This window comes from Agelaius tricolor, unplaced genomic scaffold (genome assembly GCF_023055355.1).
Source record: "Agelaius tricolor isolate 1412-34295 unplaced genomic scaffold, bAgeTri1.0.p SCAF_3, whole genome shotgun sequence".
NCBI classification, from domain to species: domain Eukaryota; kingdom Metazoa; phylum Chordata; class Aves; order Passeriformes; family Icteridae; genus Agelaius; species Agelaius tricolor.
Window position 1 is genome coordinate 29,588,463 of NW_027269263.1, and position 72,089 is coordinate 29,660,551.

Genomic DNA, 72,089 nt, shown 5'->3' on the forward strand with positions numbered 1-72,089 from the left:
TACTGTGGCTTTTCTTTTACCTGAAAATTTTATCACCTTTTTTTGTTTATTGGCCAGGACTTATTTATATCAGCTCAAGCCTTCCTGTTTCTTAACAGGCCATATACTTGTCCAGCAGTATTTGGAGTCACTCAGAACTATAGAAAAATGAGAACATGCCTTATGTATTCTTAGTCAGCTCCTTTAAAGCACTTGGAATCAAGAGTTTCAAGGCCTCTGATTTGATTCATCTTCTCTCTAAGGAAAAATGGGAAACTGGATAAATACGAAGGCCAACCATGCAGGACCACCAAACACAAACCATAGCAGGGAAATAACAGCAACCTGCATTCTGTCTTATATGGGCCTCTGGATGACTGGTGGATTTCTTTGCTGAGTAACCAAGAAAAACAAGCCTACAGACAACTGGCTTAAGTTCACTAAAAATGGAAATGTATTTCCACCCAACTTTCCTTTTAGGAAGCACAGATTGAGAGACTTGTATCGAGAGCTGTATCATATAACAGTTGTTATTCCTTAGATGAAGACAGCAAGAATGAAAGGAATAAAATACTCTTGAGTCATAAGGAAAATATAGAAGCAACACTGATTGCATTTTCAATAATCTGTGTAAATACATTAAATAAGAGTTTTTGATTATATTTACAGAGTGAAATATAATGAAAAATAAATGGGAGGAAATCACAATCCATTTATAGAGAAGCCACAAGGAGAATAAAGGACTAACTTAATCATATACATAATTTAAAGCAAGTTATTCACTCAACTGTCTCTTTCTATATAGTGCTGTTTCAGTTTTCCATGGCAGTTTAGAATGAACAGTCACAGCTGTCTCTTCTTCTTTTAATATTAATAGAGAGGGAGCTCTTCTGGAGACATGGTGGCTGACCCAAGCACAAATTGTTTATGGCCATGTATGATGTAGGTGTCACGTTGTGTTTATAAACATTCCAGTAAAATCATAAGGTATATGAAGACAGACTGGGCTGTAGTAGCTGTTTGTATTTACTCTTTTTTAATACTTTGATTTCTGGAAGGTTTTAGGTTTATTAGGTTTTGACTGAGTTGTTATACACTACTTTTAATTATGAGTCAGAAAGGAAGCATAGTTGGAAGGTATAACTGGAATCAGCTTTTTATCTTCTTCTCTTAGTAATTCCTTAACTAGACCAATTCCAAGATAATTTCAACACTTCCTTATTTTGAGTATCATCTGAAAAAGAATACTCCTTTTTCTTTTTACACCTCACATCAACTCCTCACATATACTCTATGGTCCCATTTGTTAGCTTTTTTATTTTTTAAAACAACATTCTGAAGAAAAAATAAGACTGAGTATACCCTTAAAATTAAGTAACTGAGTTCAAAACCAATACAAGTGGGCAGAAAACAAAAACACCTCCATTATCAAGTAGGATATGACTGCAATAGAGTTTTGATTTTTAAATGCAAACCCATTTAGGAAGGTTCTTCAATTTTGTTCATATGTCCTCTAAGCTAAATTCTAGTACTCTCAGAATGAATGAATAAAGAGATACTAATTGAACATTCTTCATGTAAATTTTTCCCTCAGCTGAAGCATCATTCTTTAAATTCATTTTTGCAATCAGATTGAAAATTTTTCCTGTTAAATTACATTGCACCAGTCTGACTCTCAGATCTGTTGTATAGTGAATGGTGCCAAACATACTGGCAGTGTTATCTGATAAATACATATTAATTTAAATAAATAACAGATGTTTTACTTCTCTCTGCTTACTGAGCAATTTGATTAATCAACCTTTTTTACATGAAAATTACATGATGTGGAATTAAATTTCAATCTATAGTGCATCTTAATTCCAACTTTAATTGAAGGCTGATTCCAAGAGCTGCAAGAAATAAAAGAACATCCATAACCCCAACCTCCCCCCACAAAAAAACCCAAAAAAACCTAAAAAAACCAGAAAACAAACCCAAACCAACAAGAAAACCTTTGCTAGCTACAATTTATAGATAATGCATTTTTTTTTCCTTAGGAAGTCGCATACTCTAGATGTTTTAATATCTTAGCAAACATTCATTTATGAGGATCTCTGCAAGTTGCACTGGTAGAAATTGGAACAAACCTCTTTTTTCATTAAATATTCAATTAATTCTCACTCAGTTCTTTCAATGCCCATTCTTCATAGATTTAATGTAATTAAATATTTTTCAAGTTTTCATTTCCAAGTCTTTGAGTTAAATATGTGAGCTGAAACAGATAATGAACAGTTTGGATTAAAGATATTTTTAACTTGACAGATAATACTATTTTAACCAATAAATCTAACAACTGTATACCATATATGCTAAGTGTACCATCTATATATATGTATATATATATATGGTACACTTAGCATATATTTCAGAATTATTGTATCTTTATGGATACTCTTTCAGGACATTTCTTATCCCTTTGGCATTCTGGCAATAAGACTTCATGGTCATCTCATGCTTTCAGTAGGTTTGTCATTACCAAATTCTGCCTGCCAGAATTTTATTTAACCTCAGACTTTATTAGGCCTGGACATACATGCTTCTTTGTATGAATGCTCATGGGCTGTGATCAGTAACCCTGCTTAATGCCAAAGTACCATTTATTTTGAAGATAGAGCAAGATAATTTACTCTGTTTTTAAAACAAAGTTAACTGTCTGTCTTCATTGAAATCTTATCTTGTCATAGTAAATCTTATCTTGTCATAGTAAATTAAGCCAGCTTTTGTTCTGCAATAATTTTCTTTGCTAACACTTGTCCTCAAGAAAGTCCTGCCTTTACTCTGTTGTGTCTGTTTTCCCTCCATCATTCAGGCCAAGATCAGCACCATGCGTTCATCAGTGAACTTAACTAAAGCACTCAGAACCAGTAGCTTTTGCCATAGCAAATTTTCTAGTTAACTTCTATTGGGGAGGGTCTGTGGCATTTTTACCTACCTTCATCCTGCTTCACTATGTCAGGTTCTATAAATATTATCACAACAAAGATATCCTAGCTTCCCAGATAAACTTAGAGTTTAACAAGTTATTTTTGGTATTTCAAAATGAATCAACACCTAGTGACCTGCATAGGTCCCTATGACCTACTTATTCTAAGTAAATATCAAATTTACTTAGAATTTTTCAACAAAGTTGAAATCAACAAGTTCTGAGGAAAATGTTGATTCTCAAGAAAAAAAGAAAGACAAATTTGAAACAAAAACCAAACCAACTGCCCCATCCTCACTGCAGCAAACAAGCAAACAAAACCAAACCAAAAAACACAAAGCAAAGATATCTGAAAAAAATATTTTGGTTTACCTAACTGGATTTAGGGCATTCATTTTGAGGAATTCCAAAATTAGTCCATTCCTACCCTACTAAATAACAAATGACTCAGTAGAATAGCATAAGCATCTATGCTTATCATACCATCTTGCATCCATGGATAAAAAAGGACTACTAAATAATGAACATACAATTTCCATGAAACTATGACCCATCTTAGAAAAATATTTGCATTGCTAGACTTTCAGACTTTTGATTAGTAGAATGCAGTTGTTTTTCAACAAGGACAGAGGTACCAAAGTCATCTAAACTTTCATTTTACTTCTGGTAAACTAAACTTGACAAGCAGACAGCACTGAATCACAAAAATCCATACACCAATGAATCACAACAGACTATCACAAAAATTATCTAATACCTCCAGACTGTGAGCACCTAAGTTCATTGGTGAAAGCAGTAGGATGCTAAATTTAAGTCCTTTATCAAACAAAGCTTCTGAAAACATGTTACTGAATCTGCATTTTCTGACTATGGCCTATCAGAAGGTTTTCAATCATTTGAATGTTGTCTCTGTCTCTCTGCGAGCCTCTCAGGAGCCCTGGGCCAGTCCCGAGTCAGCAGACACCGGGGGGAGCAGCCCCAACACGGCCGACAGCGGGGAGACACTGTCTGTGTGTGCCCCGAGGGTGCTGAGGGCACCTGGGCTGACGGCAGGGAGACACTGTCTGTGTGTGCCCCGAGGGTACTGAGGGCACCTGGGCTGGCAGGGAGACACTGTCTGTGTGTGCCCCGAGGGTGCTGAGGGCACCTGGGCTGGCAGGGAGACACTGTCTGTGTGTGCCCCGAGGGTGCTGAGGGCACCTGGGCTGGCAGGGAGACACTGTCTGTGTGTGCCCCGAGGGTACTGAGGGCACCTGGGCTGACAGCAGGGAGACACTCTCTGTGTGTGCCCCGAGGGTGCTGAGGGCACCTGGGCTGGCAGGGAGACACTGTCTGTGTGTGCCCCGAGGGTGCTGAGGGCACCTGGGCTGGGGGGAGACACTCTCTGTGTGTGCCCCGAGGGTGCTGAGGGCACCTGGGCTGACAGCAGGGAGACACTGTCTGTGTGTGCCCCGAGGGTACTGAGGGCACCTGGGCTGGGGGGAGACACTGTCTGTGTGTGCCCCGAGGGTGCTGAGGGCACCTGGGCTGGCAGGGAGACACTCTCTGTGCCCCGAGGGTGCTGAGGGCACCTGGGCTGGCCACCTGTGCAGCACAAGAGACACCAGAGACATCGGTAGAAGAGAAAGGGCCGACTCTTAGCAGGGGTTAATCCAAGGTTTTATTTGGAGTCCCAAAGCAGCTCCTGCACCTCAGGGGCCTCCTGCCGAGAGCCCCGGGAGATGTGCCAAGGTCACATTTAAAGGGAGGTGGAAACCAAAAGTAGATAACATTTTACCAACCAATAACTAGCTCTAAGGGATGGGTACTGGGGGACAGACATTTAGGACAGCGTATGGGGCAAGGCTTGGGAGGCTGACCCCTGGCCTCTGGCTGATCACTCGATGACCTGGACCGAAACTTCTGGATGGAGGGATGGGAGGCTGAGTGATTGACAGAGAGCCAGGGTGGGGATTTGGGGATGATCTCATCCCGGGAAAGGGATAACACAGGTAAAGGGAGGGGGGTACAGTCTGGGATAAACCATTTGGGAAAAATATGGGAATACAAAACAAAACTACTTCAAAATATTACAAAATATAAAAACGCACTACAACAGAATGTAAAATTTCAAACATAATTTATGTATTGGTTTTCTTTTGCTAAGTCAGTAGGGGAAGAAATTGTTCCCAATAAACTCCACATATTAAACTCTAAATGGCCTTGACAACCTGAATCATACATTTCTGGTAAAGTCTGTAAAATGTTTAGAGCTATGCAGCTTTTTGACAGTTATGCAAACCACCAGATATTGATGACTGGAAAAAGTAACAGATACAGCTGTAATACAGATTAGGTCACAGTAAATTACCTCATGCTGTCATTAACATTTCAGTTCTCAACTGCCTAATGGCCGCACTAGAATTTGTATATTTATATTTTTAGTGGGAAGATAAATTAAATGGAGATTATTAAATTTAGGTCTCATTTCTATCATCAATGTTGATAAAAAAAATGGGCAAATTAAATGCCCCTATTTACAGAAGGGCTAAAATTTTCCTCCAAGATTTTCTAGCTCTAACATTTTAAGTTTTTTTTATATTTTAAATAAAATTTCAACCTTACAGGCAACAGAGGCTGTCTTCCTTGAGCTGGCAAATTTGAAGTGTTTGACATGGCATTTATGGTCTTATTGCTTCCAAACAGAACTGTTATCTTCAAGTTATTTCTTAGTCTAGTCACTTAACTGTACTTGACTGAGAATTTCAGAGGTTTCCACATCTATTTTCTGATTCTGTTGCAACAATAGAATATCTACTTATTTTTACAATATTAAATACCATATAAAACTATATATATTCTGGATAGAATAAAAAGTTAAATGTACAATATTAAATAATTGACCCAGCCATGAGACAGAATAATCTGGGATTAAGCATTTCTATTACATATTGGAAGAAAATTTTATTTTGGTAATGTTACCTACAATATCAAATAAAAGCATTGAAAAACTCTGATGCAAGATTAACTTGCAAAAGCTTTGGTATAGCACAGCTGAGAACGGAAAAAAGCTCCTGAAGAAGCTTTTCAGGATTTCCTTTCTTTCCATTGAACCTGGTGTCAAAGGTAGAACTCCTTTTTCAGAAATGCTTTTTTCATAATGTGAAAACATTCCAGTCACTATTGAATTTAGCTGATCTGTAAAATCGTCTGTGACAAGGTTTTTCTGGGAGAGTGTATTTAAGGGGCAGTGGGAGGCATAGGGTGGTACAAGAGTATGACTAATAAAACTGAAGTCAAATACTTCATTATGAAAGTGACTTAAGCAAGAGATAATAGAGACCTAATGCTCAATAAATTATTTCATTTTTAATGCAAAAATAATTGCATTTAGCAAAAGAAGAGGTTTGAAACCTGCACCAAAATAAGATACACCTTAAGTTTCCTCAGCTAGCATGAGAAGTAGGAACAAATCCAAATGTCCAACCAGAAACAGGAAAGGCACAAGCTTAGGACTAAATGTGATATCCAAAATCAAGACCCATTAATATAGCCTAGTCTACCCCCTTCCTTGCAGTCTGCTATCAAATTGGACAGTTCACCCTAAGACTGAAAGAAGTACTCTGTCAACCTAACCTTATGACAAGGTGTGCTTCCATGAGGCAGCAGTTTTGAAAAACAGCTACATCATCCTAATACTCACCAGCTCCAGCTGCAGTTAATCCATAGCAGCTGCAGTTAATCCATGCAGTCAATCCATGACAGGTTGCCTTCAGTTTTATCCACTGAAGTCATGCTTTGAGAACCCCTTGGAAGAAATGTCATAGTAGATCAACTTCATTTGCCTATGGGGTGTGTTTATTCCTTGACTGATCAATCAACAGATCAAATATACAATAATTTCAAGGACTTCCCATGAGGAATAAATCTCGTGCAACTTTTGAAAGTGGGATCTTTCCAGAAAATTAAGATGGCAGCCTCAGTATTCCCTGCTTTTATTTGATTAGTTTTACCACATGGGAGATTTAATAAATCTTTTTTTCCTAGAGTCTTAAGAACTGCGAGCCATGTGTTATCTCTGTAGCTTTGAACATGCATACATAGAAAAAGATTAGCTACTTGTGTAGACTTTTGCATTTTATACAGCACCGGATGATGTGAATTTCCTGGTGATAATGGGACAGCCTCAAAATTCTATGTATACCAGGATGACCCTTTGTATGGACAACATATACAGCATTATTATTGCTAATAATGTGATATGAACCAGATCTACATGAGAAGTAACAGATGCCTTTGTTTTCTAATAATAAATTTCATGTAAATTTTCTGAATATGGACCCTTTCATATAACTACCTGTCTAGACTCCTTCCTGTTTTATGAAAGTTTATGACATAAATGTCCCTAGGGTGAGCACATATTTTTCTCTCTAGACCGATGATTCTGAGCTAATTCATCCATCTCTGTAGTATATTATCTGAAGTGCACAGCTGCCACAAGACTTTATCATCTGTTTTTCCTCATCACAGCTGCAAAGTTCTAGTACTTTCTTTCTTCTTTAAGGTTCACTTAAATCCCATATTTTTGTTCTTTTTTACCTTACTTCACTTATGTTTGGTTTGTGATTTTTATTAGAGGGTTAAGTAAAAATATTTCTATAATGGAAATGCTGCAGAATATGAATTCAAATTATTTATTCTCGTTATGGTAATACAGCCAGTCGACATAAAATAGGCTAGATTATGTATAGATTGTGATAGTTGTGTGCAGATTAATCACTTCTATAAACAATTTTAGATAAATTTGGAATACGGTAGATCAAAGGCATGCCACCCCAATGACATTAAGAAAAAATGTCAAAGCATTTTGGTCAGATAATTCCTGTGTAACGCCAACTGGCTTATAACGTATGACGAAAGTTCACTCTAGAGGTTAATGAAAAATAGGTTTTCAGCTGCTCTTTGGAAAAGATTTTACTTTCAGTGTTTGCGGTACCTTTTAGAAACAGGATTTATCTTGTCCTATGTCTCCAAGATTGTGTGTGTATTCTTTAAAAAGTAAGATACAAACTTATATATGGAAAAGTATCAGTACTGATATATAGAAATGCCTCACCAAATAGACCATTATCTATATGTGGAAACTGGTCTATGTTACAGGTATACAAACAGTAATTGAAAAGCACATGAATAAATTCAGGTCATTATTGTGTTCCTCTATCTACAATGTGAGGGAATTTCACACTTCCATGGGAGCTGCAGGGTCCATGAAAGAGTGAAAATTATCTAGGAAAGTGTACTGCTTGGATCCAGTGGCATGCGTTTTCAACAATCAGAACTATGAACATGAGGTAAAATTTTTTTCTCTTCTTACCAGGATCTAATTTCTATTAATTCTTGCTATGATCAGGCCCTCCTGGGGCATTGACCAGCAACAGTCAGTCACAGCTGATGTTTCTGTGACTCATTCAGGAGGGGTCTGTCATGTGGGTAGCTCATGCCATGTTGTTTCCATTCTTTCTTCAGGGTATCTGACATTATGTTAAATTATGGTCAAAAGTAGAAATCGATTTTGTTGAATCGCAAACCAACAATTCTCTTGAAAGTTGTTGTTTTGCTGACTCATTTGATCCAGGGAAGGAAGGGAAAAGGACTGGAAATAATTTGGGGCATTTCTAGTTCTTTCTGCAGATTCCCGGAGATGCAATGGAATTATTAAGTAATATAAAGTAATAAAGTCTTCCAAGAAGTAAAGACGGATGTGCATACTTGTCAGGTCTTTTTTTCTTAAGTTGGAAGACAAAATTGTTTGCTAAAACCAAAAGATTCAATTCAAAGTAACACAAACCTGGATAACAAATCTCCAGGATATTACAGAGACAGTCTGAGAGCATCTATAAAATATGAAAATAACTTAGATGTAATTCAAAACAAACCATTTAAAGTCACCAAAACCACTCTAGAATGTTCATAAAATTCACAATGTACGACAAGTACTTTAAGTGCAATTATTCTTTGTAGAGGTCCTTAAGGAATCTCTGATTCACATACAAGGTGAAAAATGAAGCACTTGTATAATTGAATGACTTGGAACATTCAGGTTCTCTGCTGATGTGATTTTTACTATCTATATAACATTATAAAAAATATAAAAGGGAATAAAAAATCTGAGGAACAAATAGGAATAGCAAAGGAAACAACATAATTTTAAAAGATACTGCTAGAAATTAAAATCATACTAATCATTAAAAGAATTTGTTTTAATGGAAAATTGTAATAATTATAGTGGAAAACTACAAAAGAGCAAAAACTGAATCCATAGGAACAACATTCAAATGTTTGCATAAAAATATTTTTATTAGTTGATAACATTAGTTGGGAAACAAATGTCATTGACCCATACACTAGGTAGTATTAAAATATTGCCTATAGAAGGAATGTTGACATTACAGGAGTTTGTGTACAAATGTGTCTGTAGTTCTATACCTTCTAGAGTTTTGAATAATTGAAATTAAGAGGCAGTGTGGGTAGGTTCTATCCTCTATCACAGTGAGGCAAATATTTGTTCAAATCCTGAAATATTTTGGTTTCTGCCTTGTAATAAGACCAAATCATGGACTATGTACATCAAGTTCCATTTTTCCTAAACTTTACAGGTTTGTTTTTACACATAGTCCAAGTCTAAATAAGGAAACCATTGACAAACCCAGGATGAGAATTTTTAATTTAGTCCTCAATACAGCTGATATTGAGCAACATATTTGGAAAACAGAAGCAATATTTAGGTACAGCTATCTCATGCTAAGTCAGAGTGGCAGACTTCTTTATGTCTTAATAGCATTTTTATGTAGTTTTGCATTCAGTATATTCTCAATGGATTAGCTTACACATTTCTAGTCATATTTTTCATTGTAAATCTCTTTACACTGTCAGGTAACATTACACAGTGTGTGCTTTCTGCAAAATGTATGTACTCCACAATACTGTATTCCTCTTCTGAGGTTCATTGTTTATGTAAAACCAACTGACAGGATCCATTGTTATTTTATTATTGATGTGTTATTTTCTTTGTGTTTTATTCAGGGAGACTTTTTCTGATAAATTTTAAAAGCACTTTGCAAAGTATATAATGAAAAGTTTGCACTATGTTATTACCTAAGAAATTGCTAAAATAGTTGGGGTTTTTTTGTAAATTGAAAGTAATGACATGGTGTCTTGGATTTCCAGCTAATGCATTGGAAAATATGTGTTGTTAAAATATTCATCTAAAAGGAAAACTTAAGATTTAATACTCAGGGAAGCTTCAGTTGAAGCTGAAAAAAGCTATACAACTCTAGCGTAGGCAAAATGTGAACTGGTTTAAAGGTGATTTCAAGACAATATTAGAATAAGGAAAGAAAGAGAAGTGAACACCCAGGTCATTCATTCAAACTCAGTATAATTTCATCAACTTCATTAGAATTCTAGGATATTATCAAATTTAAGCTTTACTTCATTTAAAATTTTAGGAATACTTGTTCCTAACAAAGGTTCTTGATTATATTTTACTGTAAAAAGAAAACAGAAGAAAGAACTGCATAAACATATTTAATCTACCACACACAAATGAGTGGACAACTGTGGACAATTTCACTGAGCTTTTTTTATTTTGCCTCTCTCAAGTTAAACTAATAATGAACAGAAATACAGGACCTGAACTTTGAAAATATGGGTTTTGGAATCCTAGTGTTGTGTCCTCATAGGATCTAAAACAATAACTCATTTTTTACTTACAGATTCATCAGTCATTTCCCTGAGGTGTAGTCTGTAGCAGTTCACAAACTCCTAGGGGATTTTCAAAGACATTTTGCATTGTGTGTGATGACTCATGTATTTCTAGTTCAACAAATTGAATCAATCCATCACTATATCTAGAATGGCAGTATATTGTATATTATACATTCATTTCATACCCTGAAAAATCATCTTCTTGTTTCTGATATTCCCATTTTCTGTGGTGTTAAACAAATATTTTCACTCTGTGTAGCATTAAGATGGCTTTTGAGCTACAAAACAATAAATTAGAATGTATATATATACACATTAAAAAAAATCTATCTTATCATAATATTCTTTGACACACAGTATTCCTCATTTGTCTTCTTACTCATTCCCTCAGTTTTCCTATGCCCCATGCTATGAAGCAATGTTTTTCTTCTTGTCTTTGCCTTAATAGTTTCAACAGCCTTTCCTGTCGTGCTTGGAGCTCATAGATTTTGCTAGCAGATTGGTAGCTGGGTGGCTTTGCGGAAGCATTTTTTTATTCATTTTTAATTGCAAGCATTATGATTTTGAGTGAGGTTGCAAGCTTGGGGCTGAAAAGTATACTGAGATTCTTGAAAACATTCAAACTGTTTTGAAAAGCTCCACGTCAGAGTAGTTATAATCTCTAATCCCAGTGAATGCTACAACCCCCCCAAGGACTTGACTACAGATAGCAAACACTGTATGCTGCAGATATTTGGAGTGATGTGTGCACTGTCCAAAGTCAGTTGCTGATTGCCTCTCCAAACACTGCCAAGCAGAATTCCTGAAGACTGAATTCAGCCTTTCATTTACTTTTCCTCAGTACTGATTTTCCAAAAGGCTGTAAAAACCAAATAATCTCTGATACTTCCAAATTTTCATCAAATTTCTTTGAAATTGTCAGGAGATTCATAGGTCTTGCAGATGGACACTTGGACTACTTAAGAGTCACCTTCCTTTGAAATGGTGGAGGAAGAGGGAAAAACCACCCAAAATTTGAGCTAAATTAAATTTTTTATAAGTATATATATTAGATATTTCTATAACTAAGGGTTAAGGTAAATATCAAAAATCTGATGACAGAGAATGAAAAAATTCTGATACATTTGTTTTTTAAACAGGTCCCATAGAAAAGTAAATTTCTTTTTAAGACAGATATCCTAAAACATTATTTACTTGAGAAAAAATATAGTTCTCGAGTTAATCTAAGTTAGGGAATTGAAGTAATTACATTTTTACTTTAATAAGTACTTTTATTTGAAGAAAATATCTGCCTCAATAGCTCATAAAGAAGTTATTTATTAGCATTATCATTTGCATCCTCAAAGTATTTTGAAGACCTTGAAATAGCTTAGAAGGCCAGTTTGGGAAACACTCCAGAAACCAAGTAGATGAGTGGATTGGGCCAAGGACAAGAGAGTAACAACACTGCAACAGAATAATATTAAAACTCCTACTGTAGTCACATTGGCAGTATTTGATTGTCAATGAAAGCAGGGATCATAGGCAACACAGGGTAGAAAATAAATGTTTAGCTTTGTAGAATGTTTGAAAAGATAAGATTTAACTGACTTTGCAAAGATGTGTGAAGCTCTCATAAAGGGTGGGAATCAACATGAAAATATTTCTCAGAAATTTTGCCTCATCAGAGGCAATGATGAAAAGGAACAGATGTAGTTTACAACACAGTTATCATAACTTACCCTTGTCTGATATCAGCATTCCAATATTAGATATGCTAAAAATAGATATTGTGAATATAAAAATAGTTTTGGCTGAAATCAGGACATCTTCAAATTTTTACTGTAGAGGATACTGGTTGATTTTACTCTTAAATACCTTTTCTAGGGTCAAAGATCATTCAAGTCTTCTTCAACCATTCTTTCTCTTATATAATCCTCAATAATATGATCTATAAAAGCAAGACATATAATTAAGATTACGTCATTAAGATTATCTCATTTAGGAAAAGGATGACTATTTAATTTGGTTTTTATAAGGGCTACTGTCAAAATAATAGATTAAATTCTATTATTAGTCAAATGTGTTAAGATCACCTCCAAGAGAATAAATCACAAAATCCAAGAAAAGTTATTGTTGGAAGGGATCATAATTTTCCACTTTTCTATATTAATAAATATAGACTTGGGAAACGAGTAAAAAAATCCCCAAATTGGAAGAAAATTAAAATATTTTATTTGAGAGCTATACAATACAATCAATTCATAAGTAAAATTGAGCATGAGAGATAGAAAGGTTGAAGAAAATTCAGTAAATAAGTAGTCAGTTGTTTAAAATTATAACATTCAAGCTTGGAAAATATGGACTGCACCTTGATTGCAGAGGTATAACAAATGAAGTGAGCTTTATTTTAGTCATAACAAAAATATTTCCAAATTTTGAAAAAATAAATCCATTATATGTGACTAACACTTGTTTACATTAAGGTATTAATATGTGCAGATCTGAATAAACAGGTCTGCTTAACAATGGAAACAGTTTACCTATAATATAGTTTTGGCATTATGTATGCTTTTTTACTATTATTCTTTTGCACTGAGACAAGTTTTATACAACATCAAATATCAACATGCTGCAAACTGAGGAAAAAGGGGTTAAATTAAAAAAAAATCAAGGTCTGGCCATAATTTTTTTTTTTTTTTAAGGACACGTCTTGCTGTCTTTCTTGCCTTACTGTAAGATTAAAAACCATGATTTCTTTTTGGTCTTTTCATTTCACTGCCTCCCCCATACACTATTTTCACACACACTTTCAGATCCTAATGCTGCCAACACAAGTCTGCCTACAGTGAGCTTGTTTTTTTAGTTTCCTTTTTAATACCTTTTGGAAGCAGTACTTTTGCCGTGCTTAAAAGCCTCTTGTCGCGGTTTAGGAATGCCATTCCCCAATTCAGTGTTCCCATTGAAGCACTCCAAATCATGCACTGCTCTCCCACTCCCCCTTTCCCCTCCCTGTCCCACTGCAGAGGAGACCTGGAGGCACAAAAGGTAAATATCACAGGTGGAGAGAAGAATTATTCACTGGAAAAAGGAGTGGGATAAGAAAGCCAACAGTAACAGTAACCATGTCAGTGGCAGAGGGAACTGCTCTTTGCTGACAGCTCCCTCCACCTTGCTCACTGACTGGGAGAGATCCCTTCCCCCTGTCCTTGGAAAAGCATATGAGGAACTATAGAATATCCTCCAGGTGCTGGCCATCCCCCATCCTGGCTGGAACCTGTGAATTACGAGATTATACCTAGCAGTTTTATCCAAAAAAACCAATCAAATGGATGATTATTTAAATTACAGCTGACCTGGAAAAGAATAAATTTACAAGAAGCACAGTACACCACAAAGGTTTATTTATTACCACACGAATTTCCAGCACAAAAAACACAGACAATGACCATGTCTATGGAGCCATTGCAGTATTCCTGTACGTTTAGTTACAGCAATCTCTGAGGTCAGGCCATAAAGGATGACCATCAGAAGATATCATGAGAGAATATAAAATTTCACACCTTAAATACGTCAGATATTTGGCTTTGTAACAATTTAAGCTGACAGCACCCCAGATAAGCTCACCCTTGTATTGCCCCAGCACCTCCTGCTCTAGTTAATTAGGAACATTTGTTCACAGATAATGATGGAAAAATGACAAATATTAAGCAACAGACACCTTGTACATGTTTAAAAAAATACACAGCTGTTCATTAGTCTTAACACATCTTTTCAGCTAGGGAAAGTACATGTCAAGAGAAAAAGGTTTCAAAACATAGTGAAATAATACTGTCAAACTTACTAAATGAGACTGTCTTTCTGTTATAGCAGAGATGTAATGAAGTTTAAGTCAGCACTTCAGTTCTAAACTCTTCTCTCCTAGGGAGTTGCCATTCAACAATATGAAACAGGAGTCAAAGTTGGGTTAAAGCACATCATTCTTTCAATCCAACAGGCACTTTTAAGCACTGGGATTTTTTTTAATTTTGTTCAGCTTTTTGAATTGAATTGAATTTCAAGTTCGCATCCTAAAAATGTAAAAGTTTTCTCATGTACATTTATATTTAACACTTTGACATTCCAAAATATTTTTTCTTTGAAAGTACTTGTGTGAAACTCTTATAGTACTCAAAATAAATAAATGTAGATATTAACTAGTGAATTCCTCTGTTTTTATATCCTTTTATTATAATTATTTTAGGTAGGGAGGCAAGTTTAGCACGACCTAACTATCAATCATTTCTCCATGCAGCAAATATAATGTTCTAACGTCAACACAATTGTATGTTGCATTAAAATGAGGATTAAATGGAGTATATGATAGTTCTCATTTCCACAAAATTCCCACTTGAATATATGATTTCATGCTTATTTACAATCTACAGGCAAGAGAGTATGTAGAAATGAGAAACCAAGCTGATCATCCCAAAGCTCGTTATTACCTCTCAAACCAGACGTGGTGTAAGGAATAGTTTTCTGGCTTATTCCTTTGATTATGGATGCTTTCCTTGTTTTTCTATTCCCATTGTTAAATAGTGAGAAGAGAAGGTCTGCTTACACTGGCTCCTCATTTAAGAAGTGAACAAAGAAAAGAAAGCAGAGGAGTGGTACAAAGGAAGTCAGACTTCAGGCAAGTATTTACTCTTGAAAATAAGGATGGGAAAAGGAGGAAAATTATGATCAGGCAATATTTGAATCTAGGCATTCCCAGATTACCTGCCAGTGTATTTAGTGCCAGCAATAGTTGCTGGTCTTTACCACATCCCGGGGAGCATGTAGTTCCTGTAACATGTATGTAGAGGGGAAATGTACAGAACTTAGTGGCTGCCTGGAGAATTGAGTAGAGGTACACGTACAATGTCCACTACATCTGCTTGTCAGAGCAGAGGTAATCTGAGCACAGACATAATCCAGAGCTACAGAATGGACAGCTGTGCAGAAGTGTGAAGGAAATAATTTTATCTACAGCACATCCTCATAGCCTGAAGGCATGATCTAAAATACAAAATTAATTCATGTTAATGTACTTTTTTATAGTGTCATCCTTCAGGCACTATAAACCCAGGAGGAATGCAACTTTGGTATACTGGGAAGATGAATAAGAAGAAGGAGAAAAACAACAAGAGCAACAATAAAGAGAAAAAAGAAATGTGGAGGAGTTATCTAACAAGTCAGGAGCTCCATAGGCAATCATAAAAGATTTTGCTTTTTTATGATAAAAGTTAATATATGCAAATATGTTTAACATTAATAATCTATCTGTTCAAGTTACGTTAGTAATAAATCTGTTCAAGTTTCTGCATCATAACCTCAAGGATGGGTTATTTTGAAATGCCTCTTTCTATGGTAAGTGATTAAAATGTTCAGTAAAATCAAAATGAAACCAAGTCAAAGAAAGGGACACCCCATCTTTTATAATACAGTATTAAAATTAAATACAATGGTAAATTGAAGGTCAACATCAGGTTTTTATGAATCATACTGGTTCCATTTTATGAGAAAAATAACCTTTGAATTCCAAGTTTCCAGATGTTAGTATTTGCTGTGTAATGGTCAAACCAGATCCATAATTGTAACACATACAAAGGGCAAGCCTCTGTAATCAAGCATATCATATTATTTTTTAACTATGTCATCATATCTAGGGTGTGGCATATATATATGGACAGAGTTTTTCATAAATTATTACAGCTCAATAGTCTCCAAAGGGATATATGAGAACTTAAACTAATTTTCTTGAAATAGTGTATTTAATTTCTTTTACTTTGGTTAGTCTCCTGGTAAAACAATTTTCCCTAAGAGATTTAGGAAAAAAAACAATAAGCAAAGAAAAATTTAGTGTTATACTGATTTACTGAAATGTATTTAAAATAGTTGCCTATCCCATCCTTCAGTGCCTCACCTTTACATATAAATGCACAATAACACAATAAAAATGTATAGGACATAAGGTTAAGTCAAAAATGCCAGTCTTTCCTGTTTCCCAATTTGTGCAGATTTGTGATGCCTAAGAATTTGGTATCCAGAAAGCCTTTCGGGGTGCAAAGGAATACTGCATGAGAATTCAGGTGTTTTCTCAGTGTAGACACTTCCACATTTGGTAAGAAATAAATGCCTAGATCTTTTTTACTGATCACAGCTGCATATGCAGAAGTGCTTTTCATTCAGCTCTGTACTTAAATGGTAATCTTTGCAGAATAGCAAACAGGACAAAAATCACCATGGGCAGAGCTCAGAGGATGTGGAGGTGAAAGCAGCCACCCTTCTTACTGTATCCTGGAAAATATATGGAAATATAATTATATCTTTTTCAGGGGTCTCACAAAACCACAACCTCATTCTTTAAACCATGAAAAGTAGAGTGCTTTAGATTGTTTGATACTGTGACTGAGTCTCCAGTGCTCCATGCAATCATACAGAGAATAAAAAATCACAAGTAGAGGGAGCTGGAAGCCATGGTGTGATGTAGCAACACAACACTGTCGCAAAATTCCTTTTTTAATTAACATCATTAATAAACATCCCTTTCTATTGTTCTGATTTGTTGATTTTCGATTTTTTTAAATAGAATACTGCAACTTAGAGACAAGAATACCATTGAAACAGTCATTAAGCTAGAACAAGAAAATTTATTACCTGTCTCCAAATTATTTGTAGTCTAATTATAAAAGTGATGATAAATAAACGCATACAGATAGAGAGATGTATTAGTACCTGGTTGGATTCTGACCTTCTTGTCCTGGTAGCTGAAAACATAAAGGAACATTCTGCCATCCCAGCTATGAAGATGTGCAAGAAATTATGTCTTTTGGAGATATATTTGGGAATTTATTTCTCAAAAATAAAGGATCATTTCAAATTTCTCTTCCTACCTCACCTCTGTAAATGACAAAAATAAGATTTCCATGAAGAATAGACTTAGAGGAGATTGTCATAAAACTAGAGACATTCCAGGTTGATAAAACAAATAGCTGTTTCCCCAATCCTTTCTTATGTCTTTCCACAAAGTTTATGTAATTAGTAATACTATTGTTTTTCATTTCTCTCCCTTTGAAAGACATGTTTGTTTTCCTATTTCTTTAAAGACCAATGATTAAAAGTCAATGTTTTTAAAGGAAAAATTAGTATAAATCAGCCAGCACTTGCAATTAATACCTAAAGTTTGATAAAAAAGTATTTCAGCATAATGTTTACGTTATGAACACATAAAAAGTTCCTTTTGAGCTACTAGGAATACAGTCTGATTTCTCTTTCTGCAGAGCAACATATGAATAGAAATTTGCCTTTTTTCAATTTATTTTCTTAATTTTTTTTCAGACCTGTGTAATATTAAAAAAAAATTTTAAAAAATATGGAGCAAAACTCACTGAAGCTAATGAGAGGTTAAGATAGACTCATGGGCAATATTTAAAGTTCATGTTTACCCCAAGCAACAGTTCTGAACACAGTTTATGGAAACTCTGTAAATGCATACAGTTCTGTGTAAATATTTTAAAGAGGAGATTGGATTATGAGAAATACATAGTGCTCACTGTTCAGTGAAATTGTGAAATTAATATCAGAGGTACTGAGGAAGAATTTCAGTTCATAAGATTGTCATAAGAAAATCAAATATCTGTCTGTTGCAAATGTGAACTAAGAAAAGAAGAGCCTCCTGTGGCTGATGTTACAACTTACTAAGAATATCTTCAATTTTTGGTCACATTTGAAAAAAGAGATAAATAGATTGTCAGTCTAAATGTTACCTGTTGCCATCATAGTCTGTAGATTTTTAATAGACCTTTATATGTGGTCTAAAATGTACATGGTGTTATTAATAAATGTCTTAGGATTCTAAATACATTTAAATGCTACTTGAAGTTTGTTACATAAAGTTTTCCCCAAATTTTGGAAAGAAATCTGAAAGGTTGAAGATGATTATTTGATGCCCACACTTTTAAGGCATTATTTTCTTGTTTTTGACATTTACTGAAATCTTGTTCGATATACATGTGTTTTTCTCTAAAATTGCCCGGAAAGAGTTTTCTGGTTTTGTTTAAGCTTCCTTTGCATTCATTCATTTAATTTAGTATAATGTTCACTTAGATGTCTATGAAAATTTAATAAAAGAGTAAATTAAAGAAAAAAAATCTTCCTTATAAAAACATTGAAAGTTTTTATAGAAAAATCTACCATGAAGAGCAGATTAATTAAGTCTGCAGTTCTGGCTTGAAATATAAATTGAGAAGAATTATTTGAAGTGCTTATTTGCATGACAGTACCAAGACTGTACTTAAAACTCTTTCCTACTTCATAGAGCTATTCAAGAAAAAAAGAAAATTTTTTTTTCATTCTTTCCAGAAGTGGTAAAATGGGTGATACATATATTCCAGAATTCACATACACATGATTTTGCATAACTTATTGTATAACTTATTCTTAGGTTGAACTACACCCTTAACAACTGGAAAGAATCAATTTTTTTATTCTTTAGTCCATGGTTGGGTTCCTTTGTATTTCACACTATTAATCATAAAGAAAACATACAAAAAATTGTTTCTCTAATACACAGAAATAAAGTATTTCCCCAGCAGGATGTATCAGAGCAGATATTCTCCCAGAGTTCTGCAACCTAATTCTAACCCATTCAGACATCTAATTTTTTTGCAATTAGCATCCTCTTTGATGATTTCTTTTCAATCTTTTCAGCTACTATAAAAACTGTAAAGTGATCCAAATTACATCCTCTGATCTAAGTGGAGTTTGGATTTAAACTTCAAGAAGCAGCTTGGCATAGCTGATCTTCTCCTAATAGGGAATTCATATAATTCTGAAATGTTTGTTTAGATAGACAATGACTGAAATACATGTTATACAACAAAAAAGCATTTCAGTTAATCTTTGTATCCCAAATTACTGCTTTCATGTTGCAAAATATAAAGCAATCCCAATTAAAACTTAATTTCTTCAATCACTTCATTTCACTTTTGTAAGTATGGTAAAATTGCAGTGCCCAAGCTGTACTCTATATAGTACCACTCCTTTTCCCCCTCTTACCTGCATCCTTACCTACCTCACAGTTTCAATGTCATCAGTAGTCAATCATGTTGCATGTGCTTTGTAGTGCTTCTGATGCCACTTCTTTCCCTGTAGGAGCTTCTTGCTGTTCTTCAGGCATCTCACAAGCACACAGCCCTGAGAGTGGCCCTGAGAGTCTGACTGATGCATGAACCCATTTCAGGAATCTTCATAATAATACTTCTTTCAGATGCTAGATCTTTCAAAATGTCTAATTCTTGTTTTTAAAATTAACTTTGGGGTTTTTTACAGATGGTGCTTGATGTAGGATACCCATATAACTGCTCCATCCCAGTCTCCCGGAAGGTCCTGGGAGAGGTGTATGGGCACGGCTGCCAATGAAATCAGCCCGTGAGGATAACCTGAGACAGCTTTTCAGTAGTTTCAGCTACTTTTTCCCCTGTTACTTGTCAGTCCATAACCTAGAACAAGACTCACCACACTTTTTGCATTGTCCTCTCTGCCACTGCACAGTGTACTCAGGCACTCCATTCTTAATGTTTCTGTTGAAAGCAGGGCAGATGAGAAGCATTCAAAGGGGATCTCTCACTTTCTGCTAATTACAAAGAGAACCTGAGAGGTTTATGCCAGGTGCAGCAGTCCATGATATAGATACTTTCAACTAAATGAGTAATCCACTTTCAATGTGATTAGCTCTTTTGAGGTGATGGCATGAAAGCAATAATAGAAGCAGGCATATTCATATATAAGAGGAATTCAAACAGAGTTTGCATATTTTAAATTTTTTTCTGAATGCCAAGGTTATTTTTAAATTGTAGTAAGGCAACCAGATCAAGGACTGTAACTAGATGAAGTCATGCTGTCCTCAGCAGTATTCCTAGTTTTTTATTTGTTAAGTTGAAATTGAAAGATGCCAGTGGAAGCTACAGCCATTTCTCTAAAACAGCGGCCATAAAGAATGCTATGAAAGCTGCCAAATAAATACATCTCAGCACAGAGAACCTATGGTTTTGTTACCAGCATTTTAATTAGAAGCTTTTCTTGTGATATTGGCAGTAATAACCATGTCAATAGAGGAAACTAATCCTATGCACAGTTTAATTCTTGTTTACCTTTTTTCTTGAAAGCTGGAGAAAGAGAATTAAAATGTTAATACTGTCAATATTTCAACTAGCAAATTAAGAAGAAGGAATGGCAACCATTTTTCTTTTTCTGACGTCTTTCTCTCACACTGTAAATATAAAAATAATGCCAGCCGCTGCTTAAATTAAATGGAAACATGAAAACAGATATTAATTCAAACTGCTTTCCAATATATGTCATTCTTTCTATGTGGCAATGAACTCAGCTTGTGAAACTGTTCCAGGGTAGAATTCTGAAAATTTTGAGGCAGGGAAGTCAGCTAAGAAGAACCATCTCAGCATCGCCGATCACTGAGGAGTGTAGGATACTTGGAAACAACAAGGTAAAAGAGGCAAAAGTCAGTCAATAAGGAAAAGATCACCACAATATTTTGAGGAAGTTAAACCTTGTTTCCTTGCTCTATGAAGCTGTGCAGAACAGGGCATATGACAGTCTACCTTGCCACACCCAGGGCTGTGCTGGCAGGTGCAAGTGGACTGCACAATATCTTTTGGACAGTCAGTGAAATCATGAAAAGATAAAGTAAGCATTTCCAAGGTTATAGTACTATATGCTTACCCAAGGGGATCCTTCTCAGGGAAAGAGAGGTCATTCAATATGATCTATTTATTCCAAAACCTGTTGTATAATTATTATTTCAGCTGAATTTCTTTTTCCAGGCTTAGGTAGGAGTGCTGAAAACTCCACTGGGGAATGTGAATATCTGTATCATATTGAGCTTTAATTTGTGTGAATAGTTTAGTCTCAATTATGCAGGTTAGTAATGTATTCTATATCACCATTTTTATTTATTCAGCAGATTTTTCAGAGCAATCAGCTTTCTCTTAGTTTCTGCTGTATTTTTTTCCCTTCCATGTATGATCCCTATTTCACTTTTACCGTGTCTGACTTCTCCTTTTTAATTGAGTTATCACAGAATCACTGGGTGGGAAGAGACCTTCAAAATTATCTAGCCCATGCCCTAACACCTCAACTAAACCATGGCACTGAGGGCCACATCCAATCTTTTCTTAAACACATCCAGGGGTGGTGACTCCACCACCTCCCCGGGCAGATAATTCCAATACTTTATCACTCTCTCCATAAAAAACTTTTTCCTAATACCCAGTCTATATTTCCCTTGGCATGGCTTAAGATTGCGTCCTCTCGTTCTGTCTTCCAAGGTCTTTTGCTCCACACAAATATTGTCCCTATCTTCCTCACTCTTATGAGGAAGAAAAACCCCAATTCATTTAATAGCCACAGTGGAATCCAAAGAGCAGATAGGATCAAAGACCCACATATCAGGAATACATGTGAATGGTCATTGCAGAGCCTGTATATCTTGGCTGCCCCTAAGCTGAATCATGGAGAATTGAACCAGGTGTATCTAGATTGTAACTTTAGCAGAAAACCTTGTTTTTCTGGGAACTAAATCTCCTGTCCACTTGGAAATTCTGTCTTCAAAGTGTACAGCTCTGACCTCAGTAAAACACTCTTTTCAGCCAGAATTCATCACACTAAGAGGTCATAAGCTGAGCATGTAATATATGAAGTAAAGTTTGGTTCCCCTTTTAATTTATGGATAGAGAGGTCAAGTTACCTCTTTTTCCGGTGACGTAAACTATAAGTTATATTTTTAAATTAGGTTATTTTCATTCTTGCTACTCTAGGCAGGCAAAGGGCTTCAAAGAAAACAGGTCCATAGAAGAGAATTTCAGTGTCACACTGCGTGAAAGAGTGGGGTCAAAAAAGAAGCAGTCCAGTACTCCTCATGCTACTCTACAGCCAATCCCTCTGTATCATGACCTCATTCACCTTACCTCAAACAAAATATATTTGCTCTTCCCTGTTTGCATGAAAAGTGTCTATAAGTCTTCTTCAGCCCTGGAAATGTTTCCAAACCACAGGAGACCAAGCTCAAAACTAGCTAATCTCATTGGCACGTATCAGCACACACAGTTTTATAGGATGATTGTGCTCTAATATATCCCCACTTAAAAGAAACTAAATAACTTTCTCCATATGGTTTTCCATTCTGAGGCAACAGTTTCAGATGGATTTTTATTTATATTTTTTCTTGTTATATATTTAGGTGAAGAAAAAAAAAAGAAAAAGAAATAATTGGTGTCATCTTAGCTCTTATGCCTGGATGTAATATGTTGTAAACAAAATGAACTTTCCCTCAAAACTTCTCCCACTCTTGTAGTCTGAAAAGTTATAAAATAAACTCTTTATCTTTCTTTTCATATTTCAGAATGAAATCACTATTTACAAATAATAGCTCTTTAGAAGTACAAGGTTTAGTCTTATTGACAGTCACACTCAAAAAACCTAAGTCTACTGTTAAAACAGTAAATTGATAATAGGAACTCTAAATTCTGAAAGGTGTTTCCATAAAGTTCTTCCTGGGGATAGTGAAGAAAATAGATACTGTGTTAAGCAGTTGCTTTTAACTCTGATTCACTAGATTTTCAAAATTTTGGTCAGATCATTTAATGAATTTGAGATACTCTCCTATTAAATGAACCTGCTGTACAATGATAAGGGATCAAATTAAAGATATTTGTAGCCTCTGACATAATTAAGATCAGTATTGATACATCTTATCATATCACAGAAATCAGCTTAAATTGAAACCTGTCTGATATTTGAGGTCTTGTGGAGTTTGGGGCTGGAGAAAAAATTCTACTAAGATAAATGGAAGCAGAACCATGTATAAAACTAAGTTATCAGCTTTTTTGTCTGCCATCAGTGAAGTTGTTTATAGTGGAAAACTCTCCATAGTGACATTTGAAAGAAAGCCCCACTCCCCCAACAAACAAACAAACAAAACTAATCAAACAACATCTTAAAGGGCTCTTTAAATTAAACAAAAAATGAATTTTAAAAATAATTTTAAAAAGCATTAAATTTACCACCTTTTTTGAAGATGTGAAGCAGCATTGAAGTCCTTGTATTTAAGCAAAAGTTCAACTCCATTTTTAGATACACTGAAACATGCGCCAAGTTAGTAATTTCTCCAGATTGTTAACTAAGTCCTAAGGGGCTATCTCATGTAGAAGGATAGTGTTGTGTTAGAAAGGTTCCTGGCATAATTTCATTTCATTATTCTAAATTCTTATTTTTAACAAAAAATTCAATTTGATTTCTAACTGTATTTTAAGTACTACGGAAAGTAAAAATAATCTTTTCTTTCAGGGCTCTCTAAAAATGGAACACTAAAACCATCGTTTTAGACATAGAGTCTGAAGGGATCTATATTCACCCCATTTTTGGAGTGCAAAAATTTATCCTTCTCAGCTTTCTTTTATGTGGGGAGTGAAATGACTCTTGTTCTTACTTCCTGACCTGTATGTAAGCCTAACTCTTTCTCTGGTTACACCCTGTGGAAAAGCAAGGCATTTCTAAAAGAGGGCATTTCCAATGAGCAGTGAGCTTTGCTGTGTTGAAATGGATTCATGCTGGGGTGCCTTTTTTTCTGCCTAAACCCCTAGCAGGACATCCTGTGCTCTGAGACTACCTATGCCATGCCTCAGGACCAGAGGAACCTGCAACAAGTGACACTCTGCCATCACCAGATGCCATTCTCAGGGACTAGCTCTCTCCCTGTTTTCCAGAGACAGACATTTGACTAAGATGAAAGTAGGTTTGGAAAATTAGTTCAATAATCAGAAAGTAATATTTATTTGTACAAATTATTTGATAAAAATTATGTAGTGTTTACAAAAATTATGACTGGGTCATGAATAATTCAGAAGACAGCAGATGAAATTTGTTGGATAATTTGACAACAAATAATTTAGTTAACTGAAAATAATGTAAATCTCACATAAAATCCCCATCTGCTGTCTCCAGAAATGTTTAATATAGGAATATTCCAGTGAGAAATATCAAACCACTGTCAAATGTCAGATGGGTTCACATTTGTTTGAAATGAATGTGTAGATTTCTAAAAATATAATTCAATATGGATACTTAATTAATTATGATGAATCATAAATAGAAAGATTTCATATGCTAAAGAGAAGACTGTTGGAAACAGAAAATTAGTTGAATAAAATTTGATTTCAAACTCCTTGGAATGTGAGAATGTCTTTCTTTTACTTGTTTTTTTTTTTCTTAAATGCATCACGTTTGCCAATAAAGCATGTAAGCAAAAGAGAATGATGAAGGGCATAAGGGACGTTCTAAAATCTGAATAATATTGCATCTGGGCTGTGAAGCTGGGATTGCAGGAGGTACAAAACATACATAGCTACAATGATTTAGAAAAATATTGCAATGTACTGTTTGATATACTTACAAAACCTCAGTGTGTCATTGCCAAATGTAAACTGCAGCCTGGTATGATGCCAGCATAATGTACATACTCTTACAGTTGGTTTCACTTGTTTCTCAGGATAGCTTTATACAACACATTGTCTTGATTTGATAGAAACATCATTTCACTTCATTTCCTACACCCAGAAATGGAAAATTTATTGACTTCAGGCTCTCAAGTATAGTACTCATTTTGTTTAGATTTAGCTGGAGTTATTGCATGAAAAGCGAACAACTGCTGGCAGAGTCTTTCAAGCATTTCTGGACTTTCCTATAAGTACACCTACACCAGTGTATGCAGAACAGCAATTTTTGCACTCAGGGCAATTATACCAAGGATGTCTTACCAGTTCATTGAAATCAAATTGCAGCACTGAATTTTTAAATGCACAATATATGTTCTTATGTGTGTATGTGTTTATATATTTATGTAGTATGGAGCATGATTCTACAAGATCTGAATATTATGCATATGAGCCAATAAGTCACCTAAATACATATCTAATTTATCTAGATATTTAAAGTTAATATTCATGCTTAATATTTTGTGTTGTGTTATGTTATTCAAGCTTAGGTGTTTTGGTGAACCAAGAACATAGTTTTCACCATCTTGCAGGAACAACACCTAATTTCTGAACTTCAGAATGTATATTTTAATTGACTTTTAAATGGATTTGGGAATCAAATCAAGAACTTAGCATTTTGAGAAAGCTCTGCTTGGATTTCCATAATTAAACAAAACCCAGAGTCATGAGACTAAAAGAAGCAGATTCTAAGTAATTAATAGGTTAAAATGGAGCATGCTGATTTTATATTAAAGGCTTTCAGGAATTATGTCAGGACAAAGCACAGGTTGTCTAGAAATGCTCATGTGATGAGGGCATGCTATTGCAAAATGCCACAGCACAGCACCACTCTTGAGGGCTGCCTGATGAACACTACTGGAATTTCCCTGCTGTTTCAGGAAATGCTGTCTGTTGGAACTGTGTTACCTGATTCAGTCATTAAATGGACTACTTGTAAAACAAAAAACTGCATTCTCCACCACAGCCACCTTCTCATCATCTCCCTTATGCTCCTGACATAGGAAATCCAGCCTGAACATTCAGCCTTAGGTTAAGTGCTCAGTAACAAACTAGACAGAAGAACTTCTTTGGCTCATTTGGGACACCAATTGTCTTTAGCTTCAAGGAGCTGGGAAGCTGCTGAGGTACTGAATACAGACTGCTTTTAGGGTTTTAGCCTGTGAATTTACAGCAGCTCTGCAAAGAAGTAGGAATCAAGAATAAATGGGCAGGTAGATTAAGCTTTCAAGTTTCTTCAACAATTTATAACTGACCATAACTATGTGGAGCAGCATGAATCCTGTTAAGCTATAGGGATCTTTAAAAACAAAAAATTGATGCATGTTTTAAAAGTGAAATTGGCATGCAAAATCTAACTCTGAGGTTGAAACTTCAGTGACAATCTCTCTCCCTCCCTATGGAAGTGAAAAAAATTAGTGAAAGCATCCAGACAATTTCCTATAACTGTCTTTTTTTGCTTGGAAAATTTGAAGTAAACTGTTAAATAGAATTTTAAGGAAATTAGTAGGTTAGTGAGATCAGTTGAAAATCAGAGAAAGATTTTGTAATAATCTGGTGTCTAGAATGAAAATTTGATGAGAAAGTTTGGCACTGTTGTAATAGTAAAGACAAAACTCATAGCATGGAGGTCACAAAACAGAAGAAATTGTAAGGGCATATCTCATAATTTTGCATAATATTCAGTGATATTTTAAAATTACTGTGGATTTCAGAAAATATTATAATTTTGATTAATTTACAATATATAGAAAAATTTATAGAGATATACAGGTCTGGTGATTCTGATACCATAATATTTGAATATTCTTTACTGTAGCTGTAGAATTACTGTGAATACATAATGTTTCCTGATCTTTTTGCTCTTGGTCAAACAGAACTGGAAGATACCAAGTTAAAAATTTTTTTACAACTTTGTCATAGAAGTAGATAAATAACATCTGAATTTGTGCTTAGATGTTGTGGCTTAATTTCAGCAGCTGAACCCCACACAGCCACACTGTCACTCATCCCCCCCCTTCCCACAATGTGAGAGGAAAAGAATCAGATGAAGGATGAAAACTGAGAAAACTCCCAAGGCCAGTTTAATAGGTAAAGCAAAAGCTGTGAGAGTGAGAAAAGAAATCCACTCACCACTTCCCATGGGCAGGTGTTCAGCCATCTCCAGGGATGCAGGACTCCCTCAGACATAATAATGGTGACTTGGAAAGACAAATGCTGCCACTTAGAACATCTCCCCCTCCCTTCTTTTTACCCCAGTTTCTATTGCTGTGCACATCATCATATAGTATGGGAAATCCCCTAGTATTGGTTACCTGGGGTCAGTTGTCCTGGCTGTGTCCCCTTCCAATTTTTGTGGACCCCCAGCCTCCTCGCTGTCAGTGAAGCATGAGGAGCAGAAAAGTGGATGTTACTGTGATAGCACTGTGCAGCAGGAACTAAAACATCCATGCTTTCAAAGCTTTTCAACACAAACATGAAACATAGCCCTCCATAAGGTACTTTGAAGAGAATAATCTATCCCAGCAATCATCCATATCTTAGAAAGAAGAAAGAAGAGAAAGAAGCAAAACCACAGAAAAGAATAAAATAGAATAAACAAAACATAAGCTAAACCACAACACAAAAATTTTCTCTTTGTATGCAGTAGATATCAGTAAAAAAGGGGATACAGATGGGAATTAATACGTAAAAAAAAAGAGAAAGGGGAATGAGTACACTACATCCTACTTATTCAAGTAGAGAATGTAGAGCTTGCTCATCTTGACTCAAAAAGTCAGTGATTGAACCAAAAATAGAGCTCAAAAGAGGTATCTACGGTACACCTGTTACAAAAATGCTGATATTAAGCATTCTGTAACCGACTTTTTAAAAGTGTTTACCAAGGTCATGTTGAAACTAGTTAGAGGATTTCAGCAGGCTATAGCCGAAATATCTAGGAAGGTGAAAAAAATATTTTTCTAAAGAATATTTTCATGCAAGGACAGCTGAAATGATTGCAAACAGTAATAGTCATGGGACTGGCAACACAAGAAATTCCCCTATATGCACAGGCAGGTTCTCCCTGAGCCAACTTTGAGTATGGTTCTCAGAAATTTAAAGTCAACAGATTATTATTCAGATGTCAAGTCTGCCTATGACATAACAAATTCATGCATAAACATGTAACCTTTGTAACATGATGATATTTGCATTGATGGTGTTGGTAAAAATAAAATGCTACTGGTTCATCAAGAGCAGATTACTATGTACTAATTTTATCAGACGATATAATAAAATTAGAATCAAGTACAATGAGCTTCCATAACATAATCTTTGATGTAAATTGGATGGGAAATAACTTCTTTCTTCCTATTCCATGTTAAGATTTCAATATAAAGGATGTTTGTGCTTCATTGATTTTGTTTCAGAATTAAGATTTTCTGTCTGCTTATATAAGTACATAATTGTCATGATTTATCTCTTCAAAGTCCCACAGCAAGCCTTACATTCCCTGTTTAAGCACTTGTACAATCTCTCCCCTACAACCTATTCACCAGAAGTATTCCAGCATAGACTTAAACATATATTTTATGCAAGGATAGGTTATACTGTAATCTTAAACTCCAGTTTGAAAATAATTCATGCTGGAAACCCTATGCTTTCCATTCTTAAAGGGCTGAAGGGCAGATACTGCTCTTGTAAAATTTTTATAGCTAATTTAGGCTCTATATTATTATAACTTCTCTTCTTTGGTTTTTTTTTTTCCATACCTTTTTATTGCAGTTTTATCTTTTATCCATTTTTTCCATTACCTAGAAAAAGAGAGGAGTCCTCTCTTCTTGCCCACAAGGACAACCCCATGCTTGCTACTTAAAGAAGCAGGGAGTAGCAGAACTTAGAAAGGTTGCTCTGCATGCCAGAAGAAATGGTTCAGCTGTGTCCTGAGCTCACACACAGCATGGACAGGGCAAGCATGCAAAAGAATAAAGAGGCTTACAGAAGCTCCTTTTTGTCCAGAATGCAGAGGAAAACTGTTGAACTATTGGAAGAGATTTGGGATGCCAGTACATGGAATGTTAGCATAGTTCAGCTAACTCAGACATGGGAGAGAGAGTCTGTTTATAAAAGGATTTTTATGGAACAACGTTCCCCAAGTCACTGAGCAGTCTAATAGGGATACATTGCTCTGTACTTCCTATGTCTCTAGGAGGGTTGGGAGGTATCAGAAGGCCAAAAAGCACTTTCTATTATCTGATAATTAATAAAATGGAAAAAAGACAACATTTCTTCCATGTTTTGTGAAGAGTTCAACTTCTTGTGCTCATGATCAGTGTATATCACAAACAACTGCTTAATGCCTACTGACAAGGCATGTGTCACAATGTTCTTGCTGCCTGGTAATTGTGGAAAAATCCCTCTAATCTTACTGTGCCATCATCAATGGCAAACTTCAGTGGCTCTGACAGAACTTCCTTCAGCTCTGAGGTAATTTCATTCTTTTTTGCCTCTTCCAGTTGTCTGATATTTACAAAAAAAGTGTAAGAGTTTATTCAGTTGTAGCAACTGCTAGAGGAGAAGAATTATAGATCTAGATGATCTGCACCTGCAACTACAGCAGATGTTGGGGTGTTTGACTTGAATACATAGCCTTGTTACAATGCAGCTGATTGAGGGCTCTTTATAGCATGAAATGTCAGAAATTAAGTTTGGATATGCACTTTTTGTCCTATATGAATGCTTCTTACAGTTCTGGCTAGAACTCTTGCCCCTGCATGAAATGGTGAAACCTTGATCTGAGATATTATTATTAAAGGGAGGTTATTAAATCTAGTTTTAGATGCCTGTGTATATTACAGATATCTGAATTTTTATCTAAATCTCCAAGTCTCTTCCTCATCAAAGAGACATATACTCTTCAGGGTATAATACAACTCACTAAGTTCTGCTATTTTCAGTAGGAAAAACTACATCATTCACCAAGTTCTCATTCCACAGTTGTATATCAGTGATATCAAGACCAGTAGATCAGGAGTGGATCCTTATTGAATGGACAAATCTGTCTATTTTGATTATAAAATTGCCCTACTGAGCTAATAGGTATTTAGATTAACAGGACATTTGGGAAGGAACAATCTTCATTTCCTAGTGGCAGTTGTATAGTGAAGGTAATTTCATTTAAACAGAATTTTTAGGCAACTGTAAATACTCATTTCAAATCCATACATAACACATAGAACTTTCATGAAGATCACCTTCTTCTGTCTTTCTTTCTTTCTTTGCCTCATCAACCATATTTGTGTGAATTTGATTACAGGTTCCCTCAGGCAAGGAATAAAAGGCAAAACTCTTTTCTTAAAGAAAAAGCAAATTTCTGGGTTTCTCTGCTAGGAAGGTCTGAAAAAAAATTGAGAATCTGGAAATTCTCCAGATGCTCACAGGTGTAACTGGTTTAAATATGTTCTTGTGCCTTTGAAGGGTATATGAAGGCATGTGTACATGTGAGTTTGTGACAGTAACAAATAACAGTCTTCATACTGCGTAACAGTTTGGCACACCAAGAAGCAGCATTCTTCATCTGAAGTATCCTGATAACTGATGGGATTCTTAGCTGTTCAGCTCCCTGAATTCTGGGTTCGCACTGTAAAGAAACCTGGGAGTGTAGAGACTGTATTTCTTTTGGCTGAAACTCGACTGGAAGATTTTATGAGCCCACATTATACCATTCAATATGATAGGAACCGCATACAGACAACCTGATAAGGAATAACTAAAGCACAAGATGACAAGTCTGTTGTTAGCCAGAGTACACACTAGAGAGCTTACTATGGTGTTTTTGTTGTCTGTAGGAGAACAGGCAACAAAAAACCTTGTATAGAGTGGCTTGGTCAAGTAGTACTTGACCCAGAGTAAAGCTTTCTTACATAAAGTTAACCGACAAAATTATTTGAATTGACTTAAACAAAAGAGTTTATACTGGAACATTGCTTTGTGCTTTCTGCCTGTAATGGTTTTTGCCTAGTGCAGAGAGCCCTATAGACATATTTGTTGTATAAAACTGATATATGAGCCTTTCATTTACTTGCAAAAGCTCTCAACAAATAATAAACTACTTAATACCTAACAAAGTGAAATATAGTGTTTCATTGGGCAACCAAAACAAGAGCAAATAATTTCAGAATCACTACACTATAAGCAGAAAGAACTTTCATATTCCCTGTGATGGGTGTCTAGCAGTTTAATCTGGGGTTCTGCATTTGATAAGTCATTTCACTCACCCTTTTCTGCATCTGTTTTGCTTTTCAGTGTTACCAACCATACAGTGACACCAACAGTGGTCTAATCTTGCAGAAAATGGAAAAGTGAATGCTTTTATTCCAGTCTAACTCTATATTATCTCATTACACAGCCAACTGGTACAAGTCAGGTGGCAATGCTTCTGGAATGCTCATTTGGTCATTGAACTTCCAACATTTAAGTTAATTCTAGGTCCTTACTGTACTTAAAGCGTTTAAGAGGGCTAGAGAAAATGTCTGGGTTTCTCTGCTAGGAAATTAAACTAGCATTTTTTTTAATGAGTTGACTATTTTTTTTAATCTCACCTTAAAGAATTTAACTGGTGCCATAAGAGAAGCCACTACCAGAGCAAGAAAAAAATCTGACCCCTCAATTTCCTTATCACAAAAGCATCCTTTCTTTTTAAGGATTCTTAGGTCATGTGACCTAAGAAAAGAAGATTTGATGTAGCAAACTTTCATTTTTTGTTTTTGTTTGCCGAACTCAAGGACAATATTGGCCAGCAGCCTGAATGAAGAAATTACTTGGATTCTTTCCAGGATTTCACACAGGTTTTCAAATGCTTTTGACTGTCAGTGAGGAGGTGAAAAGAAATATATCTAGAAAAAGAAGATGGTTTAATGGCTAAATCACATTTCGATCTGTTGGGAAATTACTTCACAACATATTGTAGGTGCTTTTTTTTTTTCCATGAAGAGAATAAAGAAAAATGGAAAAGTCAGAAAAGAATTCACAATAAGTGTCAAGGAGATAGGTAGATTTACAAATTAAACTTGGTAATGCTCTCTGTCAGTAAAACCACCTTTATTATTTGTTTCCAGCCACAAACTCACAGAATGTCAGCCGGTAAGTGCATGAGTTATGTGATTTCTGCCTCAGTGATTAAGAAGTAATAATTGTAACATCTTCCATAAAATGCAAGCAATATCATTGTCTAATCTTCCAGCATAAGGTTGATTACTTGAGGTTATTTTCTTGATGTGATGTGAAGGAACAGAAAGTCAGATCTAACTCTGAAGTTTCAGAGGTTTTTGTCCTATTTGAAGGTCTCTGATCAATTTCAGAAAGTCTTTATTGTGAACACACCCAAAACATCAACCATTTAAGAATTTCTATAGAATTCAACAATAGTCTATTGGATAGCTTTGTAGGTAAGACCCAAGTACTCATCCCACACTGGGAAACACATCAAAAATGCAGGTGGTCTCTGCGCAACTCATTTCTGTCTACTATCCCCAGACTTTAAAAAAAAAAAAACAAACCCATAGTTAATAGAGGTAATTAGGGAAAAAATGAAAAAATTATAGCATCCAAAAAGATGCTATCTATCACATCTACTTTTAACTTAGTGTTACAGATTGTTCTACTTATTTTATTTTGTCATGATTATGTTTTGTCGTAACCTTTTCATGATTAATTTTCACATCTATTATATTTTGAGAAACGATATTCTTTAAAAGAAATTTTGTGTCTAGAAAACTCTATCATCAGAAGAGATTAGTCTTTGGTTTTCAAGTTTTCACCTAGTTTAACTTCATTCCCAAAGGAAAATCATGACTTAAGAGCATCTGGTACAGATATTAGGATTGGTACCTGATTGTAATTGTTTTGTCAGCATAATTGGGTCTTTGCAGTTATTAAGCAATCACAGTTGTCATCAATTTTAAACACTTTGCTTTAAAATGGTGTTTTATTTCAAATTGTGTGATTCAATATAAACTTAATTCATTATGATGGTTGAATTAAAGAATGATTACATCTTATAAAACTGTACCTCAGATGGAGTAGGTTTCTTTAACAGATTTTTGTCCTTCTGATAGCAAGACACAGCCATTGCAAGGATAAATATATTCCACTGAATTTAATATTAATTCTGAGTAATCAGAGCATGAAATGTAATGGTTAATAATAAATTAATGATAGGAGAAACACCCAGACAGTAGTTGTGTTTCAGAATATACTGTGAAGGGCTTTCTTATGCCCTTATGTTTAGCATGAGGGATTGCTTCCTTCCAGGAGAGGAAAAAGCATGCTCCTTTCCTAATGTACTTTTCAGATCTAATGAAACACTTCTTGAAATTCAGAATAAATCATCATACTGATGGGTGAATATGTGAAAACAGAAATGCATGTTCCCAAAGCAATTAAAGGTACGGATACTGGTAATTTAGAAAATATCTCAAGAAAACAATTTCATTTCTTTTAAGTAAAATTCATCCAGTTTCATGAATTTGGCATAAGTTCAAAAAATTTCAGATGGTGCAGATATTATGTATGTATGATGTTTTACAGTTCTACAAATACCTTGATCTGAGAAACTCAGTCATGTTTTACCTGATACCAAACATGAGAGAGTGAAGAGGGGCAGTACCTGGACATGGTTGTTGTAGTCATTAAGCCATATTGGGAAAAGGAGGATATGGTGGAAAGGAAGATACATGCAGCAGATTTGGGATATTCTTCTCTTCTAAGGCTTTTATTCAGATATGACTTATTGAAAGTAATGTTCTTGTGCCAACTTTAGACTGCTTAAAGGTGCCACTCCATTGATTTTTCCCCATCACATGCAAAGCCTGCATTAACATTGAATTTCTGTTCACGTTATGTATTTACATATCGCTGTATGCAAACAGATGGATGACATATAACCTTTCTGCCAGATGTACTTTAGTCTTAAATATCTTACTAAGCTTCCTATGTTCTTTGAATTCTACCTAAAAACTTCTGAGATATATCAGAGAAACGTGGTATACCAGGTTTTTATGGGCCAATATCCTTAAAATATGACCAAAACCAATTCATGAAAGGACATAAAGGTTAAAGACAGCAGTCTATAACTGCTACTTCAAGAGAATTATAGAAACCCTTGAAGAAATTATTTTCTCACATAAATCTTTACAGATCATGGACTTCAAATTTCAGGAGTTTCACATTCTGTTGACTTTGCTAACATATTACTTAACAATATAAGGGACCTGATGAAGCTGCTTTCATTAATTATAATAATTTACAATAATTGGGGGGCTTGTTTAAGTAGAATTTTAAAAAAATGTGGGGAAAAGTTATCACAAAGATTCTTTATGATTCATTTTAAGTGATGGCTTTATTTTTTGTTAGAAAGAACAGAAATATATCATTGGAGAGCTGTGCTATATTTGTTTATGTATGCATTGGAGAAGCAGCCTGTATTCTGAAGGGATTTAATAATCTCCTTCCATTTCAGTATTTCATATCAGTTCAGTAACTCTGAGAGATACATAGAAATAAAATACAAATTCCAACCCAGTGAAAAAGAAGAATAAGTCAGAGGTTTTAAAGTGTGGCTGTATTTTTATTTTGCAGTTGATAAAGGAAGAAAGAGTCTTTACAGAGAATAAAAGATTGCTGCATTAGTAATTTCACGGCCCACAAAATTGTTGGATAACAAACTAGAATGTTTGAGGTGAAAACCATTTCAGACAAAAGAGCCATCAATTTAATAGGTATCCCATATTCAACAAAGTGCTTAAGCTTTTCAATTTCAGACATATATCTAAATGTCACAGTGAGTGCTTTGAAGAATAGTGGTGCACATATGTATATGCTTAAATTTTTGCTCATCTGAGACTTTAATGAATACTCTGACAATCTTGACCTAATAGAGAATGATCACTTTCTCTATCACTACTAGTTCAACTAAATTCTGAGGTTTTTTCTCAACCGCAGATGTAAGATAAAATCCTTCAGAGACCGACTGTAAACCACAGCTTATGCCTCAGAGATACGAACCAAAGTCTGAGATAAGAAAAGCTTTAATTTTTATACACTTAGGCACCAAAACCTGGAGGAAGAAGTATAATTCTTCTTGCATTATTAAAGTTCATGTAACTTTTGTGAAATTTCTTTTTGAGTTTCTATGTCCTTTTCTTTGAGTGATTAGTTTCTTGGAATAATACACAACAGTGATGATCAAAATAAACCATTCCCTTGAAGACTGTACTGTAAAAGAAGACAAGAAACAGGATTCAGAATTTAAAAACTTAATAGTATGAAAGACCTTCCTATTATTTGATATACTTGTTTTGCTTAGACAAAGAAAATTCCAATGAACAGCTTAACTGTCCCTTTCTTTAACATATCCAGCCTTTCCTTCTGTAGCAGGTATAATTCTCTATTGATTTTTACAAAGGGAGAAGAGAGGCTGAAGTAAGTGAAGCATATTATTGCATGTGTTCCTGAATATCTGAAAATCAAATATTCACATTCAGCTGCACAAACTGGTTATAACAGACTAGAAGAAAGACCTTAAAGAAATAGGAATGCTGCATCCAGTAAGACCTGAGCCATAATCTTAAAGAAAGAAAACCAATCTACTTTCATATGCTTTTTTCAGCCAGTTACAATTCTGCAATAACAACAAAAAATATAGTGCAGAGAAAATGTGTGATTCACAGCTCACAAGTCTGACTGACATTTTAATATTTAATTCTGATATTAATAGAGAATATATTTTTCATCATTCAACACATTATAAAATGAAGGTATTTGAAAAGTTGTGACATGAAATTTTCAAATTAGTTATCCAAGATAAAAATTTTGAAAGAAGTATCAACAGTAGGCAGAGAATCTCAGTTTATTTTTAAAGTTCCTAACAATTTTCTGTACAATCATGCAAATGTTTGGCCCTAGCAATGAAATGGCACTACATGGCAACTCACAAGACTTTGAAGTTTATAGTGACATTTTCTCTTTTCTGATGTATTTGTGAGTACAGTGAGACAAAGAGCTGATTCAGAAAAATGGAGGAAATCTGTGTGTTGTGGTTTAACCCCTGCCAGCAGCCAAGCTGCACACAGCTGCTCGCTCTCCCACCAGAGAGACTGGGGAGAACTTTGGAAAGGTAAAAGCTGGAAAACTCGAGAGTTGAGATAAAGACAGTTCCATAGGGAAAGCAAAAGCCACACACACAAGCATAGCTAAACAAGGAATTCAGTCACTCTTTCCCAAGAGCAGACAGATGCTCATGAGCAGCCATCTCCAGGAGAGCTGGGCCCCATCACAGGTACCAGTGACTTGGGAAGACAAAAGCCATCACTCCAAACCTCCCCTCCTCTTCCTTCTTCCCCCCAGCTTTATATACTGACCATGATGTCACATGGTATGGAATATCCTTTTGGTCATTTGAGATCACCTGTGTCTCCTCCCAACCTCCCATGCACCCCAAACTTTCTTGCCAATGTGGCAGTATGAAAAGCAGAAAAGGCCTTGGCTTTGTGAAAGGACTGCTCAGTAAACACAAAAATATCTCTGTATTATCAACATTGTGTTCAGCACAAATCTAAAACACAGCCCCATACCAGCCACTGATAAAAAAATTAACTCTTACCCCAGCTGAAACCAGCACACTGCATTAAAGCTCTTCCTTGGTCCACCGGTATGAACTCTGGCAGCAATTCAATGCAGACTCCTGTCAGATACTCCTCTGCCAACAAAGATTGAAAAATCAACATGAATGCACTATTCAGGCTGCAATGAAGCAATTGCAGTTTTTTTAAGTCCTTTTTGCTTTTAACACAGAAATTCTAGTTTACAAGGAGTTCCAATATATTTGGGTTAATTTATACTATAGTAACATTTTGAAGTCTATGTATTTTTTTAAAAAACAGAAAGCCTGATTTTCCAAAAAACTTCACCAGTTCAAAAATACTGCCTAAACAGCAAGATGCAAGCTAATGTCATTATTAATTGATCTCCCTGGCTGTTCTAGGGAATTAGAAGCTCTTTCTCTATACCCTGTCCACACTAGATGTACAACCATGGCAGAATTATATTCCCCCTGTCGACATCTAGTAGCCCTTTACAAATTAATGAGTCATGTCCTTCATAATGAGGCACGACTGAAGCCTGCATGTACTGAACACTCTGGCCTGATTCAACAAAGCACTTCAATACACACTTGAATACACAGCTAGGCATGGAGTTGAATTTGATACATCTGATTCTCCAATCTGCAGCCAAATCAGTATTCTACAATGTACATTTTCTAACAGAGAATTTTTGTACATTTTGTCTGATTCTATAGTCCATTTCTGCATTTTATGTAATATTTCTGGTACTATGGTTGGTTTTACTGCATCCTAGAGAGAAAACCTTATTACTTTTGCTAATATTTGATTTTATATTCTTCAAATTAATTCTATATCAACTAACTAGTGTCAACTCACTCTTTATTTATTATATAATAAAACTTACATAGATGTATTTATTTGGTGATTAATTCAGTAATTTTTTTCTCTTTCCCAGCTTCCAAAACATATTTATGCTACAATATCCAATTAAGGGAAAAATCAAACCTACTAATTCCTAATCCCAGGGATTTGTAGCTGAATTATATGATTCAAAATAAAATTTTTAATCCTGATTGAAGGTGAGGCACAGAAATCTCCACACATTTGGACATGTTTTAGACAGAACTCAAGCAGCAATAGGAAGGCTGTTAACTTGATCCCAAATTGTTTTTAGAAATTTCCTATTATATCAATTTTATAATATTTTAATATAAATTTTGTTTTAATAGTAATAGGAACTCCTTTTGATTTTGCCAAAAAAAGACAGGGATGTAAATTAAATAAATACTTCTATCATATTATACTTTAAACATATTTATAGCTCCACAGCAAAATGTTAAAGTGCAAAAAACATTGTGAGAACTTAAGGCAAAAGTTACATTTTCTTTTTTATTTCTCTCTTTTCTAGATATCGTACTTTCCCAGTCTTAATTTACATTAAGTAACTATATCTGTGTGAACAAAAAATATTCTTGCTGAAATCAAGTGATTAAAATCAGCAGTTTGAACCTTTACTTGTAAATATATTTATGTTTGTGAGAAAAATAAGCATGAAAGAACTCTTCAGTCCAGTGGAATTTCTGTCCATATGATCCATCTGGAGTTTCAGGCAGAAACTGGTTTGCAGCAGCAGCAGCAGGAGTAGCATTTCTTTCCGGCAAGCTGTTTCATTTACTTTTAAACCATTTTCTAAGCAAACTTCCCAAAAATGTTGAAAGAGGGTGACAAACTTAGGGAACTTTTGGACTAATGGTCAACCAAAGCAGGCCACCTTTTTCTAATTAATATCTCTGCTGTTAGCAATTTTTTCTTTCCAGTGTTAAAATGTTAAAGTTCTCAGTTTTATGTCAATGCTGCATTAAGCTGCTATTCCAGTAATCAACTGTGAAAGGCCCCAGATGTATTGTGGAGGAGAAAAAGGAAGCCTTTTATCAAAAGCCAGTTCCTGCTTCCTGAACTCTGATACCACTTCTAAAGTTTCCCTCCAGCTAATAGAGCACAGTCAGAGCTCAGAACACGGGAGAAGGGAAACATGCACATGCATGCACCACATACACTCAAACAAAGTACAGTTCTCCTCACATAGGTGCAGATGGAGAGAGTGAGGTACACTGGTTAAAGGGAAAAAAAAATTTTCCAGAATCTAGTAAAAATCCACAGAGCACAAATGTAGTTGCACTGTTTCTGGAAACTGGAGTAAGTTCTGTTTGAGTGAAGTGGCTATAAAAAGAGGCAAGCTTTAAAGTCATAGTAGTATTTTACTTTGAAACAAAGGCACTCTTCTTGTTAAGTTGGAAGGTCAAGATTGCAAAAAAAAAAAATACTAGGCTTAGAAACTGTTTTGTTCTCTTTGCCAAATATTCCAATGGGGTTTGAGTGAGTTTAATTATAGTACTGCCTAATTCCATCCCATAAAATTACATACGCACCAAATACTAAAGAAAATGTGTGATTCTGTGTTATTTTTAGCTTTGTGTATTTTTCCTCCACTTTTATTCATTTCACCTTTGAGACTTAACGTAAACTCCAAGCAGAGACCAGAAAAGCAAATCATTTCCTTTTAATTACTCCACCAGGAAATCAGTTAATGGAGGTTCACCCTGGGTCATGTAAAACTGCTATCACAAATCTTTAAGCCACAAATGATCTAGAAGTAGAAATCTGTCTGCCACACATGGTGTGACTTTTGGTAATTTTTCCCAGGTGCTTGTTTGACTAATTGAAAAAGAGTAACAAATGCTCTGTTTGGCGAAAAAAAAAAGAAAAAAAATCTCACTCTCTTTCCTATAATACCCGTATCATGTGCTTTCCCATAACTGTGTCATTTGATACAAAACCAACATGGTGTACATTAAAAGTATTATAAAACTGGCTGATATGTTTCCAAAATTAATTATTAATGGAGAATCACCCTGAAACAGGTGCACTTCCTGTGGATCCATTTTTATACTCTTTTTGGTTAATTCTTTTAAATTATATCAGGAAAATCTGATCTATTCTTGCAGCTAAAGATGAAAAATGAATGACAGAAGCAGTGAGTAAAGGGGAGGGGAAAAAAACCCCACAAAACAGACTAATCCAGACAGCTTGATAAGGTAGACATAAATATACAACTCTGTCTTCATATGATGAGCCATAAAGTAAGAAATCTATCCAGGGAGGCAAGGGTTCTGTCAGGGATTAGAAAGGTTGTGGTAGATAATAAGCCAAACATGAGCTCTCACTACAGATCTGTAGCTGAAAGATCTAAAGAAAACCTTGGAAGTTTAAACAGAGGACTATCAATTAGGAAGGATACATTACCTTTGAATCTGGCAATCATGCAACTGCAATTGTAAAGCTCTATCCCCTTTTTAGAGGTCTAAAAAGATGTTGATCAGTTGGAGAGAGTTCAAAGAAAAAGCATGAGATTGATTAAAAGACTAGAAATGTACATTATTTTGAAAGACTTAAGGAGCTAAATTTGTTTACTCTAACAATAGTAAATCTAATCTTAGTGTATATCTAGATGGGAAAACAATGTTTTTAATAAAGACTTCTCATTCCAATTATGAGATAAAATGGCTTAAAGTGAAAACCAGATCATTTCAATCTCCAGTTAAGTAAATCCAGGAGAAAATTAAGAAAGTAAGAAATACATCTCTCTGCATTGCATTGCCTTTCTACAACAAAGGAAAATATGTCACTATTCATTTTAACCTCTCAACATCATAGCTCAACTGAACTTATAAGAAGAGAGGTGTTCAATAAAAACTTTAGACACATTTTAAGACACATGAAGTTAAGAATGACAAATGCAATGTTTAATATAGAATTCAAGAATGAAAGAGGCATGGATGGTTAAAAAATAAGAAAGTAATAAACAAAAAACTGGTATGCAATGCACAGGAAGAAGAAATAAACAAAAATCTAATTAAAGAAGAAGGAAATTCAACTTCTAAAACAGGATATGCTTCATACCTCAGGCACAAATATGAGAATACAATGTGATTTTTGTCAATACAAATGCTATTGCAAACCTGTTAATTTTGGGGTCTTACACAACAGATATCTGGTACAAAGGTTCACTTGTAAGAACACTGAATATGCAAGATAATTCCATGTCCAAGTATAATATTTCTGATTTTCTCCAACATATGTGCCCATCTTCATGGGTCTTTTCAGGTTTGTGGTCCTTGTGCAATTTGATAAATGTCCTAATCCAAATGCAAACATTTCATTGCACGGGTCGTGTCCTTCAATGATATGAGTCCTTGTGCTTATTCAATTAACCTGTAGTGTTACTGGGTGTAACGCTTGGGATTTTAGATTCCAGTAGAGTATATTTTCAGGAGTCCCAGTAGATTCCTGTGAAATCTTGACTCTTCCCCTTTGCTACTGCACTTGGAAAAGGCCATCTACATACCTACCACGTGAGAAATGGAGTACCTTTAAATAATATAATAAATTCTAAGTCCAAGTTTTGTTTCCTAAGTCACTTGAGACAGGTCTAAAAGAAAAATTCCCCTCCTTCTTCTTATGTGACAAAACATCTGCTCATTCAGATCAATATGTCAGCATCCCATCTTCCTCTTTCTCTAGACTAGCACTGGTCTGTCATTAGTCAGATATGCAAAAGTTTTTAAGACATGGGAAACTGGTCTATGAATCAAGGAATAGAGCAGGAACACATTTTGTATAAACAATGCAGTATAAACACTTCAGTCTTCCAGAACCTTATTCAATTAGCTAAATGTAAAAAAGGGTATGATAATAACTGTATTGCATGATAAAGAAATACACATGCATCAGCATATTTAATTGGTGGATAAATCCTCCAGAAATTCCCACAAAAGCCACTACAAGGACATTTCCCATTCAGTAATTGTGGAATTATAACCTTTCAGGAAATTGCTTTGTGCTGAGCAGGATCTAAATTTCTCTTTAAAGTAAAAATGCAGTTACTCTTCCTCTTGATTTTAAAGCAGTCTTTCCTACTGGGGACAAACATGAGTGATTCACGGGTGTTCTGAAATGCAAAGATAGGCAACATCATAAAGAAATTGGAAATTAACATTAACAATTTATTATTTTGACAACAGCAAAACTTTATGTTAATGAAAATAAAGACATTGTTCAGTCCATTTAGAAGATGAAGATTTTTTTTTTAATCAAATGGGGCATCTGTGGCTGTAATCTTTGCAAAGTGTATAATTTACCTTTCCATACATGGAATAACGAAATACACTCATTAAATGGTTATATTAATTAGCTGGTGGCAGTCAGTGAATTCAACTAAATGATGTATAAATAAATTAATGGTGAGGGAAGCAGAAAAATAAAACCAAGACAAAAAGATCCATGGTAAAATGCTATCATCCCTAGAACTTTATTGTTTTATGTAATTTCAGCTTCCTTTGTAAATAACATAAAGTGTGAAATCAGAAGGACTTAATTATAAGAAACCATGCAAAACTATCCCTAAAGTAAACAGGTGTAATTAAAAAGACAGATTTCTGTCATGCACAGCAAGAGTTTGAACAACACCGTCTCAAAAAATTTAGTCTTAAGAGCAATTCTTTGCCAAATACTCTTTGCTTTCTGGGTATCAAAAATCCTGGCTTAAAGCCAAGAGCTGTTGCTGCATTGTTAACAATATACAAACATTTCAGAGACTGCAAATGGAAAATATAAGAGAAGGGGGAATAAAAAGGAACTGCAAATCCATTTGAGCAATAAAATGAGAAAATAAAGATATTTTATATCAGGAGTTCTGGAAAAGCCAGAACATAACACAAGTTTCATTTTAGGAAGAATTTCTTCTGCTGCCTAATATTTAGGTTTTATATATTTAAAACAGAATGAGCTTTTACCTTTGTGGTTTCCAAATGTGAAAACTTGGAAACAATTAAGCTATTATTTTCACATCTCACTTAAGCAAATAATTTTTTTCTTTAATTTTTTTTTTCTTTGTTGCAATTAGGTGTTTACAAAACAGGTATTATCTTTTCTTTTGCAAACTGGTGGTAATTATAGCCAGGTCCAGGGAAGGTCCTTGCACTAGGCTGGGAGATGTCATGAAAAAAAAGCCCGACTCCATCTTCTTTGACCCCTCCAGTTGGTATTTGTACACATTGATACGTTCCATTCTGAACCCTCTCTAGATGAAAAAGAAATTCCTGCCTCAGCCTTTCTTCATAGGAGACATGCTCCATCTTTGTGACCCCTCACTGGACCCTATCCCATATGTTGTATCTCTCTTGTATTGGGGGCCCCAGAACTGGACACAGTGCTCCAGTGGTGGCCTCATCAGTGCTCAGGGGAGAGGAATCATCTACCTTGGATCTGCTGGCCATGCTTTGTCTAACACAGTTTGGGACCCTGTTAGCCCTTTTTTTTTCCACAAGGGCACATTTCTGGCTCATATTAAACTTAGCATTTACCAGGAGTCTCAGGTCCCTTTCTGTCAACTTGCTTTTCAATGTATCTGGTGTTTTTCCTCCCAACGTGCAGGATTTTGCAAATAACAATCCATCACTTGCCAGCCTGTTTGTAGGAATCGATTTCAAGTCTGCTGCGAATGTCATCTTTTTTGGGGGTCAAAGTTTGCTGTCTGGAGATTGCCAGTAGTTTTCCTTGTTTCAAACATGTAGATATATTTCTAAGATATAGTCTTTCATGGATTTCAATATGACTGAAGTATTAGAGCATTTGGATATCCTTGTATTAGGTATTCTTTGGGTAGACTGAATGTTGTAAGCATAATTACTGTGCTCTGATCTATCTCGTTCTGACTCAGTATTTGAAACCTCTTATATTAGAAAAACAACCTCCTTTTCCTGATATAGAATAAAGTGAGAAGGGCTTATGCCAGTCCAGTATGATAATTAAAAGGGTGGAATTCATCACACTATCATCATTTGATTAATAAATCAGTTTGCATCCTAGGTTACAGTTACACAATTTGATTAATTCCAGATGTTGGGGGGAGGGAGGAGGATTTCCCCTGAAAATCATAGAGCATATTCACAAGCTGGTTAACAATAGATTGATAATCTTCCTAACACTATATGTTACTTAAGAGCACACAATAAAATTGATTTTTCAGTGTGGTTGGTGTTTTCTGTCAAATATTACAGCAATTCATTTGATTAAAATTTCAACACTGGCTGTTCTCTTTGCAGATTTTATTTTTTCTGAAGGCGACATTTCAATACAAGAAGCAGCGTTTTTCCTTTTTTTTTTCATTACTTGCTAAACTTGTGACCATTACTCTTATCATTCATCTATCTCCTGCTTGTAAGCACAAATTCTTATAGATTATCAATCTACAACCTAGAATTTAAGAGTGTATCATATTGTTATGCAGCATTCTAGAAGCATCCAAGGTAAAACAAAACTGAATGTAGCAGGACTTAAATTTATATACCATCTACACCATATGCATAAAAATCTGGAAATCATTCAGAGGTATGTAACCCCATGAAGCTGTTTACAGGGACTCTAAGGGGTCAAATAGCACTTCAGTGTTTATGAATGTACTAGCTGTTGTCTGTGAATGTGCTCTGCCCTTGTATACTGCCTGCTTATGAATGTACTTCTTTACCCTTCTTAGTTTCTGTACTGCTCAGGCTGCCCTGACTAATGTGTGCACCACAGTATCATATATCCAGGTTTTATTGAAAGGTGGACTCATAAGGTTATGGAAGTACAAAGTGTGTTTCCAGACACAGGAGGGTGGCAGACTCAGTTTTATCTGTTTAGTCAGATATCAGTAGAATACTATTTTTTCAAGCAGTCCCCCAGGGTTTTAAGGCTTTGGAATAGGTAACAAAAACACACAGACCTTGGTTTAAAAGATAGCATGCCCGAATATAAAGGATTCAGTCAAATGTACTGGAAAAGAAATGGGTGCTCAATTTTTAATTTGGGCTGGCTAAAACTAATGCTATGGTCTTTGAGCACTCATGGCTTCCCAGAAGTGATTCATTTTCAACAGCAATTTTTTCAACAACAATTTCCTCAACTACTCACTGTCTCTATTGCCTCACATTATGACAGGTTGACAATAATATGAAATAAAAATGATCAGATTATGAAAAGTGAGAATATGGATAATATTTTTTTGGAATTACTTAACTGCATTTTCCCAGTCTTCTGATTTAATACTTAATGAATCTCTATTATATAACATTAGTATTATAATTTTCAATATAAATAGATGAACAACTTAAAATATGGAAATTATATTTAGTTCTTCCTGAAAGTTACCTTCTGTAATATATGTAATATATATGTAATATATAAATACGTTTAATCACATGGAATGTATTGAACTTTTGATCATCCTACAGGTCACACTCAGCTAATGCCAATTCCCAGTGACTAAAGAGGACATGGATTAAATCTACAGTGTGTTAGAACACTGGGGGAAACAACTAGGTTTCATTGTTAGACATCTCAGAATTCCCTATAAAAAAATCAGGAATATGTATTGGTGCAGTAACCTATAGGAATAATTTGTTGCATGGGAGGTAAAAATCACCTTCACAAACTATTTCACAGGTAATAGTTTCATTTTCAAAATCATTTAGGGCATGAGTTACACATTTTTAGCACCCCATAGTGGGCCAGCTCTTCAAATAAACAAGGAACAGATACTCTGTGCCTCCACAATCTGATTCCTGTACTAAGCAATAATGTCTTTAAAATATCAAGGTTTTACTACTAAAGTAACATTAACCTTAAAGCCAATGATGGTATTTTAAATAATAAAATGTTGTCATTTTAATACTATGTTAGGCATTCCAAGCCTGTATAGGTAGTATTAACTCATGATGTTATCATTAACATTACTTTATGTCTGGACAGTTCAAGTCTTCTTAAGTAAGCTGATGTATTAAATAGGCTTCTTAATTTGAAGTTCACGAAGTGAGGCATGTATGCACTCAGATGCATCCACCATCTGAACTACTACAGGGAAAGTTTCAGAGGGATCTCATCTCTCAACCAAAAGCCCAAGGGACTGTCATCAACTGCATCAATCACCCACTGCTCAGTCAAGTTGTGGCTATATTTAAATAAGCCGGATAACTAAATGCGTTGATACAAAGAGAAAAGAATAATCAAGAGACAGGAAGAGAGAAGGAATGTAACTGCTTATTTTGGTTCTCTACCTTCCTTATTATTTAGGCATTTTTAAAAATTTTGTCTAAAATATGTAAAGATGCTGTTAGGACTTCACAGCCTAGAAGTCAGCAGTTTCAAGATAATAAAAATTAGTTTTCTTTAGTGAAAGAGAGTTAAACATTTTAATTCAGTTGCCACAGACTGAGTGTGCATTGTTATGGTCACCTTTAGACAGTGATTGAACTGGTAGGAATAAAGCTCCTGCTTCAAACAATGTTTCTGCTAATCTCCATGAAAAACCAACCAATGATCAACACAGAAAGCTTATTCTGTAAATTGCACTTCCTTTGCACTGGCAGGACCCTACCAAATTTGATGGGAATTCTCATTCATGGCTCCACTGTCTATTCTGTGGTTTGTCTAGATTTTGATTCTACAAGCTCATGGCAGCCCTTTGTAACCAGAAAATATATTTTATTCCCCATGTCACTGAAATAAACGTAATTCATTAAGACAGAAACAAAGAGCATATGAATGATTTAACTCTCCTCACATCACTCTCTGGTGCAGTGTGGAGACACACAGTCATGCTTGGTGTTAGTTTGGTGGCTAACAAGATCTGGCTATTTCCTTCAAGGCAGAAATAGGGTTCACATGGTTGAAGTTACTGAGCATACTAAGAAGGATAAAATATTACAAGAACAGAGACATTAAATGACCTCAAAACCATCTTAGACTTTATCTCCTTCACATTCATGACCTAATTCAATAACTTTTCCATATTTTCTTTATTGTGGTCGGTTTTCAGAGAGGACAAAGACATATTTTGGGTATATCTGAGTATCTGAACTGCTCTTTGTCATTCAGTTTTAAATTCGTAACTCCACATAATATCTTCTTAGCTGAGATAGGAAAAGGATAAATATGGCTAAATATGGCTAAATAAATATGGCTAAAAGGCTAAATATGTTTATGTTTTGTTGATTATTCCCTGAAAAAAGATATAATTCAGACCCTGCTAAAATGAATCATTTCAATAGTCTGTGACTCAAACTCAGAGAAATTAGTTTTCTTTTTATTAGACAGGTTTATATGTGTTTTCAGTATAAGCAGCTGAAAAGAAATGCATGGTTCTTACAAAGGGTACTCTCATGGGCAAAGATTCCAGTAAATTTAATGAGAGCAAATTTGAGTGTATCATATGAAAGAAGGGGACATGTGATAAAATTTAACTGCAAAATTAATATTAAAAAAAAAGGGGATTTCTCCTAACCCAGAGTATAATCAACATGTGGAGAAAATTTTCCATGGAAGGTCATCTAGGATGCCAGATTTAACAAATGAATGGATAGTTTTACAATCATTATTAAAATTTGTTTCTATGCAAGCTTGGACAGTGATGTGAGTAATCACATTTCAGGCTTCAGGGCTTAAGCTGATTGCTCATGAGGTTTAGTGACTAATCCATCTTCTCATTTCACAGTGCTCCAAATTTTTTTAAGTGGTCTCTGAAAGAGAACAATTGATTTATTTCAAAATATGATGTAGTGGTCACTAAGTCACAGAAACAATATAAAAGAAATCCATCCCAGTAGTCCACATGCTTTGTTTTGGTTTTCAATTACACACATCCTAATCTAAAGATTGCAGGTTGGGAGCTTATTGCATCGATGAATTACTTTATTGAATTACATACAGATCTATTTTGTGTCATGGAGACTGAACAATACCTTATTAGAGCTTATCTTCTTGTCTGATAATTTTTTAATCCACAGTTACTGTTATCTTCTCTTCCAGAAGACAAATAGCAAAACAGATACTTTTAAATCAGGAAAGATACAGTTACCAGAACATTGAAATAGTTTGTAAATGTTTGTTCACAATATTGTTGAAAAAAACAGCTGAGTCAAGTATACCCATGTTCCTTATGAAGCTATGATCAGGATATGACCTACTAAAATTATGAGTTATTAAATCCACAGAATTCAACAAAATAGATAATATGAACTCATTTATTATAAAGGAAATAATTGTATAGCAAATATGGATAGTGTAAAAAAATTATAAATTATTAAAGAAGGGAGTGTGACTTTTTACACAGATGATGGTAGAACAAGGGAGAATCTTTTTAAACTGAAAGAGCAGAGATTTAGATTAGATATGTGGAACACTTCATGACTATAAGAGAAGTGAGCTACTGGAACCTGTTGTCCAGAGAACGACTGGATGCCCATCCCTGGAAAAGTTCAAGGACAGGTTTTATGGGATGTTGGGGAACCTGGTCTTATTCATCAATCTAAGACTATTCATGAAATATGAAATTTTATTTTTAATATTACAGCACAAAATCACTGTAAAATTGGTGCAATGAATTTTCAAAAAATTGGCTCATCCCTCTACTATTTATAGATTGTGGCAGCTTGGCTAGCTTTCAATTTTTGCAGTAAATACAGGTAGAAAGTTCTTTCTTCAGAATGCCATTTACTGTGAGAAGAGTCAGAAGCAGTTTTTTCACATTGGCTTCAAAATGTGAAAATATTTACATGCTACCAAAATGACTTTTTTTGCTATATTCTTCCACAGGGACATTATGGGTAAACTCATCCATCATCTCATCAGTGAAGGATACGGCCTTCGGAGTATTTGAGATACTTCAAAGAAGGCAGAGTTAATTTGGCAAAGAAGATAAACAAATATGTTGGGAAAATCCATAATGTGACATTGGTCTGGAATGAAATCAGTTTAAACTGTTTCCATTCCTTCAATAAAATTTGACTGTCATATTCCAGCTTTTCTCATCTAGAAACATTAGACTGAGTTACAGTTTATAAACATAAAGCTACATTACAATGCCCACTACTGAGCTTTCTTCAAACCCCAAGAGCAGCTTTTCTTGTAAGGTCTTACCACATTATAACAACAACCTGTATAGCATAATCAAGAACAGAAGTGCCAGGAATCAATGTTGAGTCAAATATAGTCTAATATATGACAAATAAACCCTACAATGATAGGATACAAGGTGGGATGATGCACATGTTCTCATACTGAGAAGAGTATAACATAGGACTTCACTGTAGTCTTCCCCTTTAACTGCAGACAGACTGTTCCCTCTCAAAATGCCCATTTGAGATCTCTGTCAAAAGGATATGCATCCTGTTTGGGTTTTATGGCTTGTTATTGATGCTCCTGTAGACATAACAATTTCAGAACATACAGAGCTTCAAAAACCTTGTTTGCTTATTTTTCATGTTTAATTTGTGTGCAATCATTCAGAAAATTATTTGCTGCACCACTTTAGAACAATACAATGAGATTTTCTGAGTTATGTAATTTTGAAAAAAAAAAAAGTCTAAGATTTGCAAACTTAAGATGCCTGAGCATGTTACAGAATTTAGCCAGAATTACAAAATTTTGTGTTTATAAAAGTCATTGGAAAAGTAATTCAAAATGTGCACAACTGCTAAATCTTTTATTTACATATGCTACCAGCTGAATCATGTATATCCTCAGAGATGATAAAAAAGGGTTTCACTCTACATCTGAAATGTTTATAAAAGAAGTGCCAATTCATCCAAATAGGAATTGGACTTCGTGCACCACAGGACAATTAGGAGATTTAACTACATCAAGATCTTCTGCAGATGTGTATTAAATCATCTCTAGTGAAGGACAAGGATCCTAGATTAAATATCTTTTAGATGGACATTTTTCTTTAACACTCACCCATTACAGAAAAAAGAAAAAGAAAATGGTGCCAAATTTCTGTCAAATAATTTACTTTGGCTGCAATTCCAGGTGAAATGTTCCCACCTCTTTCCTTCCCCTTGGCTTTTCATTCTTATTCTGGACTGTATTTTGCCATCACTTACACACCACTACAGCATTTCATGGAGTTTTAGTCCAAATGGAATAATTCTACTAAAAAAATAATCCTTTTCTTAGATTTGTTTTTAACCTGAATCAGTTCAGCATCTGGTTTATATTTGCAACAGATGTGTATGACCATTGAATGTTAATACAGAGATAGCATAGAAAAACTGAGGAATGAACATTTTTCACTGTCAGAAATCACTATACCTTTAAACATCCTGAGATTTTTTTTCCTACTCCCATCAATATTAGAAAAGTAAACATGGGATCCATATTGAAAACAGACTGACAATTTAACATGAACAGTTGGAAGAATTCATAACCCTTAGGAAGACAACTAACCTAACAATGTAGTAGATGGAGTAATTTCAAAATTAATGGAATATATTAGTGCCAGTATACTGGGTAAACATCTCAAGGAAACCAATAAAAATGCTGAGAGAGGGATATGAAAGATCTCAGTACCTAATTTAAAGCTTCTCCTCATGTAGCATAAAAACCACTGAATCCTTTTTGTGAAGTTCCTATGGTCGCTCTTTTAAGAACTGAACAGGGAGGCAGTTTTTCTCTTCACAGGAAATTTCTAAATGAAATAGGATGTTCCTTGTTTTTGCCTCACAATTTGGTGTTTAATTATTTTTTCTTGTTGTGAGTTTACTTCCTCAGATCTGAGCAACTCGAATGCACATCTCCCATGAAAACAGCATCCCCTGTAGAATGTGATTTATATTGGAACTTTTAATCCCTATTTAGCATAGGTTGAAAAAATAGAGCACTGTAATGAGAATTCTCATCCTAGGTGTGCACATGAAGCCACAAATTTTCAGGTTGTTGTTTTTGTTGTTGTTGATGTTGATGTTGTTATTAAAGGAGCTATATATTACCATCTGTATGTTTTAAATGGTGAAGGTTACACAAAGGTGGTCAGTAGAATACAAGGAAACATTGCTGAAGCAATCAATGAAACACAGCTAAATGGAGAAGACTGGGCCAAATATTCAACTGATAAAAACTCCACTGTATTAGATATATTGGCCATCTCAGGATCTGCCTCAAGATATGTTTCTATCATATTTTCTTGATCTATTTAGAAAAAAAGGGTAAAGAGAGTGTTAGGCTGTATGCCAAAAAATGAGAAAATATTAAATATAAGGTTTGTCTGCATTTGTAACAGAGTTTCCAGATAAATGAGTTTTAAGATCCAAATATTATTTTTAAGTTCTCAAACATGATCTGACAACATGAAAACATGTATGCATATTTATGGACAATCATTTAGTAATTAATTTACAAGCACATTTTGTATATGTTTTTCGGTGGCAATCTTCCCTGTTTTGGTGCTAGTCACTTACTAACTTTGAAGATCGTTCGAAGACAGAAAAGTTTTAATATAGACCAAGTGTCTGAAGTAAAAAGTAATATACTAAATACCAATAGTATACTAACCACCATACTAGACCAGTAATATACTAAACAGTTAAAAGATGGTATTTTCCAAGGTGCAATAAGTACAGAAAAATATCATGATGTGGACCATTTAAATCCTAGAGTATTTTTTTAAGTTAGATCAAACAAAGACCTTTGCCCAAACAAACTCTGTTGACAGAAATCCTGGGTATGCCCTCAATCCGATTAACTGTGGATTTTATCTTGAATTTTATCAGGAAGGATGGACTTTAATTCTGTTTCCATGTTTTCTTATAAGTGTTCCTTCAGATATATGCATGTGCCATTGTCTCATGAAGAGACAGGAGATGATAAAACCTATGGATCATACTGGAAAATTCTAGCTGACCACAGCAAGAGTTGCAATTTGCCTTTCCTTTCATAGATAAGACAGAATCTGATGTATTTTATTGAGACAATTCTAATGGATTGACTGAAGGAGATACCTGGAAAAATGGATACTGTTCCATGTCTTTGTTTTGCATTAGAATGCTGGAAGGTTTTTCTCAGAGTTCTTTAAAGATTTTGTATAAATTTAATTTTGAAAAATTCCAGATGGAGACTTCTGCCCTTTTCTGAAATTAAGTTTTATGCATTTCTGTAAATAGTGTTTTATTTCTGCTGCTACTGTACCCAACAGTGTAACAGATGTTGTCTGGAATACACTCAAGGCTACAAAGACAGTAATAAGATTCTTTCTCAGACCTTTTTTTTTTTAATTATTGTGCTGTAGAAAAAGTAATAAATGCTTTGCATTACTGCTTAGATACAGCAAAAACATATCCTTCTTTCGTTACCTCTACTAAATCTAATAGATGGAATTAAATGTTCTATTCTTCCCATTTCCAGAGCCCTTGTCTGTCTGATAGAGCCTTAATAAGGTTATTAGAAGACAATAATAATCTCCCAATGTAAATGATTCTCAAATGTGCCATTAGATCATGACTAGTGCTAGTGGTCTTCAGTTATACCTTTTCTGTAACTTTTTGTTTCACTCAGATACGAGATTTCACTACAAAGAGTTGCAACTACAGGCTGTTACTCATGCAGAAAAATGTTCTGTTTATCTTACACAACAGCAGGAAATCCCCATTCAATTTTCTGTCCAAATTTCTGAAAGTGATTTGAAAGACCTGTAACGAAGTATTCCTCAGGGTTCTCAAACTAAAGGGCTCATTCTTGCTATATTTCCATATTAATTGCTTTAGCTATTACAAATAACAGTTCTAATTGGCTTTTGAAGACTTTTTGAACTTTGGTAATTAAGTCCATAAGGTACATTTAAAATTGTTGGCTCTAACCCGCTGTCGTCTCCTTGTCTGCCCACACATTGGGTAATTAATGCAGACTCTCCATGCAGTCCATCTCTTGATTTCCAGTTCACTACTTGGAATGTGTATGTCTTTCTTGCACAGAAGTATATTTACAGGCATATGAACAAAGAAAAATCCAGGGAGGATTTGAATTTGGGAATAAATTAATTATCTATCAAATGAAAAAACAAAGAAAGAAAAAAAACCCTTCTTCTGAAACAAGTCCCTTTTGTCTGTAACCAAATTACTGACCCTTTTCTTGTTCTTAGTAACTTAGTTTTGATGGCACTCTGGAAAAAGTCTGCACTGAAGCTTCTTACCTATGAGAACAAAAAACAAAACTGGTTTTGCCAAGAAGTTCATTATATCCTTTAATCTGTTCAATCCAATTCAAACCACCATGATGCAACTGTTCTTGTCTGATCTTGGAAGCTGAGCAGCTTTGGAAACCACCTGAAAAAAATCTCATGCAATATGGTCATAAACAAGGGTACCAGTTGATGGGCACTAAGATGCATGAACAAGCATTTGTAAGGTTTTATTTATTTATCGCTGACACCAAGAAATTCAGGCATCAAGAGGTGGTGAAGGACTGATCTACAAGGTTTCATAAAAGCCACACAAGCAGCATTCTTTTGGTGTCAGGCTGAGCAGATTGCTTAAGCAAAAAAGTCTTCATTAATAGTTGAGGCTGTGGATGTCTGGGACGTGATTTGCACTCTATACACAGACATCTAGTGCTATGTAAGCTGTTCCTGGGTATCTGAGGTCTAGAAAAGGGGGCTGGAGAACATGAATAAAGATTGATGAAGTAGAAAATAAGAGTCCATTCTGTCTGTTGTAGTTACCTAAATATAAATCATGTGGAATTTCCTCTAATTTCCTCTGATGTTTTCCGATCACACTAATAAAACACATTTTCCATAAAGGGGTTAAGCCACTCTTCATATTTTTAAACCTTATAATTCCCTTTATTCAGTTAAAAAATAATGTGCAAAGCAGTATGCTTAGGCTTGAGGAGAAAGCTATTCTGAAATACTTAAAACCATTAGCCAAACTATGAAACTTCACAGGTTTTTTGTATGGTTATTTTACAAATGCACACTCCTTTTCAATTCTATGTAAATGAGTGCTCTGTCTTTGTATATATAAACACTTAGAGGAATAATAGTAGGTAAACACATGATCATGCCAGGATAAAATGTAAAGCAAATTAAATTGCAGATGCCTAAATAAATCCTTGAAAAATGGGGTCTCTAATGAAAACAGTTCATTATAAAAATATAATAGTGTCAAAGGAGTTACCCTGTGAGAGTCTAAATTTGAGATGATACTCTGAACGGAAAAAAGCCTAAAGCCTTTTTCCATAATTTAAATGAAAAAGGAAGGAGGAAAATACCAGAAACTAAACAAGATATCAGACTTTTGAAAGTTCAACTATCTTTGCAAAAACATTTAAAAATATATCTTTGCTTCTCTTTTTCCTACATTCATATTTTCAACTAGGAAAGGGGTAACTGCAGGCTCATTTGCAGAGTCACACCATACCTGCATCCTGCTGTTCTGGGCTGGAAAAGTGACTATCCTCAAAAGTTTAGCTAGGTAACTCACAAAAGGGGGAGCAAAGCAGAACACCATCTTCAGTGGTCAATGAGTGTTTGGACACTTACCCATCTTACCAGTTTAATATCTTCTGGTGCATTTGAATAAAATCAAAGACTGTCATCTTCAGTTTCAAATGTTTTTACAAAGAAGTTGTCAGTCTGTCCTGAAGTTAATTGTGGTTTTCCTTGACAATTAGGCTAAGAGTGAGAGATCACCCTTGAAGTTCTTGATTCCACTGACAGATAACACAATCCTCACTGACTCTGGCAGTGACAGACTATCATGCCAGAAATCAGGCATCATTGTTATCTTGTATTTTAAACCTACTTTGTGACCAGACCAAGTAGCCTGAGGATGCAAATACAAGAGGGAGCAAACAAACAGTGAATCAGAATTATGGAGAAAGATTGCAAAGAGGATAAAACCTAGAAGAATGTAAACCCTGTACCTTGCCCATTATCAGAGATGGATATCACTGCTGCTAAAACAAAGAACTTTCTGCATCGAGACTTACAGAAGTGAAAACCCAACAGCATTATCAGTCAGCTCTGTTACAAACTTCTATTTAAAAATACATTTATGTGTATTAAAGTTCATCAAACTAGGGATATTTTAGGCCTAGTAAAATGTAAATATTTATCAGGAAACTAGGTGAAAAAAATAAAAAAGTAAGTTTGGAATGGAAAAGTTCTTTTGAATGGAAAAGTAAAATCTCATCCAACTTAGTGCACTTGTACACTTTTTCTACCAGTTTGTCCTTTTGAAAAAGTTTCAGTTCCCCTCTGCATTTACATTATCTTTCCTGTATTCACAGAGTAAAACCACAAAATTAAAATTTTTAATGGCATATTTGAGTTAGAGAGGTTTTCCTTCTTTGTTTTTATCAATGTATAAAGCTTCAGATTTTCTTCATAATAGCAATCATATGAATAGAACAAAATAACAACATCTCTATATTTTTTTGGTCTTTTCTACAATCACATTACAATCTGTAATGTGATTTTTCCTCTAAAATGTTTTTGAAAATATTTATAAACAAATATTTGGTAAGTATTATAAATAAGGAAGAAACCCCAAAGCTAGGGGAATTTTCTTGACAAAATTGCCATGTGTATGCATGTGGACCACATGTAAAGCAGATGATCTCTGTGGTCCCTTAGTTCTATGGAGAGATGTCAGGCAAAGTGTCTGAGCAGTAAAAGAAATTTGTCCAGTAAAACCGAGACACAGTGCTGCTAATATAGTTTGGAAATATATTAATTTTCTATTTCCTATCCAGTTAGATTCCAATATCTATTCATAATAGCAGAATGCAGTAAACTATCTTGAAGTAATGTCTGAATGCATAAATTTCTAAGAATAATTACTCCTCTGTTATGGGGTTATAGCAACTGCATGAGGACAAGGCAGAACTTGTTCTTTCTGTTAACTTGAGCTCATTCTTTGCTTCTAACAATAACTAGGCAAAATATATTACAAAAGGGACCGGAAAATATGTATCTTTTAAAAAGTATAGGAAGAACTTTTCATAGAGGCTCAGAGCTCTCATCAATATAATAATTTTGTAGCTGGCCAGCAACTATTGTACTCAGAGACAGATAGGGCAAATGGTGTTTCCTTGCAAAAATTCACCTAGATATTCAAGCAGGCATAGGTATGTCTGTCTGTCTACCTTCCTACATACCTAAAACCACTCAGAAATCATATCTGAGGTTCTATCTGAAAAAGTGTTATGTTCTGTTAACAAGCTGCTGTTGGATCCAGCAGTTTTGAAGAACATCTTTGGCACCTGGGTATCTGAAAGGTGCCAAAAAAATAATTGCACAAGGCTGTGTCATCACTTTTCACTTCATGGTCACCCATTCTTATGGCTTGCAGCACTTTTTTAAAAATTGGCATTCCTAATTCCTGTTCTCGCCCCTCTTTGAGGGAATGCAGACCTAACTTTGTACTGTTCTTGAACACCATTCTGCAAATTTAGTTTAATCTGTTTTGGCTTTCTTTTTGTTTGTTTGGATTTGTGTGGGTTTTTAACAATATTTTGTGTAAAACAATGAGGTAGACATATGCAAACTAGGGAGCTTGGACTCAAATATTTTGACCCAGATATTTGACTAATGCTATTTGCATAACCTTGAATATCTGATAGTTTTCAAGTGCCTCCCACAAACACATTTGTCACCCACATTTCTATCTAGATATGCAAGTCATATCTATCTAGACAGTTTTCTATGACTCAGGTACAGCACTTTCAGAGTGCCTATTATCTCCCCCTGGTGTAAAACAACCTAGAAAATAGCTCAACACTCTGATTACATCTTTGAGACATTTAAAATTACATAAAATCAATCTCAGCAAGAATAAATATGAGATTGATTTAAAAAAAGTAATGTAAAGGTTATTTTGGGAAAAAAGAAGGAACCAAGTTCTGTACCTATCAAAAATATCTAAAAAAAATTCTGAAAAAAAAAGTATCATCAGTATGACTGATATACCAAGTGAAAAAGAATAACCAGTGTTATAAGCCTGATGAGATTTGTATTTCTTATAATCATCTTATCAAATACCTTTGTGTTAATTGCAGTGATTTAAGATGCTAACTTCTATCCTGGTACTAGAGGTAATGCCCATAAAACAAGTGCATAAATCCAGTATTCAGCAGGTTCCTGGCTGGCATAACTAATAACATACTAAAACAAACTTCGTTATGATAATACCCCAGGCAGTAAGCTCTAAGAACTGAAGACAGTCATACAGATCCTGCTGTTATACCTGTTTTAAGAAGAAAATCTCAGAATAAAACACAAAGTAACCAAGTAAAGAAAAAAAGCTGGCTAAATATTTTACTGTGATTAACAATGGTTATTTTGTTATCGATAGATACTGAATATCTTACATTTTACAATGCAATCAATTATATTTAGCACACTAAAACATCCAGAGAAGTTAAAGATTGATCAGTGAAACAAGCATCCTTTGCAGACCACTTTTCCATGAAATTGAAGCTTGTGATATTGTAGGAATAACTGGTTACAGGCAGTTGCCAAAAAGTTTTAATACCCTTCAAAGAATTACAACAGAAGTATAATCTATCATTTTTTTAATTTAAATACTTGTCATTGCAAGGCTGTTTGTCTTGGAGCATGAAATAAAAGACCATTAATTTTGCCCATACTAATATTATGATAAAGTAAAAGAATTTGTCGCAGTTGGCCACAGAACATCTCTTACTCATATATTGTTGCAAGTTGCAAATTTTCTGACTGAACAGGCATAGAAGAAACAGAACATCAAATAATTATTCAGCCATATGTTAGAAGAAAAGAAAGAGTTATTATCTGATTTTCCCAGCCTTTTCTTAAAATGCTGGAAGAAAACAGAAACATTTGCTTCTAGTAAACATAACACACTGTTTCTTAATTGTGTAAGACAGCCCATTCAAAAACATCTTTATCCATGTATTTTTGATCTATAACCTGTAATTTGGCTTCTGGTATATGTTCAATTTTTTTTTTTTTTTTGTGGTCAGACACAAGAGTTCTTAAAAGACATATTCAAAATTAACCAGAAATATTGTTTTGAGATATGCCTATAAATTTATAAAGAAATTATTTCAACCATTAAATTGAGAATACTAGATATTATTCTTATTTTATTAATTTTAATTGTATCTAAGGATATTACAAAAAATTTCAAAATAAAAGTTGAATCTGTGGTACAACTTTTATAATACAGATATATGAAGTTGTGAGTACAGAAATTATATAAATTGCTGTGTTTGGTCTGAAGTATGGGGAGAGTTTTCTGAAGGCTTTTAGGAGGATAATTTTGTTTATTTTTTTTTTGTAAGGGTTAGTATAGCTTTATAGGTTTTCCATTTCTTAAAAGATTGAATTGTAGTGGGAAATGGAAAGTGGAGAATTAAATGTTAAAAGCTGCCTAAGGGAAATGGAGAGGCCCCTAGGTAGCCAAGGCTGATGAAAAGCATGAAATGTCTTAACAGTTTAGGTACGTTTTAAAAAAAATCTCCCAAAGTGTGCTCACTTTGCAGTCTCCATATATCTGCTAGTCTCTTTACTGCAATTTTGTGAAAGCCAAAGGCAAAAAAGTAAAAATTGTGGAAACTGCATTTTTAGGTCTCTTAATAATTGTGAAAATTGCAACATTAGTCTTTGCTTCATAACAAGGATTCATTAAGAAATCTAGAAGTAAACAATTTAAAATAAATTGCTTTCAGTTTTTAATAGTTTCCAAAGTACTGTAATCATTACAGTTATGATCCATGAAACATTTCCAATAACTGTATACATAGATCCTGTCCTATCAGTGTGGTTTGAAGGGACTTTTTAGAGAAAATCCTTTGGATTTAAAGTTTTAATATGGAGGCTGAAATTCTGGTAAAAAATTGTCTTCCCTTATTAAGCTTTGGGAAGATAGATATCAAAGACCTTTCTTGAGCAAGGAGTTTGGACCAGATGATCTGCTGTGGACCCTTCCAATCTTACCCATTCTGTGATTCTGTGATTCTCTGAAAAAGATTAGAATTAAAATTTAGATTTCACCCTGAAAGGAATTAGAGACTATTTAAAAGATTTGTAAAAGAATTAGCATTTACTTGTTTACTCCTTCATAAAGTGAATAAATCAATTCATTTGCTTTTAAAATTTTCAGCAGCAACTTCTATCTAGATTAATATTCTGAATGTAACACAGTGATGGGTTAGCCAGATGCCATTATGTACCTACATTCACAGCTGATGAACCACTTTCAGCAGTGTTACATGAGTTCATTTGTCACCAGCCTGCAAGTAAAAAACATGCAAGTCTTCATGTTGACATTTTTAAGAATATTAAGTTGCTGAGGTACACTTAAATTCATCATAATTGCAACATATTTATTTCAGATTACAACCTAGCACAATCCTTTTACTGGCTAAAATCCACAAAAATCAGAAGACACTTGAAAATTCATTGTCCTGGAGGCCCTTTTGTTTAACGTATTGCAGTTTCATTTTCCATGGATAATATTACATTTCCTCATGTGGGAGATTCTTAATTAAGTAAAGCTCCAATATGACAAGAAGAATGTTGCTGATTGATGTAGTGATCTGGAGCATTTAGCATCTATGTAATCCCACAGGCTGAAATAATCTGCCAACAGTAAACAACTGAACATCAGCTATATCAGTCTCTGAATTTCTTTTCTTGCAACCCAAGACTAAGGAGAATTGAAGCCCACAGGTCTCCACAAATGTTCTTTTGGCATTTAGAAGAATTCATATAATGCTGGCATGTGTTGTATCATATATGGGCACTGATGGCTGATCAGCATTGTTGCAGCAGTTTAATGAACAAAGCTGCAGTGCTGCTCCTAAGAACTGTTGGCATTGTAGGGCATTTTAAACACAAGGCAGAGTGCTGAGCTAGCTCATCTTCCATTGGTGGTGAAAGCTTTGCTAGCATAAGCAAGGAAGCTGTGAAGAAGCAGCAGTAAGCTACTGTGTATGTGTGAAGAATGGGACTGCATCTTTTTGATGAAAGTTTAAAAGTATAAATTGTATAAATCTGAACTGCCTTGCAGCATGCTTCTGTTGCTGCCAGTAAAATTCTCTGAGGGAGAATATTCTGGGTCTTCACAGCACAAGGTATATTTGCTGTAAGCAGAGAACAAAATAAAAAGTAAAACTAAATACAAAGCTGTGGTATGAATAAATTGAATGGAAAAAACCCCACCTTGAGTGACCTATTTTCTCCAAAAATAGGAGACTCTTTCTCTTTCTACACCATTTCTTTCTCTCTTTCTATGCTATGTCTGAAGATTATGTAGATTTAGCTTTGAGGTTTCAGCATTACATTTGTATGCCTTTATTTCAGTTAAATATACATGGTTTTCCTCTTAGTTTCTGGCAGTTTTCTTTCTTTAATAATGTCGCTGGCTTTACAGCACATCAAGTGTGCTTGAATCTTCAAACACCAACAGCATTTTCTGTTTAATGCTGTAGATGTAGGTCAATGCAATCCCACTCGTGATTCATGACACAATTCTATCTGGCTCATTACTCAAATTCAAGGAGAGATAGGAAAAGAAGAGGGTACATAAAATTCAAAGATTAAGTGTTTCTTTTCACAAACAGAAACCCAGTTGTCCCCAACTGTCCCCAGTTCTCATACTTTGGCAGCTGTTTTCATAACAGCAGTCAGTGATGGAATTCTCAGAAGTGGCAATTGCTGCTGAAAAGACCATCCTCTTCCTGCTGATCAGAAGACTTTTTTTACCAATGGTTTTAATAAACAACTGATTCACATCTGTTGCTCATCCAAAATCTCTCATCCAACATAGTATCTTTTTTTTTTTAATATCCATTCACTCTTTTGTCTAAGTCACCATTTATTTCATGTAAATGCAGCAAAATTTGAAATGCCTATCTCATTATTTAGTCTTCCCAATTTAATCAAGGTGGTATCTGTTTGTGACAAAAAGTTGTACAAACCTTTAAAATTATCATATCTGCATAAAAAAGGTCTAGTGACATATTTATATCTTATCCTAGCTTTTATTACCAGAAAAAAATGAAACCAACAAGAAACTTCCCATATAAAGTAGAGACATTTTTTCCTTTCAGGTGTCTTTACTGTCTTGACTATTTAGTAATTTTTTGCCCTCATTCCAACTGATTTCCCTAGCTGTAGTTGAGAATAGAGTTGAAAACAAGAAAATAACCAACACGCAAAACTGTTTTTCTTTGTAGGAGAAATATTTAAGGGTTCAAATAAACTACAGGACTGCCAGCAGAAAGGGCAGAGAGAAAGTTACTCCAGGACACTGATAAGTTCTGTTGAGTCCTCTCACTAGATTCAGTATTTTCTAGCAGAAGAGAGGTCTGAATTCACATGTCCCACATGTAAAGCACAGGTACTTAACAAGGAGAAGTGTGACTTAGTCTCTTCACTGTCTTCATTCAGTCTTTCCACATGGCTTCAGAAAGGACCAATACTCACTATCCCATGCATTCATGTGCTCAGAGTCTAATTAGTGACTTTCTATAGTTTTTCCCCTGTTCATAGATATACAAAAGGAATGCCAAATAAAACACATATCCATATGTTACTTTGGGTTTTTTTGAAAGGATTTACAAACAATGTATTCCTGCTTTTACATATTAGACATGCTGCCTGGACCATGTTCAGCTGGCATAATGGAACAGATATTTGTGCAATCCACTACTATCTTGACTAACTTCTCATAAGAGCAGGAAGATGAAACTGTAAAATGTCAGTTGCTGGAAAAATCAAGTTGGGCTGACTCTGTAACTAAGTTGAATATGGCTCTGGTTTTCAAAACCTGCTGCTGAATTGTACAGTCAGTATCTGTGCTATATTTTAAGCTGCATATGTGTACATATAATACCTTGAACTCATCAACATGTTGTACAAATACAAAGGCAGATGTCTAAAGACAGCTATAAAGTTTCCATTGGAAATGTGACCTGTTCTGTACAAAGCTACATTTGCAGAATATATTCCTGTATTTCACTTCCATTTTACTTCCCAGATAAACTTCTATTTCAGTCATAAATTTTATATTCATCAATCCTTTAATCTTCTTAACCTAAGTCCAGTAAAAATAAGCAGATTTTTAATTAAGAAAGCTGCAAGAAACCCAATCATCTATAGCTGGAGAAAGAAAAGCAAATGACGGTTGTGTGGGTATAATAATGTGCTGTGATCAAGACTGAATCACAGCTGAAACCTGAAGCTGATTGTCCCACTGTGGGTTGAAGGAAATGTGAAAAAATAATTTAATGCATGCAAAACCTTTGCACAGATTCCTAAGCGAATTACAAAAACTAAGGTAGTTGCTTTAAAAATAAATTATATTTCAGTGCTTCCACAGGAGTATTAATCTGTATCCCTGGACAGTTTATCCTTCTATGGTGGAAAAAAGTAAAGCAAAATATAGAATCCTGAACAATTCATGGTTTTATTAAAACCAGTGCATTTTCACAGTGCATTAAAAAAAAAAGAAAAAAAGGCTGTCTTTGTTTTAGTATTACTTTTTATTACTTCTATTTTTCCTTTAATATCCAGAAATTTTTAGCATCTTATTTATTATTAGTTTCATTTCAAGAATACCTGATGGGAGACATGCCTTGGCAATATATAATATTAGATATGGTAAAAAAAAAAAGCTCCTTCCCAAAGGCCTCCTTCCTTAAAATTAAAACAAATAAAAGAGTAGGAACACTGCTAGAATACAGAAGCACATTTTTCTGCTTTGTCTGGTTTGTCCTGTTTTGGTTTATTTCTTTTTAAGCATGATTATACCACATTGTTCATGTAGCAAAGTATTTCTTTGTTTATCTATAGTGCACCCTCAGGAGAATCCTGAGGAGTATATATTTGGAGAGGAATAAATACATCTCTATAAATTTCAAGCATAAAATTCAGCAAGTAAGTCTTTACAAAATTGACAGTTAAACCCATTCTACATTGACAACACTCAGTGTTTCACATTAACTTTAGCAAGACTAAGATGCTTCTGAATTGTCATCCAGATAAGCTCATTCAGAGGTTTGATCCCAGAATGTCTGAAATGCACATGGTTTCCCTCTCTGATGGAATGCTCTCGTGGAAAGCCCTGTGAGAATGTTGAGAGAATGTTGCTTTTGGATTGAAAGATGGAGGGTTGCTCAGAAACTCCCACAGAATATGTAAGTATCTCATTCACTTATGAACACATTGTTCACTTCAAAGAGAAATCTTGAGTTTAAAGCTTTGCTTTAAGAGTTGTGTTTGCACTGAACCGTATGCTGTGTCTGAGCAGATTGTCACATCCAATGTTTAAAAGCTGAAGCAGCATATGGAAGTATTGGAGGTATTGATGTTGCTTAATGTTTTAACTTTGTTTTTATGTTCAGGAATGTTATTTGGGCCCACACAAATGCTCTCACATGCAACATCCTGCATTTTCCCTCTCTTTTAATTTCTATAATTTATTGAGCTTTTTTGTAACTTATGTTGCTGGTTTACACTTCACAAACCAAAAGTAGTGCAATGCAAAACTTAGTGAACTGATAGGAGCAAGAACTAGTAGACTCTGTCTACAATTACTTCCTGATCTCTAGAACAAAAGCTACAAGTGTCATCTGAGAAATCTGTATTAAAGTCTCTTCCAGTAAAGGCATCTTCAATCAGTGTCTTTGCACAACAGCAAACAATACAGTTGCTACAACATTTCTATCTCCACATAAAAATCTTACCACTATCTATCCAGTATATTAATTAATTTTGTTGTAGAAGCCTTATGAAGCTTATACTCTTTATACAGCCTGTGCTTGATGTATTTGCATCAAAAGAGATGAACAAGGGTTGAAATCTAGTTCAGAACACATAGCTGAAATCTTTCTAGACTGTGCTTGATGTATTTGCATCAAAAGAGATGAACAAGGGTTGAAATCTAGTTCAGAACACATAGTTGAAATCTTTCTAGACCTTCCCCACAAGCTTAATGTCTTAAGATCTTGTATATTAAAAATTCATTTATTTTTGAGTTGTTAGTTATTTTACTATCATTCAAAGAAAAAAACAAGCAAAATTGGGGTAAGAATAGTGTCTCTAAAATCTTTTTGAGCAAATCATGGTAGCAGGAAAGAGATATGATTTCATTAAAACTCATTAAACCTCTTTATAAGGATAACTTTAAGATGTCCTTCTTTCTCTTTATGTAACATTTCTACTTACTTGAGGAGTAAATAAGTTCCTTGTGTTTTGTAAATATTCCTTCAAACATGTACATCGCTTAAGAAAAGATCATTGTCTTCATTTGAGAGGCTGTAAAATGCAGTACTTTTCAGATATGCTGAAGTTAGCTTTGCCTTTAAATAATGTTCTGCTAAATTTCATTCTGGAAAAAGATCACTGAAAATCTAAAATACTGTTGGGACTGAAGTACAACATAATTCTTGTTGTATGAAATACAGGTGAAATTCTAGATACTCGAAAACCAAAATGAAACATGTAAAATTTTGTCAGTGGAAGATTTTTTTCATTGAACCAACACAGCTTTTCCAGCAGCATCAGTCTCCTTGACGAGGGAAAAAAGCATCATTCCAAGGGCGTTCCAAATGGACCCCAGATGATCCATTAGGCAACCAAATCCATTTACTTTCAGCATTGGGGGGAGAAGCCTCCTGCTGTTCTTTCTTGCCTGCTTCAACCTGCTGGCTCCAGGATCAAATCAAGACACTTACGCCTTTATCTTTTTTAGGAGCACATTTCATCAAGTAGGTATTCTAAGAATAACTGTAAAGCTGTATGTTAAGAAATACAGGAAATCCAGACTTCCTCTCAAGTTAGACTCAAAGTTTTAGAAGTTTTCCTTACTCCAGACAGAGCAAATTTCCAAAGGGAAACACAGGCATCTAGGATAGATATCACCAGTGTACAGAAAACCACAGGTCTACTCTTCCTGAAATTGTTTCTCAATTTTTCTGTTTCCAGCAGCTTTTTCCTCACTCTTGAAGCCCTGAATACAATACCAGCAATTGAGAGGCTCAGATTTTATACAAAAAATATGGAGGTAACATACGGCTACCATGATAAGATTTTGTTCAGAAATATGTTCACCTCTTCTCTTCGGAGCTTCCAGGTTAAATAGCCCTAGTGGTAAAATGGAAAAAATGACACCATAAGCTCAAAGTAAGACAACAAGAACATAATCCACCTTGCATTTAAGCACAATGTGTGAGACTTTTTCTGGTTACCAAGGTTAGGTTCAAGCAAAAGAAGCCTCTGTTCTCTGGTACATGTTATTCCTGTAACATATAGAGTGCTGACTTCACAGGAGCCGCATTTGCTGAACATCTTTCAGGAACTGAGTCCTTAAGTTCACTGACAGGAGAAGAAAGAGATGATTCTAAGCCAGACAGTTTGTAAATCTGTGTTGTGGAGCACTTTATCAGCAATAGTGGGCTGCTACAGCTGGGAAGGCCACAAGGCAAAGCTACATCACTTCAGAACTTATGTCTTCTCTTTTTCGGGGGCACTAAAGACATGAATAAAAGTACTGTGCAAGGGAAGAGGAATTACTTTGTAATTAAATGACAAACCTTATTCAAGAATATAGAAAACAGTCATCCTGTCTTTCAGTGTCTCCTCTGGAATGTTTTTAACAGAGCTGGTCTGTAAGAAATTCCTTAAGGGAAAGTCTTTGCAGCACATGTTCTCAAGAGGAAGAGGGACTGTGGAAATATTCAAATACTTCTGAAATTGTTTAGGGTCTGTATATCTTCTCTTTAAAGGCTCAAAGCTCAAAGTTCTTTCTTATTTTCCATATTAAATTTAATTTTAAGTTTTCTGGGCAGACAGTATAACCTTGAGTACTATTAAGCACATGTGAGAACATCTACGGTCTGCTTTATTATTTCTAAGGAAAAGACAATATGAGACTTTGCTAAAATATAGGAAATCATAAATTAAAATGAAAACAAAGAGCTTTTAGTTAATGGAAGTAGATTATAAATCTCCTATAAAACGAAAATCTATTTTTTATGTGGTGGGACATGACATGAATAACAAATGACTTAGCATGTAACACATTTAAGGTATTACAATCTTGATATATAATACAACTGCCTTGAAGATGTTACCATCACAGGACAAAAAAACCCCAGAAGTGTCATAGTTTATAATTTTGGTAGTTTGAAAGGTATTGCTTAAAAAGACTTCACAGCATTAAATTTTCTTACATTAGCTGTGATGGTTTATAAAAGATGAAATTTTACAAGTAAATTTTATCTCAGAGATAGTCTGCAAAATGCTCTAAAGACAAAGAACTTCAGGTAAATGGTCTGAAATTCTGGCTTGCAGGACTGGAAATTTCTAGCATGGTTGTGTTTCTTCCATTTACTCCATACAGTAATGCAAAGCAAACATCACAGAATGGGATGCAATTAACACCTGCTGTGGTGTCTCAAATGTCATAAACTAAACAGAGCTGAGCCAAGACAGTTCTTGGAAGATGTGGGTCCTTTCTTATATGTGGCTCATGAGGAAGTGAGCTGTTATACTTGATGTTCTTCTGTAATTTCTTTTCATATTTATGAAAAAGGGAATGGTGTTCTTTTCTTCCTAAATTCAGTAACAAAAATGTAAAGGCTATTTGCCTTTAAAAAAAAAAAAGAAGGATACGTTTACTTAAATTTTAAACTGTAGAAAATTATGAAAGATTACCTAGAACTACAAGAAAGTGTTTAGAAAACAATATTGTTTGGGACATTATGTTATTCAGGGACTGCTAAAAAGAGTGAAATAGCTATTTTATAACCTTGCAGCTATTAAAATTTTATCATGTGAAGATGACTTTAGAATAGAAATCATTTTGCCATCAGGAATGCCATCGCACCAGCAACTGGAAGTCCTTGGTAAAACTGTAAATTTTAAGAAGATTGGTTTCATGAATCTGGCTTATTTTTTCATGGCTGTGTTTCTTGGTATCTCACAAGTTGAACTTGCAGTTACTTGGAAGATATTTTGCTTTTCCAAGAAACTTGATTAGAAACTGATCCAAAGATATCTGGGTCTAATTGCAGAAATTCTTTGCACCTGGTGTCTTCTTCTATTGCACTTTATCAGACTTAGAGCATTTATTTGAAGGAAATTTGCTAGAAAGGATGATTGCTGCTGAGTAAACTATCTGTTTGGTATGGAGTCACAATTCTTGCCCCACACAGTAAAACCATTTGAATTGAAGTAATCAAAGGAAATACATTTTTCCTTCATAGCTTGTTATTATGCCTGGAGACTGATCATTTCCCATCCATCTGTGCTTTCAAATACTGTGGGCAATTTTCTGTGATTTAAAGCAGAATGCAACCAGGAAAACAGCAAGATTTTGAAGTAAATTTTACCATGAGAAAATTCTGTCAGTGAAGTACAAAAATACACTACGCTTTTTATCAGTGCATGAATTGTATTATGTAGATAATCAAAGAAAAAAAAAACTTTTTGAAGCAATGCTCTTATAATTCAGATACTGCAAGAATAGAAATACATTCAATTTGCAAAATCAAGAACTCTTTTTATTTTGCAACTAAATACTTCCACCATTTTGCATAAAATAAACTGCGTAATATAGTTTTAAAGGTAAATTTTCAAATCCTGAAACAAAAATCTAACACTGCTCAGCAACTAGGTGAGTAACATAAACCCATCAGTAGGTGAAAGTTGTACATTAGCTGAGAATCTAAAGATTAATGCTCAGAACTTGTATCTGTTACCATTACTGAACATCTGACTGGGTATGTACATGTACAGATAAAACTAATCCCTTCCCAGACAGCTGCATTAACATAGCACTATACTTTATCTTTTATTTCAGGGCTCAGTAGTAGGGATTGTGATTAACTCTTGGTTCTGTGATAACAAAGTTTTTATCCAAGCCTGTTTTATATCCAAACAGTTTAGGGAGTTAAAGCTCTCATCTAACGGCAGTTGTACATATACCAAACATATATATTTGGTATATATAAATATACCAAATTATATTGGTTACTTAAGAATTTTATTATTTATATTGCTATATTTATAATCAGAAATTTTGGAAAGTTGTGAGGAAAAAAGTAAAATTACAGACCAGATACCAATAATGCATTGATGTGTAAAGGTCTTCAAAGCTTTAAAAAAAAGTAAACTTTCTTTCCTTTTGTCTGTGTGTGGGCAATTAATAGTATTCCTAGCAATGTTCTAATCCAAATATCAAAAGTTACTGAAAATTTAAAAAGAGATTTGCTTGGTGCTATTTCTCTCTTCTGTAATAGAAAATATTAGAAAGAATCAGGGAAATCTGTTTTCCTTTGACAGCATTACAAGTAGAGCAAGATGGCTAGCAGGTTTGAAATCCAGGGTGACAAAATCATGTAGTAATATAAAACAACAGGATTTTTAGGAAGGAGGGATAGTGAATAAAAAAGAAACATGAAGAAAACAAAATGTAGAAGGAATGTGTGATTTCCAAGAAAGCAACAACAAAAGAAAAAGGTTTCCCTTATTTTCTTCTTTTCAAAAACTACTACTAATAGGAAAACCATTGACATAGTTCTAAAAGTTAAATTTTCATAGTAATAACGTTAAGTAAGGTTCCACTAGTCAAATTTCCTTTCTTTGTTGATATATACTTTAGCTGTATGCAGCCTTGTGCTTAGCAAAAGAAGACCTGACTTCCCTAGGGTATTAAAAGAGCAGAAGATCTTTCTGGACATACTAGAGACAGACAGAGAAGATTTAGTTTTTACAGAGAGCAGATACGTTATGATGTTTGAAAACTGAATGGAGAGTTTAACCATAAATGCTGAGGAGGGTTGCAAACACCAGCTAGATTATTACCTGGAATGCTACCACTGTAGCTCCACTTTTCTGGTAAGGAAAAATAAACTTAGAAACAATGTTGAGACTTAAAATAAACATGGTAGCAGTAATTTCAGGCCACTAAGAGTTATGAAAACACAACAGTTTGGGACAGAACAATAATGAAAAAGAACCTTGGACAAAAGTTCTATGACCTCTGCTGACACAACAGTTAATTTCACACAGAGAAACTGAAACCATGGTAAGGATATTGTCAAGATTCAGTCATCAGGTCTTACTTAGGTACGGAGATAATAATTTTATCTGACCAAACAGATCCTTCAGGATCAGCAGTAGAGTAATACTGGTTACAGCAACTGGAGTGGTGCCTCCTACAACAGGGCAGCTGAGAATCATATGGAAAGAGCTAAAATGAAAAATCTTTCGGCTTTCAGGTCTGGACATTTAGAAAATTGGTTTATATTCTGCTTCTACTTTACTTTTTTGAAGTTATTCTAGCTGGAAAAATAACTCTGAGGCCAGAAAGTGAGAACTAAGAGATTACTGAGATGGCACCAATGTTATTTAACATCTTCATTAATGACATAGGCAAAGGGATTGAGTGCAACCTCAGGCAATTTGCAAATGACACCAAGCTGAGTGGTGCAGTTGACATGCCTGAGATTGGAAATGTCATTCAGAGGGACCTGGAGAAGCTTGAGAAGTTGGCCAGTGGGAATCTCATGCAGTTTAACAAGACCAAGTTTAAGGTGCTGCACTTGGGTCAGGGCAACCTCCGATATCAACACAGGCTGGGGAATAAACAGATGGACAGCAGCCCTGCTGAGAAGGACTTGGGGGTGCTGGGGGATGAGAGGCTGGACATGACCCAGCAATGGCACTCACAGCCCAGAAAGCCAAAGGTGTCCTGGGCTGCATCCAAAGCAGCGTGGGCAGCAGAGGAGGGAGGGGATTCTGCTCCTGTGAGACCCTACCTGCAGGGCTGCATCCAGCTCTGGGGTCCCAGCACAGGAAGGACATGGATCTGTTGGAATGAGTCCAGAGGTGGACATCAAGATGATTAGAGACATGGAGCAGCACTCCTATGAGGAAAGGCTGAGAGAATTGGGTTTATTCAATCTGGAAAAAGAGGAAGCTCTGTGGCAAGACTATTTGCAAGACCATGTAGTAACAGGACAGAGGAGAATGGCTTTAAACTGAAAACACCAAAACAGAAGTGAAGATGCTGAAGACTGAGTGATATCAGGGTGAAGAGATTCATCAAATGAGCTTTAACTCTAACTAAAAAATACAGTCTTAAGAGTAAGACACTAATTGTCTTCTTGATTAAGAGCTGATGTCAAGTACAAAACTAAGTTTTTAGTTAAAAAAGGGAGGCACCGAAAAGGACTCTGAATGGTAGTGATTCAGAAGTACTGTCTGAATAAAAGCATAAGAAATTGATCTCATTTTGCTAAGAATTTTTGCAACTGTATCATGATTTTTATTCCACTTCTATTCAACCTCATTCTCCAAGTTAAATTCTTTTTGCATGTATTTTCAGTCTCAGTTTCTTTCCACAGAATGTAGACAATGTCAAAATCTCAGTAAGTTGTGATGAAATTCAACAGAGGAAGAAGTTAGGAGATGGATGAGGAAAGCAAAATGGGACATGTCCAGACCACAGAAAGTTGGTTACTGGGTGACTTATTCTATACAAGATGATCAGTTAAAATGGATTTTAATCCAACCATACTAGTCAGAAGAGCTCAAATTTTATGACTCCAAACAAATGATTGCTCTGTGATGTACCAACAATTTCTAAAAGGATTTTCAGTCTTCTTTTGAACATGTTTTAGTGGGGAGTTGTTTCTGTCATGCAGACAGAAGGTTCAATAAACTAAAAAATTTCTCTACTGACATGCTCTGTGAATCAAACTGAAAATTGTTCAATAAATGATCACCCTGTTCCTTACTTCCTTTCAGCTGTTACCAAAAAATCTGTAAAGTTAAGAAAACTCCAATGTAAAATTAACACCTTTGTAGCATTAAGAAGCAGGCATTCTTTATTTGGCTGGTGTACAGGGGAATAGGTCCCCCCAAATACGTGCATGTTGAGTACAAGAAAGTTTCTGTTTATATACTCTATTCTACACACATATTCATTGACTGTTCCAGACTAAGCATATATACAATAATCATTTCCCCAAAATCATTGGCCTATTTCCCCTCCCCTTTAAGCACACATTCTTCTGCCCTGGGGATCTCTCTGGTGGTGCCTGGTGTCACAGACCCCAGCGTTACAGCTGGCAGTCGAGTAGGCAGGGCACTGGGGCTGGTGAACTTTCAGTTCTCCTTCTTGCACAATGGGCATTGCAGTTCCACTGGCCAGTGGTTTTGGTAGAGCAAACATTGTGGTAGCTCACCAGGCATAGACAACATCTGGGAACATCTGGATAGAGACCCCACAGTGCAGATGCTTCAAATGATCTTTTGCACATTCCTACCCATCTGTCACTGCTAAATAACATATTAAGTCTGATTACCTATGGTATTGACTTAACCTGACCAAATGAGTGCTATGAGATGTGACCTGAAACAGAGCAAAGCAGGGTCAAGCTTAGGAATAAACGAAAAAAAAACTTTATTAACCTACAATATAATAAGAACACACAAAATTCAAAATTAAAACCTTCCAAAACATTTCTTCTCCTCCCATCCAGTTTCCACCAAAGCACAGTGAGACAAAACCTTGAATTCTCAGTCAAGTTGCCAACCCTCAGATAATCACTTCTCAGTTCATCAAGGGAGAGAGGAGTCTCTCTTGTACCAGGAAACACAGTTGAAATCTCTTGTGTTTCCATGTTACACATGGCACTGCCTGGAAAAAATCTGCCATCGTGACATCCTCCTTCCATGTACAGTGCTCTCACCGCTGTCCATGGACCAAAACTGCTTATAGGGTTCCTTTTAAGGATGCTTTGCCAAGTACCAAAGAACAACCATTTCTCATGTGGGAACAACAGTCCCCCCTTCCATTTTCACTTCCCCTGGGGCTGAGGGTCTCCAGAATAGAGATCTTCTTCCTCCCTGAAGACAGAGGGCACCACCACACCCTCCTCATCTTCCCCTGTTCACTTCACTCCTGGACTGGCAGTCACTGCAGCAGGTCACTCTCTTGGCTCAATGTTAACATAATTTTCATGTTAACATAAGCAGAAACTGCAGATATCAGCATGTAAAAGAGGACTATTCGAGTCTGGTCAGAAAAAATAAACTAAATATGTAAAGTCTCCAAATTTTTACTGTGAAGTTTTCCAACACATGATTTGTTTGACAATTATTATCTTTTTTTTTCTGTCTTTTAAATAATACAGCATGAGAAGTTAAGAAAAGGTTTTTCATTTTTTCACATTTAAATACACTATCCATCTTTGAAATTCCTTAATTAGCTTCTGGCATTTCTTACTGCCTGAAGATGGTACCTAAAACATGAGGGGTAAATGACATTTTCCTTTGTCAAAGGCTACCTTTGGGATTTT